General features: G+C 38.3%; 1 protein-coding gene and 1 long non-coding RNA gene across 3 annotated transcripts; one reads left to right on the top strand and one right to left on the bottom strand.

Moving 5' to 3' along the window:
- Window positions 1-4,525: 4,525 nt before the first annotated feature.
- LOC144077601 (uncharacterized) lies at window positions 4,526-40,670 on the top strand. The gene is made up of 4 exons (XR_013301054.1): window positions 4,526-4,671; window positions 4,761-4,857; window positions 25,723-25,781; window positions 40,020-40,670. It is a non-coding gene; the product is annotated as an uncharacterized LOC144077601 (long non-coding RNA).
- nlgn4xa (neuroligin 4 X-linked a) lies at window positions 15,863-54,785 on the bottom strand. 2 transcript variants are annotated; one of them, XM_077605441.1, is made up of 7 exons: window positions 54,448-54,785; window positions 48,660-49,318; window positions 45,750-45,806; window positions 39,409-39,561; window positions 22,005-22,190; window positions 20,359-21,148; window positions 15,863-18,077 (listed from the first exon to the last, which is right to left on the bottom strand). In XM_077605441.1, the coding sequence occupies exons 2-7, from the start codon at window positions 49,102-49,104 to the stop codon at window positions 17,189-17,191; spliced, it is 2,520 nt and encodes an 839-aa protein (XP_077461567.1). In that variant the 5' UTR covers window positions 49,105-49,318; window positions 54,448-54,785; the 3' UTR covers window positions 15,863-17,188. The 2 variants fall into 2 exon arrangements, with proteins under 2 accessions (XP_077461567.1, XP_077461575.1); XM_077605449.1 differs by lacking the exon at window positions 45,750-45,806.
- Between the last annotated feature and the right edge of the window lie 7,284 nt (window positions 54,786-62,069).

Here is a 62,069-nt window from a genome sequence, read left to right as displayed (position 1 = left end):
CTTTCCGCAGGGACAATGCATCTGTAACAACCATACAAGAGTTACAAGATAAGGTGAGCAAAGGCGTATTTCTTTCTCTTAGCACAGAACACTAATGAACTCCTGTCATGTGATACTGAGTTTAAACAAATGCGACAGTTTGTTCAGGTGTTGGTCGCATGCACTACATAAACCGATACTGTATGTGTACAGTACGCAGACGTGAGAACTATACTGTGAGAATGATCTAGCAGCAGCTTAGTGCAAGATCAGTTGTGTTTACAGTTTTGAAAATCTCCTTCTCAGGCTGCAGCTGGAGTCAAAAAATAGTTTTCAACAATAGTTACTAGATTCAAAAAGTTCATTTGAGGAGATATTGTCTTTTTAAATTACAGAGCTTGAGCAGAGCACACAATCGGCAGAGGAAATTTGATAGTTTTGGGCCGATACGTGCTGTTGCAAGATTAGCAGAATTATTAAAGGTGCCTACATATTAATCTCGAATCACATTCCAACTTGGCAAACTGGCTCTGTATTATGGTGTGATATGAGCCATGAATGCAAATCAATGGTACATGAGGCCAACATGCAATACTGAATGTGCACCCATCTTATGTTTATAAGTAGCAAAAACAATCATTGGAGGGTGAATCAACCATGAACTTTGCTTTAATATTATAGGCACATGAATACCAACTCCTGATGAATAAGGTGATCTTGCTAGGTTACCTTGACGACTCTACCTTTTAAATATTCTATGCCAGTGAAACCCATTTGACGTTTCTTTCAGCTTCCCTATGGCGAATGTAGGGTTTCACATCTTCTGTGTGTCTGGTGATCTTTTGTCTGTCCTCAACTCTTAAGTTAATAAAGTAATGCAGAGTGATTTTCTTTCCATTCATATTAAAAGTTGTTAAATTGGTTTTGCAATTTTTAAAGAATGTTAAAACATGATGTGATCTTATATCTGAGCTATATTTGTGACCCAATTCACATACCTTTCATATTATACCTTATATATTAAATCATTTTTATATTATTTAACCTTTCTGCCTGAACAAACTGGCACTCAGCTTTACTGCTTAGCATGTCAGCTGCACTTTCTGAACATAGGAATAGGATACACATTTTTTACACAGTCTTACAAGTGTTCAAAAGCAATAACTAATTGACTAACCCAGTTTGCGCCATCAAAACAGTCTGTGTAAACTAAAGGTTAAAAAAAGAGAGGACACTGGAGATGACAAGTGGGAAATCTAAAGGAGTACCTGCCGAAACCGTCTCCCAAAGAGTGTATGAGGCAAATACGCAAGATACTTTGGCAGCACTGATCCCCCCGCCCCACCCCCCGTTGATTCATGGGTAATTACATGCCCTCTGGAGATGTAAAAAGCTTATATGTGAGAAGGTAATGAAGGAGGATATAAAAGAAGTCATCAAAAGGAATACTTAAAATAGGACCTACAGAAATCAAAAGATTTGCTGGGTGAAAAAATAAAAACAGAAAGACTGCTGCTTCTGAAGAAGCCCTGCGGTAGTGGTGCTCTCAGTTAAACCACTCTATTTTGGACTATCTGGTGCATCGGTGTTTTTTAATCAGGTCTGTGAGCTCACTGAGAGGGTGTGAACATGGAAGGAATGGCTTTGGGGTAGCAATTATATAATATAAGCCATTTATGAAGGAAGAAATGTGTCCATTTGTTGACTTTGGAAAATTCCCATGTACAGATGTTTAAGTGAATTTCACAAATTGCAACTGAATTATTGTCCCTAACAAAATTTTCATTAACCTATATTATGCAGACAACAGCAATCCCATAGAAAAATCCAACAGATTGAGGCAGAAGGGTTTGCAGTATGCAGTAGACAATTACACTCACAATATAAACATTTGTAGCAAAGGGGAAACTACAACCATCACAGTGAAAGCATAAAGGTTGCAAGTGAAACTGCATGACCTCTATTTTAGATATGGCCAGAGAAGACTGGTGGATCAGTCGTGCTCTTGTACTGCTGGGTAAGATATGTTTTATATATTGGTCTAGTATTTGTCAAATATGAGGCCAAATATGAGATTACTGTTGATGCTTCAAGGCCAATGTGCGTCTCCCGGTGATAGAATTTACCCAGAGTTGGTCAAAAGCACGTTCTTAATTAGTTCACCGTTTGTTGGGTGGTTGGCAAGCTGCTCTCTAGACTTTTTAAACAATTGTACAGCAAGCACAGCATTGGGATACTCTGCTGTAGCATTGATTCATTCATTTTTCATACCACTTTACCTCATAGGGGTCGAATGGTCGCTGAAGCCTATCGCAAATAACTCTGGGTAGGCTAATTATGTAGGCTTATATACACATTTACTCAAGCACCCTTTGAAAACAGGAAACATGCAAAAAAATTCTTCCAAATGCATCTGTATTTGATCAACATATGCGTGTTTGCTAAGCAAATGTAGTTTCACTGGTATCGACAAATCGAGCTGTGGGTTTTAACTTGGATTCGGCTATCAAATTGACTCATCATCCTTCTAAAGTATCTCGGAGGCCAATTCCATCAAGAAATCAATGATTAATGGTTGCTGGCGCAATCATTTTGGGAGCAAGAGCATATTGATATAAATGTCCCCCGAGTCGCCGGAAACACATTGGCATCCTTAACCGCAGCAATGTCTTTAGCGGTCTGCTCAATATAATCAGACACAGTGATTTTGTGTTGTTCTGAGATACAAATGGGTATCTACACTGTTTCCAAATATTAGGCATGTTGGTTGTACATATTTTTACAGTATTTTCATCCAGTTCTTCCTGGTACTTCCCTCCACTAGCTACCACTCCAACATTTTTTTTAACATAAATACTATTAACATTGTGCTCAGCTTTTATAATAAAAGAAATATATTACATTTTAGTCTAAACATGAATAGCCCCAAAAAGGAAGATGCTAGTTTGAAAAACTCATTGACAATGCAAATCAATATCTAATTAAAAGCTGAACATTAAGGCGCTTGTGGAGGAGAATCAATACTACCTTGGAGATTATTTCTTCACCTGTCATTTGCATGCTTCCCCCGTAATGGTTCTTCACTTAGAGAATTTATTAGCATTTTTTTTGTTGCCTTAAAGTCAGCACTTTTCTAAAGACTTAGACCGGCCTCGCCAGAGTTCATTACTCAGCCTAAGCTTTGTTGCATTTACACCACAAAAACGTAATATTGCCTCTGAAGGCATCTTTTGTTTCAAATGAGTGCCTTTCTTTAAGTGCAATTCAAAGACAAGGACTAGAACTTGAATGGCATCACAAATCAGGGAAGTGATGCAGCAAACTTGTGAAAAGTCATAGATTTGAAAGGGTCATTTACCGGGCAATTTTATACAATATTTCTGCCAATTTTTATCTATTTCTTATTTTGTTCAATGTAAAGTTGAAGAAGCTTTTTGTTGGAGAAGTTCATTCCATTCAATATTCATGCAATGACTTGCTCACTGGTGTGATTACATATATTCAAAGACACTGGGATTCATTCTCACATCTTAGGGATGTTCATTTTGAGTGCCTCCTGGACTTGACTGGTGTTGCTAGAATTTCCAATAATTCAAAACTGTCAATGGCCAGCTCATACATGAGGATGGAGCTGAACTGTGCCACGTTTGGACAGCTCCATTTATCAAGTACTAAAAGCGAAGTAGAAAAGATGCAGTCGGTCATCTTTCACACTGTCACACGGTGAGAGCAGGACGGTTTACTTGAATTTGTTATTGTCTTACTCGCCCTGCCCCATGATATTGCCACTATAGGAAATAAGTGACTAACTCACCTTTAATGATGAATACACCACTGATTTTTAACATGCAAGAACATCTGCAGCATAACTTGGAGTGAAAAACATTATAAAACATGAAGAACAAATGCAAAGAGACGACTGTACTAAATGAATCATTGTCACCTGGGACCTAAATTCCTTAAAAGTAAATTTTATTTGTGGAAAAACTGATATTTCCAGCTCATTGTGGTGAAATATAACACAAATTGTTAAAACAACTTGACAAAATAGTAGAGGACATTGAGGCGCAGGTATATGCATGAATATATGAATCCACTGATCGTGACAAGAAGACAAAACAGCTTGTTTTTGTGTGCTATTTTGTATGGGAGGCTCTATAGTAGGCATTATTTTTACTCAACCAACAGCACCATGCTATACTATGTATTTAATGCTAGTTCAAATATGTAGATTCAGGAAATCTAGTCCTTCTGATAAGATCCCAAAAATGTATATTATGGAATCTGGAGCGATTATGACTTTCACCATAGATACAGTTAAAAGAAAAATCCCCCTCCCTAAACTTTCCAAGCCAAATTAAAAAAAATCCTATTATGTTTGGTCCAAATGGGTCTAATTTATGGAAGGGTTAGACCGTTAGAGTTTTCCAATTTGAAATTTAGATAACTAGAATAGTGCAAGGGTCGCACCCTTGTGAGGACAAGCGGTACAGAAAATGAATGAATAGAATAGTGCACAACAGTGTATGACTTTAAATTGGATCAAAGCAAGTCAAGCCCATACTGATGATTAATGCACAGCCTCCAAAAACCCTGGACCAAGTGAATGTTGTTTGAAGATCTCGTTCCTATAAGTTTTTAATTTTTGATAGAGAAGCAGCATGTTTGCTAAAAATCAAAACAAATATGCTGGTGAATGAACTTTTTCTCATATTGTCAAATGATCACCTGATCAGCAAGCTGTCCAAAACCCTCATAACGATTCCAATTATTTGATTCAGGTGTGTTGGAGGAGAGAGAGGTGCAAAACAGACTGGATAGGGGTGCTTGAGGACTGGATTGTGATTTTTGGTACATGGATATCATTGCTAAGTAAAGGTAAGAATGGCTTTTTTTATACACAAAGAATGAAAATATGAGATTTTAAACAGACAGTTAACTGCTGCTAACAAATTGTGACTGGAAGGGACATATGTTTGCAAATTTGATTGATGATGTCAGTGTCCCCCAAGCCATGAGCCTCACTGAACTGGGTAATACGCTAACCTGTTGTTTAAAATGGCTGCAAAAGGTGTATTTAAATTGTGTGCATTGGATGCAATTACTGTAATGATTAAGCTGAATTGACAGAAAGTGTGCTGAATTCTGGGGTTCTCTAACCAACCCTTGTTTTTTTGTTCTGCTACTCAGAAGTTTCATGAGCTCCCTTGGTCAGCACTTTTCACTTCACCAAAATTTTAATCACTGCTCTGTAATTTAAAAAAAAAACCATACACACATTTGAAAAGAACACATGCAAAGAAGGGAACACTTGAATTGTTCCAGTGTAAACAAGAATTATTCTGTGATGTTAAATCACAGTTCATTTTGTGTTTTCTTTGCTGGATTACCCATGCATAACTTCAGTTTGGAGAAAATGATTAGTTATGTTTGAATTATTCATAGTATGGTATTTAGGTACAAGATTAAGATGAAGAGGAAAGTTACTCTTTAGCAAGAAGAGGACATATGTCATTTATAGATGAAAGTGGCAGCAGCCGTGGTTGATATAGAAATGATTAATGTGCATCTGTGAAAAGAAGCATCAGTGGTAGACTTGTGCCTTTTGATAATATATTGATGAACATTGCCAAGGATAGATAGATATATAGAGAGATAGAGGGATAGCTGGCTGGCTGGCTGGCTGGCTGGCTGGCTGGATGGATGGATGGATGGATGGATGGATGGATGGATGGATGGATGGATGACTAGATAGATGGATGGATGGATAGTCGCAGTTAATGTAGACTAGACATAGCCGCGATAATCGAAAAATCACAAAGTAGGGTCACCCCTATTATAACCCCTTTTTTTTTCTTCAAGGCTGAGTCCTAGTAGCAAGAATGGCTTCCGCTTACGAGTTTCAGCATGGATTTTCTCATTTTTATGAACTTAAAAAATATATATTTAACAATAACAGAAAAAAAAGCGGGGTTATAAGAAGTGAATTTGCAATAAGTGAAGCCGCGATAAAAGACATTTTAAACTGTACAATGGATAATGTATGTTTTTGGGACAAGCATGGGGAGAAGATGCAAACTTCACAAAGAAAGATGGGAACTATCTGGCTTTTAACCTCAGGGTAGCCAAAGTGGTTAAAGTGGCTCTGTAAATACGCCTCTGTAAATAGTCAATCCAGTGATGTGGTGAAAAATATGCAATATAAAATTACAAATTATTTAAAAAAAATCTGCAGTACAGTGAGATGGCAACAAATGAAAGAGAATACGACTATTCTTTTGTCTTTTCATGATGCTTTGATTTTGCTCCATTTGTCACTCCACATTCTTTGGACTGACACACAGACACATACAAACATTTTGGAGATGACTTTAACATTCTTCTAGTTCAGCGCTTGGTTAAAATTGCCATGATCAAAACTCATACGTATCGAGCTTGATAAATATTGCTGCAGCAAAGCCCTTGAACAAATGTTGAGTAACGTAGCGGCTCACTGATGTTGCTAAAATCATCTTCATGCTATGCACAAGGGGTCATTTACATTGCAAAGGGAGTGTAAAAAAATCTCAGCTCAATCTTTCCCACTAAATTACCCTGGCAGATATCAAACAATCATTGAGCCGAGTGATAATTGTAGCTGCCAGGCGCAATACTCAGTAGGTCATCTCCAGAGAGTCTGGCTGCCATAAAGAAATGATCACCACTCCAACCTACCTCTCCATTTTCCCTTGCTTTAAAGAATATAATTAAGTATATTTAAAAAAATAATAAAATAAAATAAAAATGTTCAGCCTGAGGATTGCCGGTGTGATAGCAAAATACCCTATGGCTAAATGTACTGCCAATCACAGCTGGAGGATGACTGGATAATGGTGATAATTTCAATATGCCATATGGATTGTTGATTCTTCAAAATTAATATAATTCTTATTTTGATATTGAGTCATAATAAAGCTCTTAAAGATTTAGGTACATCTGTGAAGTGCAGTTACAAATCTTGCTCATCTTTCAATTTGTCATTTACAAAGATTGAAATCAAACCAGTTCAGGATGTATGTAAAATAATATACATATTTTTTATTATTATTATTTTTTTTTTAAATTAACGGTGACTTTGGAAACAGGCAGTTTAACACTTTTAACCTGCAGTAAATTTCTGTGGTTTGGACTAAACAAGCAATTATAGTATACACGTAAAGATAATAGTTTACCAATAGGTTATTAGTTTTCTTGTTGTTTACAATGATATTGACTTGCTATACTCACAGTGAAATGCATGAATGTAACTGGATTTCATAGCAAAGGTTGTAGTTATTGGCTACATTTACAGTCAGACAATGTAGTATATGAATTTACATGAGCGAGCGTACAGGGTTCTAAATCCGTTGGCATATTCCTTTGCAACGTCTGATGCATGCCAACTTCATCTTGGATAGAGAATGTCATGATTTAAGTCGTTGACAATTTTCACCAAATCCCGCCAACACATACTTACACTCACACTACACACTTCTTTTTGATGAATAAAAACATGGTCAATTTACACTTGTAAACACAAATTATTCGGATGCTCTTTGATACAAAATTCTATCACCGAGGACAATGTGGATAAGCAGCAGGTGGGCAAATAGGGGATTCTGTTTTTTGTAAGATGCTCGTATGCCAATCAGCAGGAGGCCAAGACACTAAAATTGAAAGATAGCTTGCATGTCACCTGATGGGATGGACTCGCCAAATTATTTATTGATAATAATTGATTTCGCCTATCACTCGTATTGTGAAAAAAACAGTGCCTGACTGTTTTTGAAGTTATTGGATTGACTCTGTTCTGAAATGATCCTGCTCTCTTTTTTCAGACACCCTATCGATGGGATCCGTTTAAAAAAAAAAAAAAACGCTTCCTTCTCCTTTACATATATAAATTGATTATATGATAGCAAAGCTCACCTACATGACACTTCGAAAGAAATCCAACCGACTGCCAGGGTAAAAAGAGAAAGTAGAATCGCTCGAAGAAGGACGTTCTTTGCATTTTCAAACCCAATATTCCAGTGAAAATACACCAAATACGATATATTAAGCTATGACTTATGATATAAGAGAGCATCTTCAAAACCGCCGTTTGCTGACAATTGAAACTAATACATTAAAATAACGTTTGAAAAATTACCAGTTTTTGTGTTATGTCTCTAATTTAATGTTTAATTATTATCATAAAGTTTTCATGTTCCAAACAAACTAGCCAGATAGAGATTGGAGAGAAAGAGTCTGGAACTCACTCAAGTATTATCTTTATTAGTCAGAATCAAGTGACAAATTTAATTCCCACACATTATTTCCACTTCTTTTTTAGTTGGGATTTGTCATTTTGTTTTGGGTTCTGCATATGTATGGACCAGTCCTCCACCTATTTAAAAACAAATGTATGGCCTGTTATGTTCAATTTTATTACTGTATTTTAAAAACGATTTCATTTTGAATCCCAGTGATCAACAAGACATACATAGCTTCTGTATCTAATACACCACTTATAATACTGCTATGTTCTTTGAGACATAATAGCGATTAACCTTGGGACCAGAAAGCAGGACCTTTCCTACAATCAGGCACTCAAAGTCATTTGCACCCTTACAATATTGGCCAGTCAAGTAGTTTGAGCCTTAAGATCACACCAACCGATTGGAACATGTGGTTAATGGCTCTCGAGGCTAGTCAATAATTGGACCGAAGGAGCAGGAGAGCCTCGGAATGGTTTGACAAAGCACTCTTAGGACCAGAAACTTTCTGTCTCTCTGATCCCATCATCAGTCTATAGCTCAACTCCAGCTTGTCATGTCTAATCTATTTTATGTGCAGAGCGCTGTCACCTTTTAGATTTGTACTTTAACCAATATATCACCGAGCTGACAGAACGGAAAGGGGACTCGATTATACAGCATAATAGGAAGAGCGCTCTAAATTCCAGGGGCACATCAGCACTTGCTAATTCAGCATTCTAACCAAGCCTGAAACCAAACATCCATACCAGTTAACTGCGCAATTTATTCACCTTGGTTGTTCTCCTCAGGCCAGTTGACTGAGGATCATGCGGCGGCATGTAAATGAAGGCCCTTTGGTGTCACAAGACTAAATGAGCCTTGTGGTTTTCGATCCCTCTACACCTAAACTTGACAGGCTGTTCTGAATGCTTGTGCCCTTTGCCCCTGAAGCCTCTTATACATCTGCATGTGATTGATGTAGCATGTAATAGATTTAATCATTTATTGCCATCATATTTTTTATATACTATACTATAATTCTTTGCTCAGCTGACTAGAAAGATAGTGCAGTTTATTTTATCGAAACAACACTGTAGTGCAACATCAGGATTTCTACGAGAGATTTTGGCCTTTTTGCACAAACGATGTTTAATTGCCATGAGCAAAAATGCTCTGCAACAGATATCAAACGGTGTCGATAAAAGCAAAGCACCTTGACTCAGAATTGCCCCAGCTGTCGAGTTCTCCCTTGAATTGTCTTCCTTTTTGTTATTCTGTAGTTTTTGTTGTTGTTGGTGGTGTTTCTGTATTCTTCTCTTGCCCTGCATGAAAGTGGCAAAGTTAGAAAACAATTCTTGGAAAAAAATTGCGTCAAGCTGTTAATTTCTATCACAAGTTGAGGTTTACTGTGCAATGACAAATGAGGAAAAAAATAAATATCTTAAGCCAAACACACAACACAAGAGTTTCTGAACCCTTGCTAATATCATCAATAGGATAAATTTCCTTTTTCTTTATTAAAAGAGCCTTCATGTGATCCCTGCTTCAGGGGTAAAGCTAGCTTTTGATTTTTGGGTCTCTACTCAGGGAAAGCCACAGGCTTGGAAAATTTCCATGTGAGTCTAAAATAAAGGAAGAACTTAGCTGGCACTGTGTAGGCTATTTAGAATTTGCACCAATAATAAACTAACCTCGGTCTTGGTTCCTAACATGGATGTACCAACTTGGCCTGTGATCACATTTTTATTTTCCACCAATAATAACATTTTCTTCAACAAATGAAACCCTCAATATTGGTCATTCATTCATCAATTTCAGATCACATCATTTTTTTATTGTTCATCAAAGAACATATATTTCACTACGTCTTAATATAAAAAAGTATATAGAAAACCTGCGGTTCCTTTGCCAAAATGGCCATGCTCGACGGTTACAGTGTCTGAAAATGCCCTGAAAAGAAACCTGGCAAATGCATCTTAAACGCAGTAATCCACAAAGCTAACAAGTCCTAAACAATAGGAGCTTTGCAATGATAAATTAAATGGTGAGTGGATTATGGCAACCAGAGTGGAAAAACCTAACAAATAATCCGGCAAATATACCATGTCTGTTCTGATTACCCCAGCACGGAAAGCACATCTGCTCTTGATCCAATCGATTTGATTTAATTAAATTTGAAGGTGAGGTCTTGCAAGACTGCAGTTGGGTAAATCTTTTCACACCTGGGCTACATCAAAACACAAAAGCTTCGACAAATCCAGGCCTTTGGGAAGAAATCCCTCCTGCTGTTCATTTGTTTGGTTTGTTATTTTGTGAAGAAGAAAAAAATCCAAATGTATACTTGAAAAGCCTTTTTCCAAAAAGGTGATTAATAGCATTTAAAATAAAAAGCTGAGCATTGAAATCATGTGTGGCTCCAGTTTCCTCCCAAGTCCCCAAAACATGGATAGTAGGCTAATTAATTGGACACTCCAAATTCTCCATAGGTCTGATAGTGAGAGTGAAAGGTTGTTTGACTCCATGTGCCCTGCGATTGCCTGGCAACCGATTCACTGCCATAATTAGTGGCAATAGGCTTCAGCACCTCCGCGACCTTCGTGAGGATAAGTGGCTTCGAACATAAATGAATGAATAGCAATGATGATGATAATACATATAATTTAAAAAAATGACGTCACATGAAGATGACTTAGCGAGAGAGCAATTATCAAGCAGAGTGGGTAAACAAACCATTATTTCAAAGCCGTATGCTTGCTATTTTTCAGTGAGGGATATGAGTGGTGGTTCTGAGAAAAAGTATTTTTTAACAGATGCAGACAATATTTGAAGATAGGACCCCATCAATACTCATTCACTGCCAGATTTTTAGCATACACACAGCATCTAAACAATGGATTGCTTGATCATTTTGAATGACTTTCAAGAATTACAACACACTTATGACTAATGTATATGTTTTTTTAATGTATTTGTCAATGTATTTTTTTTCGCATTTCAATTCATTTAAATTAGTATGGTTGCTTTGAGATATGTATTATATGCATTATAAGCAAGTTAACTTGAAAACTCAAGGCAACCCTCCAAATAAATAGTCATAGTCAGGAATTACGATCAGAGTAGTTGACACTATACTCATTGGCAATCAGAGCTTACATCCACTTGGTACTCTGCTGATCATGAAAAACTAATCAAACAACAGATGCAGCCAAATGTTCATTATGGTTGTTATATGATAACGTTCACATTTATCAAATAATGTGCCTTCAACAGCTTGTTCTCTGGGTGTAATTCTGACTGAACTTTGGCTTGCTTCCCCTTGCTGCTGTGACAGTCCGCGCCAATACATCTTTTGATGGTAGCATCCCCATGAGATTCATTCTACCTAGAATGGTACAAGCCGGACTGCTCTCAGTGTGCAGAGCTCCAAATTGCATTTGGTGCCAAGTGATATGAATAAGTAGGGTTCATGCATTAGCCAACTGTGTTTCAGGCAGGATGACTTCACCATTGGTGGCAGCTCATTTGCTAGCATATAGTTTCAACCACAGGCCACACAGCAGTGTGTTGTTTCTTTAACCTGAATTCGGTGTGTGCAGTCTGGGTTTGATTCCCACTTGGTGGGAGTGTGATTATGAGCATGACTGGTTGTTTGTTTCATTGTGCACTGTGATTGGCTGGCAACCAATCTGGAGTGTCCCCCCGCCTGCTACTTATGGTTGGTTGGGATAGGCTCCAGGACCCGCCGTGACCCTTGTGCGGAAAAGCAGTACGGAAGAGGAATGAATGAATGCAATGCTTCTATTACCTGCCGCGACCCATCCTTGCTGGATATACCGCTTATGGATCGAAGTCAATACATTTCAGTCACGTGGTTTGTGGAATTCACAACAAGATGTGTAATCCGGTCAATAGGTATTGTGACCCACTCCTTGTGAGAGAATGGCTCCAGTTGTCTTTGTTTTGAGGAGAGCATCACAAATGAAAAAAGAAACATTTCACACCACAGGCGTAAATACACAGGATTTCAGGGCAGAAATAGGAAATTGTTTCTGGATAAGGACACAGGTGAATCCCACCCTCTACAAACACATTTTTAATCTAACAGTCTAACAAAGGAACGCAGCAACATCTTGGCTAACAATACTTAAGTAGTAGTAGTGAGAGAGAGAGATTAAAAACAGGAGGAAGCCCACATTTTTTTGAATCTCAACAAAATGCAATCATAGGTGGTCAAGTTTGTTTCTAGGCTTATACATGATTTCTTCGCTGGAGGACAGAGTGATTTTTTCTTTTTCTTTTTCTCTTCTTCAGTATTATTTGATTTAATAGAGAAGACAATTGAGGACTGGGGCAATCCATGTGTGTTTTAGTTGGGAGTGAAGGTTAAAACCCATCTCTGGTTCAACCATTACTGCAAAGGGAATTAAGACCAAATAAGATGGACCAGTAGCCTCTGAATGAAAGGTCATGATTAGATTTCAAGGTATGAAACAGAGCGCTATATATTTGGCGGAAGAAACCCAATTTGTTGCCTCCCGCAGCTGGCAAATGAAATGCTGCTTGCTGCCCTGCTATGAGCCAGCCAACATTCATCACCTTGCATCATCTTTTCATTTGGCGATGCAGGAGCAAGACTGAATGACACCTGGTAGAGACCAATAAGTCCCATGAGCTTTAAAGTTACACTATCACCTCAGAGGCAACTTTACAGAATTCAATATATGGGAGCCACAACGTTCAGTTCCTTGGTACAATAAATCCCCCCAAAAAGTACAAAACACAGTTTTACTCCCATTTCGCCATAGCCCAGTCAGTGATGTAGCGGAAGATAGGCTTCTACATGCGTGGCGTGGCCACTGCCATTTAGTTTCATTATTTCATTATTTTTTTTACCCCCAAGAAAGATGAGGATCAGCTGATAAGTAGCCTATTCTATTGTTTTGTTCAAAACATTTTTACTGAAGAAATTAACAAGTGAGGGCGGTACACGGTCGATTGGTCGCCGGTCTTTTGGTCGCCGGTCTTTTGGTTGCCCGGAAGGTAAGTGATAATTACCATTTAAATTGTTGCTCAAATTCCCTAAATACAAACTGCGTATTACTATTTAGTCATACTTCATGCCCTAGTAATTATTAGGCTAAAGAAAAGCTCCAAATTTCCCGGACTTTTATTGTTTTTTGTTGGAGAACTTGTTAAGACCCTGACTGACGTAGCTTCTTAAAGGGACAACGCATGTACATACAAACTCTTATACACTCACACGTCGGCTCAGTGAAACTGCTCATGGCCATTGTTGGCTTTTATTGATGCGTAGACCATGTTGTTTTGGTCGTCGGTGTTTTGGTCGTCGGTGTTTTGGTCGTCGGTGTTTTGGTCGCCGGTCTTTTGGTCGCCCGTTGTCGTGGTCGGGTCAACCAAAAGACCGGCGACCAAAAGACCGGCGACCAAAAGACCGGCGACCAAAAGACCGGCGACCAAAAGACCGGCGACCAAAAGACCGGCGACCAAAAGACCGGCGACCAAAAGACCGGCGACCAAAAGACCGGCGACCAAAAGACCGGCGACCAAAAGACCGGTGACCAAAAGACGGTGAACAAAAGACCGGCGACCAATCGACCGCACACGAGTGACGGCAGGGCTAAACACTAGGCTTTGGCTGCCGTTGTTGGCCCTAGCGTTGCCAAAAGCATGCCAGTGAAAAAAATCCCTGTTTTCACCATTTTAGATGATAAATTATTAGTTTTTCAATTACTATGCTTGCTTGAGTTTAATTTAGGAAATGTAAGATATTTACCATTCATTGGGTGCCTGATATCTGATGTTAAAGGAGCCTAAGGTGCTTCCTGGAATCCTTACCTTTTTAAAACCGGTTTCAGCTGTGCAGCGTGGCAACGTAACATAAATTATCTTCCTTGTACAATTTCAATAGTGGCGGCAAGGTGAATGGGTGGTTAGCACGTCTGCCTCACAGTTTTGAGATCAAGGGGTTCAATCCCGATGGGTCCGGACCTACCTTTGTGGAGTTTGCATGTTCTCCCCGTGTCCGTGTTGATTTTCTCCAGGTACTCTGGTTTCATCCCACATCCTAAAAACATGGGTGGTAGGCTGTGTGTGCGTCAATGGTTGTTCGTCTCCGTATGCCCTTTGATTGGCAGGCAACCAATTCAGTGTTGGGCAGTCCAGCGCCTCCATGACTTTGACGAGGATTAGCGCAACGTAAAATGAATTATAAATTCATTTATATTTGAATACTCTTTGACTAGATTCTATCATTTAATTTGTGTGAAAAAATGAGATAGTGGGACTTTCGGGTCCGCTTATTTAGTCTGCAGATTATCTGTGAAATCTGATTTAACAGGCAAGTTAAAATCTAACATTTGTCCATGTATTAGCATATATTTTTTTAAAAGCTAGTACCATGATTGTTAAATTTATGAATTTTCTCATTGGTTAAGAGTTGTGAGCCGTATAGGAATCATTCATTGAGCTACGCTAAGAAGTATTCAAATAAGAGATTTTTTTTATTTTTTATTATTAAGGTTGAAATAAAATCGTTTAAAATCAAATCTTTCAATTTCAATTCCTCTCCCATGGAGGGAAGGATCATTTAAGCGGGTTATGTTCAGTTACGATACGGGCAGCGTTAAACTTATTGATATGTTCCAGTTACAAGCTATCAATTGGCAGATATTTTTATGTTTATGTTGCAAGGCAAAATTTGAGGTATGAGGGACTCTCAGTTTTGTTACTGCGCAATTCGGATGAAAACAAAATGGATCAGTTAATGTACAATACTGTAATATCCAGTGCTTGAGCATTACAGTATGTTCAGCTTTTATAGTGTGTTAAACCAGTTAATTTGTTTTGCACTCTTTTATTATATTTTGATACAATAAAAGCCTACTCCTCTGTCAAAACTGCGAAATAATACATCTAAAGATCAAGTGAAAAAACTTGAATGCATTCTTAGACTGTGCAATAGTTTAGAATTCACTTAGCCGGGATGTGACTTTTTATACCTTTATACTATTATTTATGTTTTTTACTGGGAAAACACACTTTGAAAACCTTGGAGTAGCACCACCAATTTCGTTATACGCAGCTGTGTATGATGACAATAAAGGCTTTTGAATTGAATTGAAGTGAATACAAAAGCTCAATATCAAGTTTGAAGGACAATCTGTTAGTGAAATATGACTTCAAGTGAAACAGGTGCAGTTGGTGAAGGCTAACTACATTAGAGCATGGCTGGGTGGCAAATGATTAGCCGAGATATAATTAATTCTCACAACTCTCTTACTCTTTCAAGCAAACGACGTGATGTGATTTTCAAGTCGTTTTTGGGCTTGTCCCAACAGGTTGATTGTTTGCCAAAGAACGGCGTTACCAGAGAAAGCTTTTGTTCGTCGGCACATATTGTGCAAACCTATGGACGGCCAGAGGGGTTTTGGTCTTTTGTCATATATTTGCTGCATTTTCTGCATACACATATCAAGTGGGTGGGATGAGCAGACCCTCTGTTGGATCAAACAGCATCCCCACTGCCGAACGAGCAGCTTTCACGAGTAAAATAAAAATAAAGGGTGAAAAACGATCCAAGGACCTGGTGTCATTTGTGGAAAAAATGGGACACATTTAAAGCTTAAAGCCAATAAAAATCATTTGTCTTTGATTTTTTTTCCCCTCTCTCCTTATAGAAAATACTTTGATCTTTTATTAAAAACTTTGCAGAAAAACTTTATACATGTGTCCAGCCAGAAATAGTATCTCTATAATCACTTAAGGCAAAATAGCAAACAAATAGTGTATATAAGAAAACTAACAAATTTGAAATTTCCTTATTTGCTTGTTTTTGTTTTCTTAAATAGATTTAGCAGATGTCCTTTCTTCCCTGTTGAGCATAATTTATGCAAAACAAAAAACATTGATGGGTTCCTCTGCATTCATTTCATTATAATAAATAGAATATTATTTACATTCATTCACTTCCTTTGTAACCCAAAATATATCACAAGCTTGACAAAATACTTTACATATTGCTAGCATATGAGTAGAATTCAAACTATATAACATATATTGTCACATTTATTCCTATACAAATAATATTGGTACTGCTTTAAAAAAATCATATTTCTGGCTACTTTGCAGGCAGAAATAAATAACATGAATACAATTGCAAATACCCCCAACTCATAAAAAAAGAAATAACTGAGAGCAGGTCAAATTAGTTGTCACTTGTCAAGTCTGGAATTGAGATAAAACTTGCTTGCAGACATTCTGCATTAACACATGTCACAAAACAATATAACTATTTACATCATAGCTCAGAGGCCCAAAATGCACAACTCTCAAAGGCTTGTTTTGGTTGAGCTGGGGAGGAAAAAAACTAAGGGGAACAGAATGATGTTTTATCTATATACAGTATTTGAGTATCTGAGCACCTCAACAGAAAGCTCAGAATGAAACTGCCAAACTAAAAACACCAGGAGGATTATGAATTATCCTCTTTTTTTTTTTATCGCCACTATTTTTGAAGTCATCTTTTGTTACCCAGTAAGGAGAATGAAACATTTATAATCAACAAGGAGATTCCAGAAGCATTCTCTGTATTCCTGTTGCGGCAATGCATTAGTTTTCTTAATTTTTTTCCATTTTTTTTTTGGTAGATGAATAGAAAGTCAGTCATAAACTTTTTTTGTTTTTCTGCTGATAAAACACCAAGATGGTTAGCTCCAAATATTTATTACTGTAGTGACATTCACAATTCATATTTTCTTTGTTAAAAAGACATCAATTGACTATATATGCTTTGTCATGAAGGCAGTGTAGCAAAATAGCTTCTATCATAAATTTTGGAGTCTGTGCTTCACATAGACCCTCACTTCCATTTGCCTTTGTCAAGTCACTTCTTGGTCTCAGTGGGAATCTGGGGCTGTCCAATCCCAGGAGAGCTATACCCGTGTGGTGGAGTGGCCATGTGGCAGGGTGCTACTGTTCTGGCTGCCCCCAAAAGTATTGAAGTTGTGCAGTGGCTGCATGCCAGCCAGCGAGTTTGGAATCATGGTGATGGTGCTGGGCGTCATCAGCGGTATGTCGTCGGGCGAACGGCGCAGCGTAAGGGTGTAGTCGGGCGGGCAATTGAGGCGGAGCGCGTCGTGGACTTGCATGGACTCCAGCTGATGTGCGTGCTCCAACTGCTGCTGCTTCATCTGCAGCGTCATTAACTCGTCGCTCTGCAGGTGAGCCACGTCGTTGGCAGAAGAGGGCGCGTCCACCGGCGTCGAGTTGTGCTGTGGGGTGGGGACGTGGCGCGTTGAATCGGCGCGACGCTTGTCTTTTTTGTAGTATAGTGCGGCGAAGGCCAGGATGTTCAAGAACAGGAGGGAGGCGCCCACGGCGATGGTGACGCTCAGTTCGGTGGAGTAGTCTCGCCTGGTCTCGATCAATACGGTCGATTCGTCGATGAAATCGTCGCTCTTGCGCTGGTCTGTGGTGCGCTTGGTGTTGCTGGAAGGCACCCCGGGATGGCGGGTGGTAGAGGGCCAGTTGTTTTTACCCGGGAAGCGCTTGGTGTAAGGGTACGGTGTGGTATCCTGTGGAGGTATTTTGGTTGTGGTTGACACGTATTGGAAAAACTCATTGATGTTGTGGAGATGTGGCACAAGCTCCAGCCAGAAGGCAACCTTGGTGGCACGGTAGTGGTCTCGGACTCGGGGTTTCAGACCAATGTGAAGGTAGAGCTGATCTTTGGGGTTATACTTGGTCCAAGCTACCTCCTCGAATCTGTTGGGCTTTGTGTGAATGAACTTTGTGTCCTGTGGTACTGGTTGATTTGGGTCACTGAAAAATATGACAAATCGCAAAGGCATTCAGCACAGTGGCAAAATAGGGACATTGCAATCAATATTGCCTAAAAGCTCTCATCCGTTGAAGCTACAGTATTTTATTTTATATTTATTATAAGTACTTTAAGCTCTGTCTTAAGAATGTTCAGCTCTGTGATGGAATTTAGGTGCACAGGAAGTGAGACCTAGCACAGCGAATAACAACTTCTATTTGGATTTAGGAATGATCGAAGTGATGTAGCCAGAGGAACGTGAAGTCCTGGTAGAGTGATGTACAGTCACCAGTTCAGAGGCGGTTGCCACACCACGTGTTCTTTCTCACTTAGAACACATCATAGCTTAGCAACTAAAGCTTCGTCAGTGTTTTTGTAGCACAAGCTTGTGTGTTGTTGCGCATCAGATTTATTTTTCTGCGGAAGGGAGGCTTGTTAATTTAATGCAATACTAGGAAATCATAAGAAACTTTAAGAGGTAATTTTGATACCTTCACACCGACAGCTCACTAACCATTAATTCAGCAATAAACATTACTCCCCCGTCTCATTGCTGACATTGCAGCCTTGCTGAGGCATAGTGGTCATCAAGCAACTGTCAAAAACCTATCTATCTGCACCATTAAAAGTAGTAGAGAAGATGTCAATATATCTTTTGAAAAAGAATTATTTGGGTATTTCTGAGCCAACTGCAAACGTTTCTGGATGCTGAAATGCAGCATTCTGAATGATTGAAGATAACAGATTATTGCACTTTTACACTATCGGAACAAAAACGTTTTCACTCAAAGTAATGCACAAACGATTTGTTAGGAGCATCATTAAAGTGCATCATTTTCTTTCCTTTTAAAAAGGACTGAATAGTTTACCTCTGTGGTAACCTTATTCCAGATTATGCATAACAGTTGTGATTTGCTAATATAAATCAATGTCCTAGAGTAGTTTCCCTCTAATTAGGTTTACCTGGGAGATCTAACCCGTTTGAGTTTAATGATTTATTGATACAGAGAGGATTAAAAAAAAAGCCGGGATTCAAATCCACATTGAAATGAATTCATATATGTAAACAATCCATATGAAAATGTTGGTATCTCTTGATATTGCTGTATTTTGGTCAGACTATCAGGTAACACTCTTTTGAGCACTGAAATTCGGCCGGCCGTAGCAGTAACCTAGAGCAGCATTAGCATTATCATTCTGACCCAGGCAGGCAAAACGTCTTGTTATGCATGATTTGCTGCAGAATTACTGTCATCTCCAGGAGTTGAGTGGAACAGCAGCGACCAGAATGTGCAGTGGGATGAGTAAAATCGTTGCACTTTGTTTAATGTAAGCACGCCTGTCGTACTCAACTTTGCCAAATGCGCCATCAATATTATAACGTATTATATCTGCAAGGCAGCATATCTACTAAATGTTTTGATTATTACAGGCTCTAACTATGAAATCTGTTTCTCTAAGCTAGAGTGTGGAGTGTTCGATAATAAAAAAAATGATTGCTCTACAACAGTGACTGCATTTGGCATCATAGGCACAGAGTTGCTAGCATTTGGTGGGATTCTACACAACGCCTGTCATAGTAAGCCTAACATATGCGCCAACAATATGCCACTCCTCGGAAGATGAAGTAGCAAACAGTAACAGCGTGCTCAAGGCCTACTCTGTTCACTCAAGTGAGGAGTATTTACATATGGTCCCATTAAGGTTCTAATGAAGTATGTAATAACATTGAAATTACTATATATATTTATTTATATATATGTATATATGTGTGTGGATATATGTGTGTGTGTATAAATGTGTGTATATATGTATGTATGTGTGTATATATGTATATATGTGTGTATATATATATGTATGTATGTGTGTGTGTATGTGTGTGTGTGTATGTGTGTGTGTATATATGTATGTATGTGTATATATGTATGTATGTGTATATATGTGTATATATGTGTATATATGTGTATATATGTGTATATATGTGTATATATGTATGTATGTGTATATATGTATGTATGTGTATATATGTGTGTATATATGTATGTGTATGTATGTGTATATGTGTGTATATATGTATGTATGTGTATATATGTATGTATGTGTATGTATGTATGTGTATATATGTATGTATGTGTATATATGTATGTATGTATGTGTATATATGTATATGTGTATATATGTATATATGTATGCATGTGTATATATGTATATATGTATGTATGTGTATATATGTGTGTATATATGTGTGTATATATATATATATAAATAAAATATTATATTTACCCTGTTTTGGCAAAGTTAGTCCAGTAAGTCATGACAACGGCACTCAGCATCACATCATTCTTGGAGAAATTGCAGTTGAAGAGGTCCGTTGGGCCAATCATTGGAATCCCAAACACATAGGGTACTTCATCACCATGAGCTGAGTCAGCCCAACTGGGTTTCATGTCACTCTGACAGTGGTGATAAAAAGCATAAAAGTAGGTGGGAGAACCATACTGGGCATGAAGGTCAGCTGTAGCAACTGCCGGTGCCACCCACTGATGGTCTGTGAACAGAGCCACCAAGGTCTTGCGACGGTTCTCTGGATTCTCCTTGTCTGCCCAGTCGGTGTACATGAACTTGATTGTTTCACGTAGTGTGTCTTTGCCCTCGGGGTAACCATACAGATGATCCACAAAGTCAGACACAGCAAAGTCAAAATCATTGGCGGAGACACCATCCTCACTGTCCACAATCCCATCAACGAACTTGAATCCCTCGCCTTGATTGACGCCCAGCATGATGTCATAGTTCAGAAACTCGCCTTGTTCCATGAGGATTTGTGGATCGTCAGGTATCACGTCACCATCTATCACGGGACCGAAAGCGATATGGTATTTTGCCGGTGTCACATACTGCTCGATCAGCTCCTTGTAGTTTTTGTTCTGCAGGCATTCGACCAAGTCTATCGTGTCCAGCATGTTGCAGCCCACCTTCTCGGCCAAGGCCCGTGTGTACTTAGCAGGCTGGTAGTTGACTGCCCAGCTAGAGAGTGCCGTGCCGCTCTGTATGATCGCTTTCTGAAACATATCTGAACATGGCATTAAAAGAATGAGTGGAATTCTTGCAGGTCACTCCATTTAAAATTTAAATAGTCACAATTGAATATTCTTTCAATAAACTACGGAGAAATTTGGATTGCTTGCGTTTTTTTTTTAGGCCTTTGCTTGCTTCACGGAAAAAGGACGAATCAACAAAGACTACTTCGTGTTTTACTACACTCGGGATTTACTGCAACTTAAATATTTGCATTTATATACTCAAGCAGCCAAGTTAAAATGACAACTCGATAAAGACTCCTTCAAAGGAGAATCTGGTCTAAAGACATCTCTCCTTCATACTCCATCATCTAGGCCTGTTAAGCAACAGCTAGCGTTTGCTGCTGCCACTATTAATTCATTGAAGAGTATCAGACCACATTTTCCTGTCAAATGTGTTTCAAAACCAGTCATTCAGAGTTTGTCATACACAAAAAAGGGAAAGTCTAACGGAAATTACGATATAGGCCGGAAAATACTTTTATTTTTATTTTTTTAAATGTCAAATCACTAACCTTTATTCTTTCAGTTTTAGTTGTATGGATGTAATTTACTGATCTCAAAGGCACAGAGCTGAGTAAAAGGAAATTTAATCCAATACTGTTTTACCAAAACATGATAGATCCAAATTGGAAAAAATGAAAGAAGTTTGAAGGAAGATCATTTTGAAATGCAATTCTTTTATAACATTACTCCAGGTGCACAGATTATGTATTGTGATGACTTTAATTGAAAGAAGACCGCAAAACATCCTAAAATAAGAACAAGAAATGGAAAAAAAATGTTAAAAATAAATAAATAGATTCATCAATATGGCATATCCCAGGATATGTGACTGGAGAGATTTACCTTCCGAGTAATGCGAGAGGGTCAACAGGCTGACACATGAGGCGCCGGCGCCAGAGCCGAAAATGGTCACTCGTTTTGGGTCTCCTTTGAAAGCCTGAATGTTTTCCTTGATCCATCTGAGAGCTTGAATTTGATCAAGCAGGCCGTAGTTGCCCTTGGCTGCCTGGTCTCCGGTGCTCAGAAACCCTGCAGTGATGAATAGAAGCCGGAGATAAGCAGACGCTGTTTTTACAACTGACAATTTTGTATGACATTGAGAGGCGGATATTGGTACTTTATAGCTGACTGCTAGGTCAGAGTAAATCACAGGGTTAGGAATCACATTTAAATTTCCATTTGCTGCTGAAAATACTCCCAGCAAATATGTTATTGTAGGTTGTTTGCTTGGCGAGGTGGTTTAGCGTGTACTTTACCCCTAATCCAAGCCAAATTGGCTCAGGCTTCAGCCAACTGCGGATACGATTATGCATTAGTATGCGTATCAGTGGCCATATTAACCAAGACTTTGGTATGGAACGAAAAACACAAGGTAATACAGTACTGAGCTATAAAACAAGCATTTCAGACGGCGACGAGAACACAATGATGGTTGGCTGGCTATGTTGTCAACCAGGAAACTGATTGACGAAATGGCAAACAGAGTTATTAGAGTTGTCTGGGAATAAATGTTGGCCCATCCAGGCCTTCAGGCTTCACCGGTAATGAATGGCAATAAAGGTTTTTCCCTGTCAGCCATCCAGAACTACAGTGTTATTTAGAAAGGAAAAACCTACCGGGTTGAGAGAGAGAAGCCAGGAAGAGGTAGCCTGTGGCTCAGCGATAGAGAGCAACGTGTTTGTCAAAGCACAGTTCAGGGATGATAGCCAATGGGAGAATGAGAATTGCATTGCTTATAACAGTGTTTTGCAGCCTGCGGTATGACCACCAATCATGACCATGCGCTTGTCTTCCGTCTCGGCAAATTAGAAACTTCACAATCTGTTTTCCTAGATTTTCTATTTACCTCTTTGTAAGTGTTCAGACATATACCCACAAGGCAAGTGGGAAAAGAATGTAGAAAAGTATCCATCAAAAATTGACTCCAAACAAAGGTGCAATTTTGTTCTGGCACAATAAGATTTCTGTGAACAGTTCTACATGTTAACTCACATGAAATGCAAACATTTTAAATACAAACCCAAATTATATAGCAAAATTGGGAAGTTGTCTTAAATGCAAATAAATTTCACATTCTTGCATTGGTGCTATTTGACCGCTAGTTATTGTATTTTGCTTTTCATAACGCACCATACATTTTCAACGTGAGATAGGTCTGCACTGCTCGCAATTTGGTAGCACGAGCACAATGCAGCCTGGCATTGTCTTGCTAAACTAAGAAGGGATGTCCCTGAAAAAGACATACGTACACAGGAGTAATGTGCGCTTTGGTCTGTTCATACTAGCAGAACCACCATGGTTCACATTAGCTCATTAAAACCACTGACTAAAATCACTTTGTTAAAGGTGGAAAAAATTAGGATGAACACAACAATCTGTAGATGGCCTGGTGGGAAAGTGGTTAGCACATCGGCATCATAGTTCTCGGGTCAAGGGTTAAATCCCAAGTTAGTGCTCACTGTGTGGAGTTTGCTTGTTTGTCCCCAGCTTGTGTGGGTTTTCTCCAAGGTACTCCAGTTTCCTCCCACATCCCAAAAACATGCATCGGTAGGCTGGTTGAGCAGTCTAAATTGGAAATGGTTATGAATGTGAGCGTGAATATTGTCCATTTCCTGGTGCCCTGCGATTGGCTGGCCACCAATTCAAGGTGTCCCCTGCCTGGTACCCATAGAAAGCTGGGTTAGGCTCCAGCACCCCCCGCAACCCTTGTGAGGATAAGTGATTCGGAAAATGAATGAATAACAACAATCTTTCTTGTCCATCTTTTGGAAATGGAAAGCATTTCAACCCATTGGTTGTTGCTTTGCACATTAAGCATTCTATAAAATAGGTCTCATTGTATTATGTGTAGAGAAATCTAATGTTGATACACAGCTCTAGTAAATGAGATTCAATGAAAGAGACTTGGCTCCATCCACAATGCACATTTCCAGCCCATTCTGCTGCTAGGGTTATTTATTCTCCTGAACTACCAGAGCTTCGCTGTGACACTAATGAGATGTAAATAACATTGGCGATATGAGAGCTTTGCTTATGATGTGGCACCAATGATGGAAAAATCATTATTAAACATTTCTGTAGCCCACACAGAAAAAAAGCTAAAAAGCAAATGCCACTTTTACTTTCAATTTAATTGGTTATGAAGGGGGGAAAAACATCAATTGTCTGCCAAAACTTGAATATAGGATATTACCTCTTCACTGGACAAAATGTGACACAGATAAGTCTTAAATCCATTTATCTGTCAGTCCCGCCATCCATGACAGTTCCTAACAAATGCTCTAAGTCCGCTCAAGCCAGAGGCCATAATTTATTTTTAATTAGTGAAAATAAAAAGTTCTGAAAATAGCGCATTCATCTTTGCATCATTTTAATGTGGCAAGGAGAGAAAAGTGAATCCCTCATCGGCAATGCAGAGGGCTTCATTCCTCACACTATTCTAGTGAGAGACGCTCTGACAACATGACAGTTATACCAGTTAATTGTGCTCTGTGTCCAGAAGATAATTCCCCCCTAGCTGAAAGTTGAAATGTTAATTAACAAAGCGAATGACACAGACGGAATGTGTGAGATATGCTGAGCAAAGCCAGCTCAGCTTCAACAGTCATGTAGCATCTCGGCCAGTAAGGAGCTGAGCTGAGCTTTGTAATGTGAAAGTGTTGATACCCCCAAGCTACCTCCGGACACGCTTTTCCCCCCTTTTTATATAACATAATCTCCTGCATGACACACTGGGTGGGTCCCCCAGCCTCACACCTGCTGTTTATGGTCATCAGCAGAATAGTAGTTTAAAGAATAATATTTCTGCTGTGGCTGTGAGCAGCTCATTTAGAATTTTATATCCTTCCTGTTATATGTTTGATGTTGGCATATTTCATTTGGTATTTAAAACTTGAATGTTTCTTATTTTGCTAACTTTTGTCAACTCGGCTTCGGGGTCCACATTTAAGCAATTTCATCAGTCATTAAATGGTGACCAACGGGATGTTGTTGTTGTTTTTCCCCAATCAGATAAATAACACCCATTATACACAGCTAAAAAAGAATGTATCAGAAGCAATTTATATGGTCTCCAAACATATAAGTATTTTATACAGTTTGCAATTCAAATCTACATTTATCGTGATCATTTTTTTACATTATAGTGTTGATCCTCATTTTGTGCTCCACTTGCTTAATGTTGTCAATATTCTGTGATAATTTTAGAACTCCTGAGGAATTAGTGCTAGGCAGCAGCCTGGGGCCCCCTAATAGGTGTTTACATATACCTGAGAGGCAATTGCATTTACTTGGTGGCATCCTTGATAGAACCTGAAAAGACGATTATAGACTTTTGCGATTTAAAAAAAGATACATGCCAAAGTTTTTACAGATAAATATAAAAACCTTTAAGAAAAAGCTGCGCGCATCACAACCCACAGTTACATGTACGTAGTATTCCCGAGTTTAATAGTTGAATAAATACACCAAGTTTTTCTACCCGTCTGTTTTAATATGAACATCTTTGATGTATCACTTCTGTTTCAATAACAAGAGAAACTTCTCTGTTTACTTTCCACAGTGCTGGATGTTCTTCACCAGATCAGAGGAAACAACAACAAGTTCAACTGACGATCTAGGGCAAGTCTGTTTTCCCCCCACACACACACACACACTCGCATCTACAGTATGTATGAACTATGCATTCAAACTAAACTATGACCAAAACCAGGACATGATCTTACACTTGTGTAATTTAAAAAGAGCTCTGTGTCTCCAACTTTAAAACCCTGCAGGGTGACACAAGATACGATCAACCAAAACGTCTCGAAAAAATTTGACAGAACCATCACAAACATTCTAGCTTGTATAATATCTAAAAATGTGTGTTTTGCTCTGCTTTGATGACTGTCACAATGTCATATTGTAGTGGAAGAGGCTGAGGAAGACGATTTTTGCAAGACATATTGTTCCCAAAATATGACAGTGCACAAAAAAGCTTACTAGATAAAAAATAACAGGGGAAAGTGGGGATGAACTGATTCATTTACAGTTGTTAAAATATACTTGGAGAAATACCGTATAAATACTTTTTGGAAATAAGAACTGCTACTCCAACTTGGTTTGCTTGCATTTGAGTAAACGTACACTTACAATCACCAACTTCTTCACAGAATAAGCCATCAAAGACTGACCGAGGGCAGGGAAATAAAGACAAAATAAATTGACTTGAGAACAAATTACCCCTGTACAAGACAAAAGTGGCTAGAGGGAGTCATTAATTGATAGATGACACTGCGCTGAAAAGAACAGGAAACCAAACAAAACTAAATGAGCAGACAAGACACATTGGAACATAACAAAACTAAATACTCAAAGAAAGTCAACAAAAACACGGATTATACAATTTGTTTTAACAATACTTTTTTTAATTCTTCCTGTAGTTTTAAGACAACCTGTTTCTTAACAATTTTAATGGTGCCACATTTGTGAATACAGTAGATACGGCAGAAATGAATCAATTACTATGTGGTTTGTGTGGATGTATTCGCTATGTCTGAGGGAGATTGTGTGAAGTATGGCCTCATGTTTTCAATGTCATTTTTTGAGCTGTGGAAAAAATTGAATGATTCAATTTCCTTTAGTGGTTGAGCCATCTTCTTACAAAACATTTTTGTGTGCATTTCTTAAAACATGACCACAAAGAAATAAATAGAGGAAGGAAGGTCATCCACCAAAAAGGGAGAACCTTGATGTGCCAGGGACATATTTCAATGGTATGAGAAGCTTCAACTGTGGAAAAGCATGATTGGTTACACATCCATTCAGCCGGGACGCTACCCTCGTGATCCACCAGCGTATGGTAATTAAATTCTGCAGACCTAATTAGAATCTATTTGACATCCATGGGGAGACATTTGCACAGCTTGCAGTGCTGCACAAACAACTCACAGGCACAAGCAGCCATGTCCATTGCAGCCATTTTAGATAGGCAAAGATGCTGTTATAGCACACAAGGTAAACTGTATTATGGGCTTGAAGTAAATAAAGCATGTGATCATTTCACATTAATATACCATACTCATGTCGATTATTTCCCCCATTCCTAACATGGTAGCTAGGGGGCTAATGATGATTTTTTTCCCAATAGTAATTCAATACAGGTAGAAAAAATCCATTCAATTTTTCAAACAATTTCCATCTTGAAGCATCATGTGCAGCTTTAGGGGAAAGCTGGCTAGACCACCAAGAGGTGATGTATAGATACTCAGATCAACTGCTGTATGTTATTTTGAAAGTCCATCAAATGGAAATACAGAATAAGGATCCAAGAGAAAAACATAAATATAATCTACATAGCCCCTAATAGAGAAATACAATCGTCCACCCCTACAGTATTAAGAGTGGAGAGAGGTTGAAGATTGTCGCGTTTCGAAGGGGCTGTCATTTCAAATCACGAAGGATGTGGCGGGGCCGGGGTCGTATATGCACGACCTTCACAACAAGTTGAAGAAATGTGGAAGGAAATGGATTCAAAGTCGAACCAGTAGCATGTCGAGCTGACTGGTCAAATGGTGGAAAATTTGGTGTGAAAAAAAATCTAAATCAGGTGGAGTAAATGGGGGCATTGTGAGGAAGAACAAAATGAAGCACAATAATCAATCAGAGATGTCAAGGCTCTGAACAAGGATGGTAGTGGAATGAGGCGCGAGGGAGGGAAAAGGCGATTAATATTGCGAAGATGAAAATATGCGCATTCTGCTGTGTTATTTATGAGAGCTTGAAATGATAAGCAGGTTCCATCAAGGATGCCACCAAGTAAATGCAATTGCCTGCTATAAAGGAGAAACTGCATCCAAAAAGATGAATATGAGTTTAGTCACTGTTAAGTATGAAAAAATTGGTACTGGAACAGGATTTACAAGTTCAGTGAGGCAGCCCCTCAAGTAAGAGAGGGAGAGTGGCGGGGTGTTTGCTGGAAGGTCAAACTACATGTCCTCCACAAAGCAATGAATGTGAATATTCTAATTACAAACGATAGAGCTGATCACAATGAAATACATTGGATGTAATGAGGAGTAAAGAATAGAGGGCACTGTTTTGGGGCAGAAAGAGTCCTTGGGTAGAAAGGTATTGTGGACTAAACCAATATCAGGGGCCATTGTAGCTGTTTTACATGGTAGGGAGAATTCAGGTAGTGAGAGAAGACTCAACGATGACAGCGAAAATTGGGAGCAGAGAGTGAAGAAAGTCATGAACCAAGGCTGTCAAGAGCATGTCGAACTGGCAGGTGGAAGTTTTCACTTTAAAGTTCACACTTTCCAAGGTTGTGGAAAGACAGTGACAGACAGTGACAGAAGAGAGTGTTGAGAATCAGAGGGAGAGCGAGGAGCATGGTTAGAAAAGAGTTGCTGATGGATCGTATAGAGTTTTGCATCTGAGTGATGCTAAGTCCGGAGGTCTGGTGTTATTGTCAAGCTGGGAGAATTTGGATCTTAGGTTGGCATGACAGACTTTGTTTGATTCATTATTTTTTTATCTAAAACTGAGTGGTGTGTGACAAAAAGGGATGATTAGAACTTTCATTTAAGGGACTAGAAGGAGCATAATCAACTATGGAAATAAATAAAATTATGGCCTCGAGGTTTGTGCTAATAGTGACTGCTTTGTTTGAACAATTTCATATCTAATATAATTTTAGTAATAATTTTAATATACCTATATTCATAAAATTCTACTCACCTAGTATATAGCCTCTCATCCACCTGAAGAGAAAATGCATTAACCTATTGTCCAGACAGCACCAGGCTTTGCTGTCGGTTTGATGTTACTTCCGTTTCTTTTTAGCGGTATTGTATTCTGCCAAGGATATTTACGCTACCCATTGAAGGTGTAATAAGAAAAAGTATGAAATGGTATTTCAGTCTACACTGTCACATGAGTACCCACACAAATGGAACACCTATTATTGATAGTAAAAAAATTAGGCTGAGCTCCTATGGCGTGGAATTCAGCGAGTGTCCGGGAACGTCAGAGTAGTTGTCAGCTCTGGCCATGTGTCAAACCCAAATAGCGTCTCCCGCCTCTGCTCTTTCATTTGCAACCATGATGGGCCGGCCTAGGGCAGGCCTGCTGCTGCTCCAACACCCACATCATTAAAGTGTTATTATCATGGACATGTGATGGCACGCATTCAAACACAGCTTGTTAGGAACTGACAAGGCTGGCATAGAATATCTGACAAAGCGGCTGCTCAATATTCAGAATCAAGGAATCCCAAGCAGTCCAGCACGTCTGTCTGACCTTGCAATCGTTCGCTTTCGCTATCTCACTCCCTCCACATAGCCTTTCTCCATCACTGAGTGGAGCTGGAATGGCAGCCTCCTACTTGCATTTTCAAATTGCGCCCGAAATCTAGCCAGCCATGGCAGATCTGCACTTGGCAGGGGATGGAATGAGGGCAAATGCCAAGGTGTGGGTCTCCAAGTGAAACGTTTCATTGAATTATGTCTTCTGGAAGAGTTTTCTACAGTCGTCTTGGCAATCGATGCACTTCAATTCTGAGGTCATCCTTAGGAAGGCAAGATGATAAATCTACAGCAATTTATTTTCTTCTTTCTCCGTAACCTTTTCACAAAGTGACTTATTTTTTATCAATTCAAACCTTATATTACGCGTCTACTTAAGTAGCTTTTGGAAGTTGAAATGTATTTATAAACACATTTGAGCAAAGAGTAAATACATGTTCTTTTCTTCACTTAGCAGGAAATTAAGAGGGCAAGGTTCCCTCTCACCTGGAAGCATAATTTAAGCAATCTACCATTTACAGTTTTGATTGAACGGGGAGATAAAGTATGAAATAGCCTTTGTGAAAAAAAATCCCATGGTGCATGGAAAGTATTGTAGAAGAAATTTAGATTATTGCTCACATGCTATTGTGTGGCAGACTGGGCTAACAGAAAAACATTGTCTATTCCAAACCAGCGCAGAATCAAAATGATTTAGAAGCTGTTACTTTAAGGTGACATTACTACAGGGGTTGAGAGGTTGGAGGGCTCTGGGGAGCGACAGTTGGTCTTGGTAGGGAACAGCTAGGGACAGTGATGGAGTGCGAGCAGCTTCGACACACATTACCATCACGTCTTGACGGTCATTTGTATTCTAGGCAGATTTCTTGCTGCAAACCCTGGAGTGTTTGCAGATTTGTGCTGCAACAAGCGATAACACAGTGATGTAGTTTGAATGAAATGCTATACATGTTCTCTCTTGGAGGTGAAATTGTATGAACATTTGATATCACGGCCGTACTGAACTTAATTCTCCGTGTTTTATCACAATACTGCACATACTAATGAGCGTCAACCTAAAAGCGAGTTTTAATCTGGGTAGAAAATAAAATAAAATCAGAAATCCAAAACTCTTGCATGTTACAAATATATTACATGTTATTGGCCCCCTTTCAGCAACCAATCGCGCTCATGCACATACCTAAGGACAATTTACAGTGCTGAATCAGCCTACCATATATGGTTTTGCAATGTAGAATAACACCAGAGCACCCAAATAAAACTCACTCAGGTAAGGGGAAAACATGCAGACTCCAAAGGTCAGAACCCACCAGGGATTAAACCCTCCATATCAAGGGAATAATTTTCTTCAATGATAGAATGGTCAGTAGTAAATACTATTATTATTTGTAGGGGGGAAGAAAACAAACCGTGGTTAATTAACAGGGTAATGTAGCAGCACTGCAGTCTCTTGATTTAATGTGTAACCTTCAGTTAAATTAAACCTTGATCAGAGTCACATTAATTACACAGACACTTATCTTCTTTGTTGAGTCAAGATTCTGTTGACCCACTTGGCTGCTACCAATTTTCTTAAAGGCTTTGATTAATTAGCTTATTAAAAATTTACATGTAGAAGCATTGCAATTCAGAAAAAAACATCTACTTTGCTTGCCTGTCCTCTGTCATTTGTGTATCCTTTAAGTTTAATGACATCAGCTCACACAGTAAATAGGTAAAATAAATGAAAATGATCATTGACGATCACTTCCAAACACGATGAGAACTCACCAACCAAATTGGAGAGAGGTCCAAAAACTCGATCAACCAAGATTTTGCCGAAGTTGTTGCACGCTCACACTGCTGTTGTTCTGTTCACTTATCTTCCGTTTTCTCATTAATGACTGACGATTAACTTGGGTCGAAATTTTTGTGTCATGTTTCAGAATGTCACTTAATGTCGGCACTTTTAACAAGTGGAGCGAACTGCATGCATATAAGATACACTGGCCTTGTAGAACTCGCTGCGGGCAAAATGAAAGCATAAGCTTCACACCACTCATCTTAGAGAACGTGTTTTTTTAGAGTCCATTTTTCATTATTCAGTCAGGTTTCTCACTGCATGTACCAAGGAAAACAACAGCACGACAGTTATGACGGCCTCGAAGGTCTGCCCATCTGTACTGCCACTCAAAGGAACCCCATACATATTTATGTACCTACCCTAGCGCGCCTATGCAAAATCTCTTTTAGGAAGAAAATGTTTCCCTTTAACAAAAACGGTCAGAGCTCCAGACAAAATGGTGTCTAGGTTAGGATGCAGACCCCCAATTGGCGACCCCTGATCTAAACTATATTAGATCAAGTTGGCAGGAAATCATTATCGAAGAAATGCATAGCAACATGCATGATAATAAAAGAGAATGCAATTAAGGTCTCCATAAGAGTTAATTGATTTTGCAGCATTAGTATTGCTGTGGTAAGCAATACTCTTCCCAGGTCTGGCTCTTGTTTTGTCTGAACCAGGGGTGGGCAAGCTGTTCCACAAAGAGCCGCAGTGGGTGCGGGTTTTCATTCCAACCCATAAAGAGTACACCTTTTCACCAATCTGGTGTCCTACAAGTGCAACCAGTGGATTGCAGTCAGGTGCTTCATGTTTTTTGTTCTGCAGAAATCTCATTGGTCAAAGTGTCTGTGCTAGATCGGTTGGAACAAAAACCTGCACTCACCCCCTTGAGGACCAGTTTGCTCACCCCTGGTCTAAATACCGCTTGTCCACTATTGTGTTAGACTTCAACTATGACAAATTTCTTGAATATAAATGGATGTATATGACTTTTTGCCAATGTCTCATCTATATTCACTGTACTAAAAAAGCACAGAGTAGAACCACTCAGGCTATATCTAGGTCACAAGGCATTATTAAATCCTCTTGTTCAACAGCTGCCCTTACACACACATGCACGCATAACACACACTCACACACAGAACAAGCCACTACTGTCACCCTAACTGCATACCATCTGTCCTCCAAACACTCTGTTATCAAATCTACTAGAGGTCCAACCGGTCAAACAGGACCTATATGAAGTAGCCAGCTAAAACGACTGAGGTTTTCAACACAATTGCAATGTTCAATACGCTCGTTCATCAGTAAGGTTCTTGTTTGAACAAAGTGCAGCCATTCTCAAAGTTTAATGTACTAGTAGTCATTTGTTTCTTTCATCCTCTGTACTTACTGCTTTACCTCATGACGGTCAAACTGGCAGGTCTCAGGAATTGCTGGGCAGAGGCTCCAACAGGAGGAACTCAAACCTAACAATTTTATCATGTTCTAAAGCAATAGAAGCAGGCATGTCTGTGTTAGCAAAGAAAATTGGCAAACTATTACTTTCCTTCACCCCAATAATCAACAGCAAGTCCATGTGAAAGTACTATACATCGACATTTATTGGCAATATTCTGTCCGATTTTTATTATTTTAAAAAGGGCTGATGCATACTGGGCTGTCACAGGGCAATGTCCTCCAACCTCTGGGACAAACAGCAGTAGAACAATGTGATGTGTCCAACAGTCTGACAAAAGAGAACATTTTTATTGCAGTTTATCTTGCATTCACCTTTATCTTGTATTTTTGTTTAATCACATATAAACACTGCTTCTTTTCGCTAGCAGCAAAGTGATGAGAAGGTTCATGAATCTTGAATTCATCAGTTACATATTCTTTTTCTTGAAAATGTGTTAATTGCGTGCTACCTTTTGAGCGGCTGCATGCCTAGACCACCATCCCTGAGACAACCCACCTAATCCACTCTACCATCTATAACATAAGAGATTTCCCGATCTGGACTGGTAGAGCAAATAATGGAAAACATGTCTAGATGAACTAATTTGCACTTTAAGAGAATGTGTCTGCTACCTGCCGCTAAGACACTATCTGTTTTTGTTTAACAAACAATACTGGTATGAGAGAGGAAAAAAAAGGTCCTTGCAATGGCACATTCTGTAACTGTTTCTGTTTATTTATATTTTCATTATTATGTATGTAATAATATAGTTAAGTATTAACAAGAGTTGCACCTTTTGCATATATGATTAGTTGCTCAATAGATCTATTCAGTTTTATTTATTGTTTTAATACATTTTTCGGACATGCGTACTGTGCTATTAAAAGCGATTAATTAATATATGCAGATTTTATATCAAGAGTGAGGAAATGAAACTTGTAAGCCTAATTCAATTTAAAAATAAATGATGACAAGGTAATGACAGAATAATCATTTCATCTTCATAGGAGAAAAGTTAACATATATATTTGTTTTAATAATAAGTGTGTGCCATAGGTGTATGTAAAACTCACAATTGTAGTTTTGAGTCCTATTTTTGTGAAGATACAGTATGTTTCCAGATGAATTGAATTTGGATTGAATCCAAGTATTTGGTGATGGGCCAACTGGGATAACTGCTGATCGGACTGCACGAAAATTTGATGTAGGAAAAGAGGATGTGACAGCTTGCACACGAAAGATTTTGTAACTGTCTCATGACAGCCCTCCTATTCAAGTAAAGCGGCATGGCTTTGTTGATGTACTAGCTTGTCGACAGGAATTCAGTCCAATGCGCACACGAGATTGTACACACGAGCGCTTATGTTCTCCAGCCACAACTAAGTACAATTTTCAGCCTCAAGCCTCACACCGTCATATGTATATTCAGAGACACGCTTCAGTCACAGCGTCTCAAGTCACTAAGCCAGTCATCTTGCCCCGCTACTGTTTACTGTTTTATATTACTACTTCTACCTCAGCTGTCATTCAAAACTGCCCAGCTGGCTGTTTATCTGAAAGGCCAAAGACAAGATGTTTAAAAATAATAATAATAAAATGCTAATGTGATAGTATTTACAGTGATCATGGGTAATGTCTCGATGATAACACAAAAAATAAAACAAATATAAAAATAAAATGATAACAAAAACATGATGACTGGCATTTACTTGAAGTCAGATTTTTCTACAGTTGCACATAAAAGTATTAATTGTGCAAAGAGAGTACACTGATGATATGGGTCTTTAAAAATTTTGTTCAGATTTACGACTGCAGACTACAGTTGAAATACTGTTAAAATGAGCTGACATGGTTAACATAACAAAACCCAAATACAATCCAAATATCCCACTAATGGACAACATAACCATTCATGCACAGGCTTCTAGAAGTTATGGTACAAATATGAGCCATAGTAGAAATATTGAGCAGAGCCAAAACAATGTATTTTAATGATTACAACGATGGACATTGCTGAAGGAAGACATTACTTTCTTTCTGACGCACAGCATGTTTTTGCATACTGGCAAGGAGGACTTACTCAAAGTCTAGTTTTGGTTGTTTTAAATATCGGTAGCTGAAATCGTCATCTTTCAAGTGTACTTACTGCCTTAAAATAATTCTGGAATTTCGTACTCCTCCATTCCATGGAATTGCATGTCCAAGTAAACTCATTGTAAGACGTGCATTTGTTGAAATCAAAATGATACAAGATTCACTTTTTAAAAACTGAGTTGCAGTGGAAAAAAACGAAAGCAGTTGTCAAAAACTGACAATAATTCTATTCATTTGGATCTGTCTGCTGACATGTTTTGGAAATGTAATACATGCCCAAATTATGTAAAACATTTTTGTTTGCTTGTTTTCTTTTGTGGCTTTTGTTCAAGGCTACATTTTTGAGAGGCATTTATTGTTCCCTTTCATCATCTTCGACACATGATAAGCCATTTTCACCGCTTGTAAAAGACGAGCTTGTCACAGTTTAATGTTACACCTCCTGGAAATTTATTTGGCACTGCAATTATCTTAACTATCCTTTGCACATAATGGTGTTTTGTGCTAAAAGAAACACCATCAAAAAAGGCATAGAAATGAGAAAGGTCCCTGTTAAATGTGTAAAGTTTGCCCAGCATTCATTTGTCTCGCTGTTGACTGTTTCACCAACGCCATTGAAGCTCCAAATCCTCCCCCAATCATGTGTCCTGGCTATGTTTCTACCTCCTCGCCACAGCGAGAGTCTGAAGTGCAGCTGTAGCCTTTCTGTGTCATGTCAGAAGGCATCTCCTCATCATCTGAATCATGACCACAGTGATAGTCGCCTGTGACAATTGTCATGAGACAGTGGCTGCGCATTTCCTGCTGTTGTCACTCCATCACTAGGAGGCAGAGACAATGTTGGAGTGGTCATGACCCCCTTCCAGCCATTTTTGTCCTTACAGAGAGTCAGAGGAGCTATGAAGAAGCAAGGAGATGTAGGATTGGGTAGGCCGTGTGCCTGCCCTCTGGGGATTGATATGCTTTGAGAAAGAAAACAGTATCACAAGAAGGCACAATGCCTCCTTAGCTGTGTGGTATTATGGCGCCATAAATCACAACACGTTCAAAATATTGATGAAGAAAAACTTGTTGGGACCATCACTGTCCATGCAATACCGTGTAGTATGTAGATGATATAATGTATGTCACCCAGGAGCTGAGTTATAGTGAGGTCACACCGGAGATTTTGAAGTAAATTCTCGGAAGTGATTTATTTCTTTTCATTATGTGACCAGTGGAGGTTCCTTCTTCATCTTTACCAAACCCGTCAAAATGTACTGTCAATCATGAGTTAAGCTTGAATTTTGAGGTCACTGTCTTATTCCTATTTGGTTGAGGATGTTTTTATGATTAGAATAATCACCATATGTATAACAATGCAATTTCCCCACAAATTAGAAACTTTCAAACACTTTGGGCATCTGACACCTGCGTTGCATGTTGCGTGGAAAAACTGATGCTACTTCGTCAGCAATGCATACGCATTCCTGTTTGTTTCAACCACAAAAGTATATGGACTATGCCTAAAGCCTCTCTGATGGCTGCAATATATTGATGCAGAGTTTTCCATCCCGCAATGAGATGCTCGCCACCAGCAATGTTGCAAGTTTTTTTTTACCAAAATGCTAAGTCTCGTTGGAAATGCGACTTCAGTCCGGTGCAACGCACATGGAATTTGGAAAATGGAATTTTGAGGAACGTTTTGGTCATATACAGTTTATAGAAAATCTCCTCAAAAAATGCTTTCCGATTACACGGTAGCAGTATACCTTCAATATTTCTCAACATACATTCTCTCTGTAAGCCTTTAGTATTGTCAGTGAAAAAGAAAATGGCATGGACGGGCTGAAATTCAAGATAACATCATTATCATGTCATTTAAAAAAACACTGATGCACTCATTTTCATATACAAAAGAAGGGTTATATCACTAAGCCCTGCTTATTAAAAAAAAAGTGGAAAAGTGAAATGATTTGATAGGGTCTAATGCTGTTTCTCCGAATCTGATGAGGACAAGCAGTGTTGAAAATGAATGATTAGTAATGCTATTTCTAGAAAAATTATAACAAATCCCATTTTTAGAGGTAATCTTTAAATATCTATACTGTCTCAGAAATATATCTATGATTTTACTCTGTAGTTTTAATACTGCACATTGTGCGCTCCTACACCTGCTCCCTATGGAAAGCCACTTGATATCAATTGATTTGGTTTGTAGATTTGCCTGAATAGTAAAACACATATTAAACAGAATTTTATCTAATTGAAAAGGCAATTTAAAACAATGCAATTTTCCACTGGGCTTGGAGAAGGACTCACTTAACACATAGTCATCCTATTTTATGCCAGGAAACATGAATAAATTCAAGATTTCCTCTTCTACTTTTACCGTATTCATGAATTTGATTGAGCAAAAAGAACGCAAACATTGCACATTTATAATATTTTACAGCATTAAAAGTGTTGAAAACGTGTGCCCTTGGCATTGCCATCTGAAGACACCAATTTTAACATCTACTTAAGCACTTCAAATGAACTGTCAAAAGCTCTTGTGAATGTAAGTCGCTGGATGACATCCATCTCATCTGTACCCTCATCCAACGCTAAGTAGATGTGCGGCTCGTGAATGTCTAATTTATCTATGTGTGCGATAGGACAGGTATGCCATTTTAAGTTTCTACCCTTGCTGTAATCTTTAAACGCATTAGCGGGCACTATGAAACAACCCTTCTGTGAAGGGATTCTTTTCTGGAGCAAGCTTAAGTTGAACTGCATACGTAGGAGACCAAAGCACTGTAAAAAGACTGGCAAAAAGGCACCGCTAGTGGGATATTTTGGCTTTGAAATGGCAGCACTTGTGTAGTCATTGCACTTCCCTTTGTACTTGGAGATGGAGTGTAGGCTCTTTTTGGAAATAGCAGTGTGTGGCTATTTTTTTTTTACACACAAATTAGAAAATCACCTTTCTAGTGCTGTCAGGGTAGAACATATTTTCTGCTCCTGCTCTGTCTGTGAATTGAGTCACTAAAAATCAGAGTGGTCTTAAAAGAGCTTGATTGGCAGCAACCACTGACTGACCACAGGAAACAAATTACTAGCGATTGAAGTCATTCCTTTTCCTCTCTTTAACGTCACAAAGCTCTACTTCGTATTGAAACCCTTTTTCTGTGAAAAGCACTAAGACTATTTTCCATATTTTCCATATTTTCACCTCCTATAGAACTCCATTCTGTTGTAAAATTGTCCCCTGTAAAGAAAGTCATTTATTCATTCAAGAAAGCCCCATTCAACATTTATAACTCTATTTTGTAGAAAGAAGTGTCCCCAACTTTGCTGTGCTCTCCTGTTCTTGTTGATGCTCAGCTGCAAAACAAACACTTATTGATTCACCTAACTTTCAAATAAGGAGCAATCAAGCCCTCTTATCTTCTTATTGCTTTCATTTCCTCGAGGAGTAGGTTATCCAAAGCCTCAAATTAACCATCAAAATTTCAGTTTCTGCTCCATTTTTATTTCATATCTGTCAACCTCTGCCGATAACTGCCCTTATAAATGATTATGATTCCCCTTACAAACCCCCAAAAAACCTTACAAACACCGTACGACTCGTACGGTGTTTGTAAGGTTTTTGGGGGGTTTGTAAGGGGAATCATAATCATTTATAAGGGCAGTTATTGGCAGAGGTTGACAGGAATGTTATTTCCCTCCTTCTTTTTCTCCAGTGGTTACTTTCAGTACGGTTTTTCATTATCACTTTGTGTAATTTTCAATATGACACAGGGCGTTTAAATGATCTTTTCGTATTATTTTCAATGTGGCACAGCGCCTTTTAAAGAATACCTTCTCCTCTTGGTTCCTTGGTAACAAAATATAGTGAGTGATGCAGACAGGCTCGGCCTTGTAATGAATGGCAAGTAATGCGGAGCGGCGCATTACCAGCATGCACACAGAGATGCACACAGGCGTCACTGCGACAGAAAACCTTTTGCATTAAAATTAAAGGATAAATGCCATACAACGACAGTACAAAGATAGACGGTTCTTTTTGTGCATTCTGCATTCTATATACAAGTAAAGTAAAGAAACCTTAAGGGAATTGCGATGACTGATTTAGTCTTTACATAGCGCATCTGAAAAGCAATTTCAAGCGCATGCAAAATGGGTATTGAAGGAAACTAAGACCTGTGTAAACATTTTTCAACTGCCTCCAAGTATCAGTACATATCGTCTCATCAATTATAATACTTGGTCAGAGTAGAGATGCTATTCATCCGATTGCAGGTAATCATCCCATAGGTATTCAATCTTTTATTTTTTTTATTTTCAACAAATCAAGCTGTGAAATGTTTACTCTAATTTAAAGTTATAGTGTAAACAGATGTAGTGTAATAAAATTTTGTGAATAACTGGAAAGTCAGTAGCTTTACAGTAAAACACACACACACACACACACACACACATTTGACTTCTTGCACTTATTTTGCAAATGTCCTCCACCACACTGATTGGTGAAATAATGAGATGAAATAGTAGTTAAATTGATCTTTCAATGTCACTTTAAAAGACTCAATCAGCCATAAGCAAAAATAATTAAAAGGTCCCAATCGGGGCACTCACCCAGAATACCAAGACGATAGTTGATTGTGATGACAATGACGTTTCCGTAACTTGCCAGGATGCTGCCGTCAATCATGTTGCCGGATCCCTCCATGAAGGAGCCCCCGTGAATATAAACCATGACCGGCTTCAAGCCGTTCTCATCGTGAATATCTGCAAAAAAGATATGTTACCATAACACTGTTACATATTTTACCAAACAAGCAGCTCTCTAAAAATACTGTTCAGAAGTAAAAATACCAAAATATTTTCAGAATTGCTGTGTTTATTCCATCTAATGAGTTTGTAGGCAATCAAAACAAGGCACCTGTTGATTTGCAAAACTGAGATTAATAAATATCTATTATATTATTATTAATAAATTCGATCAAATAAATAAATATATTATACTTCCTACTAACAGGCATGTCTATTTCAAATACTGTAACAAAAAGCTTTCAAATTCATTCCCCTACAAAGTAAAACAGATTATGCTTTTCAAACAGCAAAAAAAAATCTATTTAGTGTTTATATTCTTTCTTCTTTTAATTCAACCCCCCACCACCCACCCAACTATACACGCAGTATCCATTAAAGAAAAAAATGCTGTTTTCATTCTTTATGTATTTCAGACACTTAAGGTCCATTAAGAAAAACAGAACAAGAAATTATGAAGACATTCAGACTGCGCATTAAACAAGAGGCTCTCCATTCTGTGCATCCTCACAGCAGATGTGTATCAACATCTGCACAATGATGGGTTCGTCAGTCTGTGTCGTTATAGAATTCGTCAAGTCATCGAGTTGTAGCATAAATTCACAAATGTCTTTCCAGAGCCTCATAGGTAGCAATGTGAGCTTTTACAAATAACTGGCTTGCAATGTAGTATCTAGTGCTAGAACACAATAAATTTAGGCAGCAGCATGTTTGGCTCGGCAAGCACTTTGCAATAATGTCTTTGAATGTCACCATGCCAGTCCTCAATCACAAAATGACCCAGATACTTGACCTCCCTAACATAGATAAAATGCTGAAAATTCATTTTTGTCCACCGTGCTTCTAACAATCATGATGTTGCGCTTAGTGGGTCTTACAAAATGTCATGACCTTTGCCAAACATGTTTTTAACAATTGTTGCATCTTCACACCGCAAGGCTTACCAGATCATCCACATACATAAGATAATTAATCGCTGCTAATCCAAAAACACACTCGGTTTTGCATACTGTTCAGCTGTGACGACATCCATGGAAACATTCAATAAAGCCAGAGAAAGAATTCTCCCTTGTCGACCACCATTACTGATATGAAAAGGCACCATATATTAACCTGTCAAATGCCTTTCAAAGTATTGCAAAATATTTTATTTTTAAAAGGGATTCCCCGAATTTTCGTGACTTTGTTTTTTTGGTTTATAAATCATCATCATCATCATGGTAAAGTATTACTGTATTTCTTATTTTAATTTGTATGCTATGAATCTAATATACCTTTAATCATATCAAGTACAATTTCCGTTTAAAACTCCATCCAGTATAAGTATTGCCATTGAGTAGATGCCTTAAAAAATGACATTAAAATTGACTAAATGCACTGTACCACTGCAGTATAATGATAATTCCCCAGCAAAACAATAGTGGAAATAAAGTATCAAGGATATTTAGGAAGGACACCTAACATCTAGTAGAAATATAGACAGGGGAGATGCAAAGAGGTCTTTTTGGTGGAGAGTCTCAAAGCAACCATGGTTCTGAGCTCCCCTACAGTTGCTTTCCGACACCTTTTATTAATGGCCAAGGATGCGACTAGCAAAATGGGACAAATTAACAAATTAACATAGAATCGCTGATTAGACAGAAGCTTCCTAATCTCATGACTAACGATGTGTAGGTTGAAGCAACTACGGGCTGACTAGACAGAAGCTAACCTATCTGGTAACTAAGGTCAAGCAATCATTGAGATAAAAGGTTTGCCCCAGGCATCAGATTTAAATCAAGCAAAGTGGCTGCTCATTGCTCAACAACATGTAACTCAACATTAAAGCATGACATAAGCATAAATAAGATTATTTTTAAACACAATTACTTCAACAAAAAGTCAATAATTTATAATTCTATGACAAATAAAATCTAACATTTTTCTTGTGGAATTCGTAATCGTACACTATTGTATTAAGTGGTAGTCGTTTTACATAATTTAAAAGCCTGTTTCTGTCAGTAGTTGGAACAAGCTTCTGTCATATGTAATAGTTTATTGTTGTTGTTTTTTTACCAGCAGAATGGGATTTGGCTGTACTGGCTCACAGTTGTAAAGAAAACGAAAAAACAACAATGATTCAATCTGAACCCAAGTCATTTAAAAAAATACATTCCTCCATTTTTTTTCCAACAATCATTTGAACATGAAGACAATGAGATGGCTCGGAGACTTTAAATTGTTCTGTGGAATGATAAGAATTCCAAACCTCTTTAAGCTGACAATCTCAACATCTGTCTCCTCTGTGCATCGGCCCATTTGTTTCTGTAGTTTAATTTGCAATTAGGCCAGTTGTGATTAAACCTGGTGATTAGTTGATGGGTCGGTGGTAATTCTGAATTAAACAGCGTGTCTTTTGCACTAAACAACAAGAAATGTGTCGACCTCCTTGCTAACCGATCCAATTCATGTCACGGGCCATGATTGCATCCCATTCTGCTGGTAAAAAATGATAAAAGGCTAATACATGTTATGCGTAAGTAACATCTTCGAGCATCATGTCTTAATCTTATCATCATGACTTTAGCTGTAATTAGATTGCATAATACACAATCCAAATTACAATTTATTAAAGAAACTCTAAACGATTTCTATATGTTCTATATACCATCTGCTGCTGGAGCCTATATATAAACGAATATACATAATATATTATAGTGTCCATTAATGTACCATGCATTTCGACATGTCGCTAAACAAGAAAAGGCAATTTTCGCACATCGAGATCACTTCCTGAGATCATCTATTCTTTCCTTGAGTCAAATACTAAAAAAATAAAATAAAAGTCAGCAAGCTATGATACAGCAGAAATCCAGCAGAGTATCCTCACTGGCTCAAGGAACAGATGTTAGGAAGGAACAGCACTTTTTTCGTTTTTAAACCAGACTTGTTTTACAACGATCATTTAGCAGCCCATAACACAAGATTTTTATTGTGATTTTTTTTTTCCAGTCTATTGCATTCAATTGTTTTGATACTATTTTTAAATTGTCTCGGAATTGTCTCCCTGAATGTCTAATTGTAAAAGTGCTTATTGTATATAATTTCTTTCAAGCTTTTCCCTTCAGAGGGCCCACTTTGGTTGTTTGAGGATGGGCTTACTGCTGGTTTAACTGTTCCAGTTTTATGTAACCCGCTCTTGGTGGGAAAGGGAAATGATGAGGAGAATTCTTAGAGGTTCACTTTGACTTCACTTTTAGGTCAGTCGAAAAATGCAATTGTCCTGTAAATTAGACTAACACTGCAGCCTCTGTTTATGGCAATAGATCAAATAGAATGAAAGATCACAAGGCTGTCTGCTTTCTCAACAAAGTTGATTGGGTCCATATGGCTCATGTTTTTGAATTAATTACTTTACTGGAAATCACCTAATGAACAGGTGTCAAACTCGGATGCCTCGGGCCAGATTTGGCCACCCAAATCATTTTATGCAACTGGTAATTTTTGAAGGACTTATTTTTCCCCTTAACTTCTGTTTTACTTCATAAAAAGAGGGTATTTTCCAGCCAGGCTTCTTATTTTTGTGAATGGAGTTTTGCATTAGTGTTTTCATGCAGTGTCCTTTTGGACGGACCGTTCCATTGGTTATTGCGCTGTTTTATTGTTTTTTTGTGTTTATTGTTTTCTAAAACATATTTAGCTGGGATTCCCTTTTTGGATCTTTTTTTCTGATTTGGGGGTTTAAATACATTTCACTTGCTTGTGAATCTGTTGAAAACATTCATCAGTACACTTTAAATTTTGTTGATTTTTTTTTTTCCTTTTTTTCACCCAGATTTCTTTTTTTTTCCTTCAACAATAATCTACTGTTGCAAAGCCTTTTGATTTATGAAGGATCACAAGGATTTTCCAATATAATCACAATATAAAGTATTTGTTGTCGTTCTGTGTGACATGATTGTATAATCACTGACACGCACCACTCATTTTTTCCCCCCTCTCTTTAGACGTAGACTAAATTTATTGCCCTAAATCCCTCATCTGATGACAGGCTGCAGGCTATAACATCAACATTATGCCCAGACTGTGTCAGGTGCATGAGTATTTCAATAAGTAAGACATTTCTATTTATGCTGATTTTGTTCTTCTCCCACTGACAAGCTATAAAATACGCACCGCTAAATGGGCCTTGGGTGTAACCCACCATTCATAAATGGATCTTGGCTATTAAAGAGGTTGTCTATTTAATGCATGTAAGCTAAAAATCTGACCAAAGATAGACCCTTTGTGGATTAATGTGTTTATGATTTTGCTTTGGCGACCCCTGAGGGGGTTAAGCCAAAAAGTCAGTATAATGAGAGCTGCATTTTGCCTAGTTCTGTAAATACCCCAAATACCACAGGCAAAAAGGTATAAAATTAAATGATTTGTGCCTACTCTATTGGTCCATATTGATCTATATATAAATGAAGTATTTTTGTACTAGAAGTGCCAACTGAATACAAGTTGTATGATTTGGAAGGCAATTTGTGATGTCATTAGAAACCAAGATCAAACCTACAATTTGGTAACAATTGTAATAGAGAATACAATCGTAATGAAAAACAACAGGCTGAATGGGCACCTGATGACATAAATGTTTTTCATATAACTATAACATAAATAAACAACAAGACAGGGTGTTGGTGGTCAGAGATAGAAGCCAAACTATGAAAAAGAGTGTGACTTATTTATATAGTCGGTAACTGTCCACATATGTTTGTTGCCAGGCCTTTTAGAGAAGATTGGCTCCCTGGACGTAAACAATATTGTTTCTTCTCCTCATACTTCCTATTTTCTTACCATTCCTGATACCTTGTCATAAAAAATTAAAATTTAAAAAATAAAAATTCTCAGTTGGCATGTGTTTCAGTGCTACCTGTGCTTAACGTAAAAAATTCTATACCTTGACAACCAATAAATGATTTTCAAAAGACAAGGTTTTCTTATCTACCAAGAAAGAAAGAAACAAGCCCAAGATAAATTCAAGATAGACCTCTCATCCACCCACCATTTAATTTATTAATATAACCTATAACCCATGCAAGTATTTCATATGCAAAGAGAAAAAAGAAGTGTACAAAAATTACAATATAAGATATCATTACTCAAGTAGAAAGGCCGTGGAGACACCAGAGAGGAAGGAGATGACACAATCACTCCTCTTATTCTTATTCTGAAGAACCATTCATGTCATCATATATTATTAAGTAATGTTATTATTTCATATTACTTAGTCTGGATAACTTTTTGTTTTAAAGGTTTCAAACCTTTTCATCATAGAATACGCCCCCTGATAAATTCTGTTTCAAACCCCTGCTTAAAATATATTCCATAGCCTATTTGTTCGTTTATGAAAAAATGAGAATTAATTGCTTCAATTTTTCCAGGAAAAGTAGTGATAATTGATTTAATCCAATTATTTAAATTAGAGTTAATGAGGAGAACCCATATTTCGTGATGGTTCGATGAAATGCTTTTGTTTAATTTGTGTTGCCTGAAATGTGGGCTCCAGGGAATAGGATTTGAAGATGGGTTACTATGGATAAATGGTTTGAAATAAAATAATAAACCAAGGTCAAGTGGGTGTCTAGTATACTACAGCGCTTTAAAGATATAGGCTTTCATTTGACACAAAGCTTACAAAACCATTTTGCTAGTGCCACCCCGTGCAGAAGAATGTGCAGTCAAGACTGTCTTTTCAGGTCTACATAAAAAAAGATTAATTATTATGATCTAGAAAAAAAAATGAACAACTGCCCGTAATAAAATGATTTTCTAAAATGTCAGCGCTTTTTCAGGGAACTTGCACATCTCCTAGCAGAAGAAAATGACCTTTTAATGAAAACGCTTCCTATTGTTCCCCCAACAAATCAGGAAAAACAACTCTGTAATTTTGGTTATTATCATGCAGGTGAAAATTAGGATTTTTTTTCATCTGAGGATGCAAGATAACATGCAGAAGAGTTTTTAGTCCATATTATATTCAGCAAAAGGACATCAGGTGTGTTGAATTGAAACTCGTTTTTCTTAAAGTTGATATTATAAAGATTCAGTAGTAAGGGTTTTTCTGCCATGCAATGAAGTTAGGCTTTTATTTTGGGGGGCAAAAATAATTGGAAAAATACCTTGATCACCACCATCATTACTGTTGAAATCTGCACCTTTTCTGTGATAGTTCACTCCTAGTGTTGAGGAAAAACATATAAGAAATAAAAAAATAAAAATAAAAATGCAAGAAGTCTATGATTCACAGAACTGTGATGTTATTTGAATAAAATTAGTGGGGTGACACATCAAACACAGTGTGTTCCAGTTTACCGTGACTAGTCAACTGCAAATAAAACTTGTTTTTCCTTATATTTGTTAAATTCAGTCATTCATTTTGCGAGCGGCTTACCCTCACATGGGTCATGGGGGTTCTGGAGCCTATCCCAGGCAACTATGGGCAGTAGGTGGAGCATTCCCTGAATTGGCTATCAGCTCATCGCAAGGTATACTGAGACAAACAACCATTCACCCTACACCCATACTTAGGGGCAATTTAAAGTCTTTAACCAGCATGTTTTTGGGATGTGGGAGGAAACCGAGTACCCGGACACTACCCACGCAGGCACGGGGAGAACATGCAAACTCCACGCAGGAAGTTTGGAACCCACTGGGGATTGAACTGATCTCAGAACTGTGAGGTGGACTTGCTAACCATTTGTTTCCATGTGCGGCTCATTTTTTTAAAAGTTAAACTAAAATATTTTTTTTTTAAATCGCCATTCTTTTGTGAGTTCTCCAATATTTAAAGGTTACAACTGTCGTAACTGCGCACTGCGCCACAGAGTTGATTGTTCTTATGTAACGAGCAAATAAGGCAGCATTCTACCAATGTTACTAGGAGTAAAATATTAAAATGAGGTCCTTTATAAATCTGGAAAAAAACAAATTCCATTTCTTCTGCTTCCTTTAGTTGCATCAGTCTTTTCAACTTATAGTATATTTGTGCTTATCTTATGGTTCAGCACAAACAATGTAATTATAATTAAACCTGTGACGCGCATCATATTCACATGTACTCATTTTGAAACCCTTTTCACTCACTTCACATTTGCAACTGGAACATTTTTGGTAGGATTCTTTCAGCTCCCAATGACATTCAAGTCATGATTTCAGGAGCCTTGCTTTGTAGACTATAGAATATGATGGCTATTAAAAAAACTGTGGAATGTAATTCATTAAAAGTAAGTACAATTTAATCACTGGTAGTGTAGTTGCCATGAGTCGAGAATTTACACGCAAAATTGAGCCCAGCAATGTTACACCCTATAAAATTACCTAATTTCTTAAATGATAATTTTCTTAAAAGTAAAATGCATAACAGCAATATCACACACAAAGTGGCCATTTACTCACGAGCAGATTTATTTTTTGTGGTTCAGGGGCATTTCTTGATTAAATAAAGACCACTGCTGTAACCTGATCCTGTGCGTGAAGTGGTAGACTTGCGCAAAATTGCGCAAAAACTTCTTTATTTCCTCAACATCGACCTCTCCATTTTCTGTAGCACTTATCACCCCTGATTGTAGAGGTGATAGAGCCTTGCAGACTTTAAGTAGAGGAAGCCTGGCAGAATATTTTCTAGTATACTCAATCATAGGAGCACATACTGTATCATTTTTACCAAGTCTTTTAATAATTTCATAACTGATTTCGCCCATGAGGGTACACGGTGTGACATTAGAGGTTCTCTAAATAATGAAAATAGCTGCGGGTGGTAATGCGAAGGTTGTCCCCATTTAAATTGAAAGGGGCAAAAAGGAAGTCTAGGTCGACTAAGCAGGAGTCAACAGTTATTAATTCTATAACTATGAATTATATCTTACTTACAAGAGTAAAGAATTCTCAAGGGTGTTTTCTATCATCACAAATTTGCATCATACGTAAAATTGTATTTAATTGTATGAATTCTGGTGTTACTTTTGCATTATTTTATATTATTTATTTATTGTTTCATTTAGTATGTTAATTAACCTCACAACTTTATTTAGCAGGTACTTCAATTTGAAAGCTTTGTTGTTGTTTTTATGGGGATGTGGAGGGGGCTTCAAATATTTTAAATAATCAACAGGTGTAGTCACACTGGCATTTCTTATTTTTTTATTATTATTTTTTACTTTGACTCGCAGCATGGTCACTGGCACTGTCTGTAAAATGGACTTCAGTGTCAAATCTCCACTTCAATGAACAATGCATGTCACTTAATCTGTCAATCCACTCGATGTGTCAAATATGAATTCCCGTCCGGGTCCTTGACTGACAGGCTACTATAAGAGGCCAAATCGCAGGTTGTGGGGGGGAGGAAATAAAATATGATGGGCGATGAAGGAAGCACTTACTGTACATTGGTATGAACCCAGTCTGTCAATCACAGCTGATCTTAAAAATATTCCTTGACTAGCTCCCTGACACTTTCTTGACACAATAATACAAAACCATCCTACAAAATTATAGCTCACCATTAAGCTGTTCAATATCTCAAAGAAAAAAGGCTTCCTTCTTTATGAAAACTGCCAGCTTCTCAACTTCTGTTCCCACAAGGTTAAAAGATGACCCCTGCAGCTACAAAGGTGGCTCAGTTATTCATATAAGAGTGATGAGTATTAGTTAACAGGCAAAGTGCCTAGCAACGCAGCAATTGTGTAGCTGCTTGTGGGTAGGTTGGGAAATTAGTCTAGTATAAACCTTTGAACCTCATCTCAAAGCAGTACAGAATTCATTAAAATGGGTAGACAGATGGGCAACTTTGCCTTTCTTATGTCCTTATAAGCACTCAGTTTTTCCAGCAATTTGCTTCCTGGGACATTGCTTCAACAATTGAGTCTTCTACTGATTTCCAAGAAAATATTAAGTTAAATCCATTAAGATATTCAAAACTTCAGGGCTCTATCGTTGATCAATCTTGTGTAATGCAGACCAAAGACACACCAATTTCCCACAGTTAAGTAAATTCAAGTGTTAAAAGACCAGCCAAAAGATGTTTGACCTACCATCCTCAGTGGGAACATAGACGTTTAGATAAAGGCAATCTTCACTCTGTTCTTGCACATAGGTTACCAATGTATCCAAGTTGGCCGTGAACCACACAGGGAGCATATCATTGTGTAGGAAGCGATCTTCCAAAAATTGAGGGCAAACGGGAGCAAAGTGGGTGGCATTCCGGATGCCAGGCCAGGACATTGGGGGCTCTGGCGCCTGAAACCTCCGCTCCCCTGTTGGGGCCAAAGCATATGGGATCCCCAAATACTGTTCCACCGGTCCCAGGATCTCGTTAGGTAACGTGACTTTCACGCCCCGCAACTTTCCATAGTTTGTGGTGACCACAGGGTACTGTTGACTTTGGATCGTGACTGCAAAGTTGGACATGAATCCAGTCCAGATCAGCAGGAAAGCCATGATGGAACAAATCCATGAAGGGCCTCTACAAGCAAACATGCTCCTTCTATGTAAAGCCAAAGTCTTTAGTGGTTTAACCCCAGCCTTGGGTTCCCTGCCGTCCCTTTGTCTTCTTCCCTCCTTCAGGCTAAAAGCACAGAAACAGTTTCCTGACAAAATTAAGTAGTTTGCTCAGAAATTCCCATCCCGCGTCGGTCAGGTCCTAAGATCCCAGAAAGCGAAGAAGATGTCACTGCTCCAGCTTGATGGGAGGCTGAAATAGGAGGAGGAAATGTCAGTTTTAGTTTTAACCATGGACAATTCTTGCAAAAAAAGCATGTGTTAAATTGAAAAATGACTTTTGCCCATGCCAAATCCCATATTTCTGAGGTTTTTTTCCCACTTAAATTAATTTGAACATCAAACAAATCTAAATATCGCACAAAGATAACCCAAGTTTACGTAAATCCCATTTGTAACTGTGTTCTGCTATTGTTTTGTAACCTCAAGCTGACATGCACTTGGCGGATTCTCGGTGGTTTAAAAATAAATGAATTCATTTTCTGTACCACTTAACCTCACAAGGGTCATAGGGGTGCTGGAGCCTATCCCAGCCAACTATGGGTAGTAAGTGGGAGACAGCCTGAAATGGTTGTCAGCCGACTGCAGGGAACATTGAGACTAAAAACAATGAAAGGTTGTTCATGGTTGGAAACCATGTTTTACTGGACTAAAATAATTCTACGAGGAATATCGCCAAAGAGATGTGAAAGACTCCTTAGTAAAGAATGTCATGCGTACTTAAGGGAACCAAAGACATTTAACCAACTAACACGTATATTTATGAGAGGTAAATAAATTATTCTTATTGAAATAAAGGAAGTAACAATCCCTGAACACGAGCATAAACGTATACGACAGATGTATTTTGATAAAGCCACCTGGGTGTTCAAGGTTAGTTCAGGACATTGGCGAGACATCCTTCTTAAAATCCAACTTCATTTAAAGACAAGCTGGCAACTTCCAACGTGATCTGAATCAGATTTCAGCCTGAGACAGAACTCAGGGTAAATAGAGCCATTAAGCTGGATCAGTCATTCTGCATCTGACATCAGATCGTTCACCAGAGCTGACCATGTCCAATCTAAATAATTATTTTGATTCCCCAAGAAGTGGCACGATGCCTTAGCACAGAATCCCAGAAGCCCTCTCCCTCTGCTCTAAAAATATGCAGCTGGTCTATTTTTGACAGATGCTTGGTCAGTCTGTGCAGGACACACTGAGCATGCGGGTGTGGGTTAAATCATCCGGGGTACTTGGTTTTTCTTTTCTTTCTTTTTTTTTGTCAACTAAAAGCCTGCAGACCATTAATGGGCAGACAAAGCGCTTCACTACTGAAAGCCTCCCAGTGCAATTTAAAGATGTCTGCAGGCAAGAACAAAGCCACGGCGTCATCGGGGGCTGTGCTTTAACTCATCGTGATGAAATGGAATGTCTTGAGATTGTCCTGAATCTTACATGGAATTTGTCGGTCTCCCGATTTGTTGTAGGCAATGTATTCACTCAGTATTAAATTTATACTTTTCTTGTAAAGTAGTAGTCAGTCTGTTGACTATTCTGTTGCAGCCTCAAAATGATTTATGGTCATGTCATGTAAAAGCCGCATTGAACTAACTTTTCTAATGAGGGACTTTTGTTGCTGTCGATTGTCACAACCTGAGTAGTGCATTACCACAATGCTGAATCAAGTCAAAATGTTAACGTGAATGACCAGGGAAACAAACAATGCCATGTTGCTCATTAGTACTGAGTTCATGAATGTGTCGCTGTTTAAAGTTGTGTATCCAAACATAGTGTGCTTATGGTTAAAAACATTTGAAGAACAAGACCCAACAACGTGAGCTCCTTGGTTAGATTAGTGGTAATTAGAGTGCAGTTTCTTCCCTTTCGTGTATTTAAAACAGAAAATTTTTCTCCTCGAGACATTTCAGTAAGGCGACAAGTTTTCCATCACTTGCAGCTGATGCGCGCGATTACATAAGGACATTAACTGTTATGCAGAGGAAGAATATAGCAAGATGTGCAGGCGCCTCACACAGTAAGAAAAACATTAAAAGGGAAAAATGATCAACGGCAAGATATTTTTTCACGTGTATTTGTTGCTAAATCTTCAAACACGGTAAAAGCGTGTCATGTTGTTTCATGGAACCAACAAATTGAACAGTATTTGTGCTAATATGGTAGATAATGATAAATTGTCATTTTATGGCAAGTGAGGAGGCTGAATGTGCCCCTCTTCTTGGATGAGAATGGTGTACATTGTTCTCACTTACTGATTATAACAGTTAAGTCTTATGAATACCAATGAACGAGTGCCTTGTCATTTGCATTTCAATCATAACATGATCCAGCTTGAGGCTCACCAGGTCTTATCAGGAATATGTTACTGACACTTCAAACTACAGCCCCGAACAATTATTCATATATACTGAATTTTTTTTCTGATATACATGCATAGTCTCTTGAAGTTTAATGTCAAGCTAAATGTTAAAACAAAGAGAAATGATGAAAGCCACAGGCAGGCTTTTGGTGAGCATGTGATTGCCATATAACATTTAAAGGATTGGATATTTGGACAGTAATGGTGAAGCAATGCATGATGACAAACAATCCAGCAATATTTAAGGGATTTTTTAATCCTCTGCAAATTGTAGTTGGAGTATTCATTTCCTGTTAAATAACATACAATCAAACCCCTGACACAAGTATCAAATTTGAACAGATGGTGTTGCAGGTGCATAGAATTGAAAGGGTTACCCCAAAACTCCTTGGTTGCCTTGATATCTTTATCATGACAATTGGTGACTCTGAAAATGCACTCAACTGAATTCTCTTTCTTTTCTCTTAAAATATTAAGAGCAGCTGGTGTTTGCAACACTTCTTGTTCCTGACTAAGCAATACGAAGCCAAGAAAGTGTTGTTTTCTGCTGGACAAATAAGTGTTGCCATGGATTATTTTCCCGCGAGTATTTCTTTGTCAAAGCTTCAGAGAAATTGGCTTTGGTTTGTGCTAGCTATTTGCTTACGAGTTAGTATTATCACAAGTTGCTGCAACCAATGCATGCTCTCAAATGTTTGTCTGAATCCATGCCATGTGCGCTTTATTCATCCGATGAAAAGATTCAAACAAATCGCTTCTTAAATGACACCTAATTGATTTGGCTAAGGTTGTCCTATTTGCATGTATGCATCTTTAATTTGTGCTGTTTTCATTACAGATAGACTGACAGACAAACAAATAAGACTGACCGTGACAGTGGTTACTCTTGCTTAGCAAGACCAGGAAAATCCATAAGATAATTACATTATACTCATTAAATTTTTAAACATTTTTTTTCAATAATCTCTGGTTCAGGTCTTTGTAATGAGGTTGTATTTGTTGTGACTAAAAACATTCAACCAGCATGCACCACAAAGAGCAGTTTTCTTGTTGGAGAGGAAAAAAAACACAAAACCTAGTACGACCATCACAAATGGATGGATAGATGCACCAAGAATGGATAAAGTGTTTTTGTTTTTGTTTTTGTGTTCTCTTTTCAAATACATTGAGTCTAAGTAGAGCATAGACCAAAAAAAACCATTAACAGCCATGTAACCTTGAAAGCCTATGACAGGCCATTAAAGCATAAAAAAACATTTCAGAACAAAGTCCATTTTCGTTTAAAATCAATCAAGTCATGTGTAACAACAAACTTTAAAATACTGTTTTACGCCATGACATGCAGAGAACAACATAGCACAATTTTCAATTATGGGCAAAAACTAAGTACAATACCACATAAAAAACGCACACAGAATAATATTTAGTGGTTACCCCATTTTTACATTAAAAATCACATTTGCATTTGTGACGATGAAGCAGCCATTGCGACCCTCTAGACAGCTCCATAAAAAAAATAGAATGCAAGAAGAAATTTAGGGATTAGGCTGAGACTAATACTACAAAAAGATATCACACACAGCCAGCTTTGAGGTTGATGAATTGTTCTGTACTCCCATTTGCATGTTTGCATAAAAGAATCCCTTGATATGAAATGCAAACATAGTGGAAGAAAGAAATTCATCAAGGCCCAAAACAGTCTTATAGGTTGGGAATGAGCGATGAAGACATTCTGAAAAGTCCGTCCTAGGTGCGCTCCATTTGCTGACCCCGGTAGATATTGGGAATTATACCTTCTATTATGTGGTTGGAAATGAGTATTTCATGTGCCAAACAACACATTTTCTGTGTCCAATTCGACATATCCTGCCATACTGTGCATATGTTCTGGGGCTTTTGGAAATCTCCCCCATGTGACCAGAACAGCCGCAGGAGTCCGTTCATGAGATGATGTCACTTGCAGCAGTCCAGCTCATCTGGAAGGACGAGCTGTGAAATTGGAAGCTAACACTTTCAGCCCCGCTGCAGCCGAAATGAAAATTGGAAAAATTCTCCGAGTGGTTGGAGCGATGCTACCCTGCGACTGTCGAGGTGCCCTTGAGCAAGGCCCCGCCCCTAGCTCCAGAGATGCAGCAATCGTTGACAGTCATTTCACTTGGACATCTGTCTATTCCTGCCTGTGTTGATGTAGGATTTGCTTTTTAGTGTGACAGGTCCAACACAAAATACATATATACAGCAGAATGGAAGTTCATTTAGTAAATAAATACATGTTTTTATTTTTGAAGTAGTGCAAGGCAACAGTTTATAATTTTTTTTTTAAACTCAAAACGTCAGCCCATTTTGTAGGGGTGCGGCATCAAACCTACAGAGGAGAGGGACCATACGTCCCCTACTCCCAAAAAAAAAAAAAATCACCCCCTCCTCTCACACACCACCATCTTGTGGTTGCTCGGCAAAGAGGGTGCGTGCAATGGGATGCCAGCCTGCATTCAGATCACACACTCGAGGGAGGGGGTGCTCATAAAACCTGTTTCTCCATCCCACCCCCACCCCTCCCCCCCCAAAAGTGAACTGGCTGTTGCGCTGGGGCTGTTTAAAATGAAATTGACGCACATTGAGACGTCCAAACAATAAATGTACTCGCCCACGTGATGTGTCTCCTCCGCTGCGCTGTCATTCAATCATTGGGCAGATGCGCCGTTCGCATCTCGACCAAAATAGAACTCAAACGCAACTGAGTTGGCACCAAAGTCCCCTCGAGAAAACTCTTGCGATCGCCGATTGCGAAGCCTCTCAAATGATCATGAGATGAAAATAAATAATGTTGACACGTGTAAAAAATAAAATAAAAAAAGGAAGGGGGTTGGGGGGTGGTTGGGGGATGGCATGGAAAATGAAGGGACCCGCACCAAAATGACACCCCGCATTTTCATTTTCAGCCATAGCAAAAATATCCTTACCTCAGCTTTTAACTGGCTTGTGCAGGTCCAGACAGACATGCATTTGAATCCAGGTCCACTACATCGGTGCTGTCGGAATCCAAAGTGAGAAAGCGCGCATTCGATGGAGCGCAACTCTTGGAAAATCCGGTGGTCTGCTGCTTGATTTTAGAAGATACGTGCGTAATTATGTTTGGAGATGATGTTTCATGAGTCACTGCAGTGGCACTGGAAAGTGATGGAGCCAACAGTGGCACCAGGCAGTGCATTGGTGGGACAAGATTAGCGATAAAGAAAGCAAGAGACTGATTCGTCTCGCTCTCTCCTCTCTATCGCTCTCTGTCTCTCTCTCTCCTCTCTTTTGCTCTCTCTCTTTCTCTCTCTCTCTCTCTCTCTCTCTCTCTCTCTCTCTCTCTCTCTCTCTCTCTCTCTCTCTCTCTCTCTCTCTCTCTCTCTCTCTCGCGCCTCTCTCTCTCTCTCGCCTCTCTTTCGCTCTCTCTCTTTCTCTGTCTCTCTCTCCTCTCTTTTGCTCTCTGTCTCTCTCTCCTCTCTTTCTCTCTCTCTCTGTCTCTCTCTCCTCTCTTTTGCTCTCTGTCTCTCTCTCCTCTCTTTCGCTCTCTCTCTTTCTTTCTCTCTGTCTCTCTCTCTCTTTCTGTCTCTCTCTGTCTCTCTCTCTCCTCTCTTTCGCTCTCTGTCTCTCTCTCTCCTCTCTTTCGCTCTCTCTCTCTCTCTCTCTGTTTCTCTCTCTCTTTCTCTCTCTCTTTCTCTCTCTCTCTTTCTGTCTCTCTCTCTCCTCTCTTTCGCTCTCTGTCTCTGTCTCCTCTCTTTCGCTCTCTCTCTCTGTCTCTCTCTTTTTCTGTCTCTCTCTCTTTCTGTCTCTCTCTTTCTCTCTCTCTCTCGCTCTCTCTATTCTCTCTCTCTCTATTCTCTCTCTATTTTCTCTCTCTCTCTCTCCGCTCTCTAGCTCCTCTTTCCTATTTCTCTTTCTCTTTCTCTCCCTATCAGAGAAAACAAAGTTTATTAACCCTTACACACTTTTTTCGAAAGGTCTATTACGTAGATCGCGATCTACTGGTAGATCGCCAACCCAAAGAACTATCGGTAGATTGCCAAGGAACTATCGGTAGATTGACAAGGAACTATCAGTAGATCACCAAGGTACTGTTGGTAGGTCGCACGACAAAAACATTTTATCCCTCCCCTTTGTCGGTTTCCTTAGCTAGGTTCTTATGAAGTTGGCATGTCCGCAGTAGACTTTAGCATGAATTGAAAGTGGATTTTCACCCCATTCCCTACCAATCCTATACATGTTGTCTAATGCGAGGTATACCAACATAAAAAAATTGCTGAGCTTTGTCAGTGGCCTGTAAAAAAAAGATTGTGGAAGATTAAATCCTTGAAAAGTAGATCTTGAAGGAAAAAAGTTTGAACACCCCTGGTCTACTGGGAATAACCTACCTACTGGGAAACAGAAAAGTCGCACGTTGAAACCCACTATAATATAAGTGTATATTATATAAGTGTATATTATAGTGGGCTTCAACGTGCGCATTTGACCAAGGTGGCCTCATACATAAACTATAACACCTGTATAACGGAATGATATTATTAAATATTTACATTTTTGTATATTTCCAGTCATTTTAGGTAAAAATGCAACATTTTGTGAAGGATGACATTAACATTGCTGTCATATGTCAAACGGAAAAGTAGGCTGATATATATAGATAGATATATAGAGATAGATATCGATATAGATATAGCTATCGATATAGATATAGAGAGATATAGATATAGAGAGAGATATAGATATAGAGATAGAGAGATAGAGAGATGTGTCTGAACAGTGAACGCAAACCCCATCATTAAGTTACAGTCACTAAACAAAGGATTCATCTTGTAAAGCCAAGCTACCTCAAACAGACCCTGACAAGGAAGAATAACAGGAATGTACTAAATTGTTGACTGAAAATGTTTTGAATGTAATGTTTTTTCTGTGACTACATATATATATATATATATATATATATATATATATATATATATATATATATATATACATATACATAAACACACACATGAACAATGAGACCACTTTTAAGATATTGTATGAATGCTAAAAATGAATCTCGTCAATGGCAAGTGGTAGTACATATAGATGAGGAATCAGTAAACATTGTTCCTCTAAACCTTATATTTCAATTTAGAAATGCCTTTGTCATCCAAGGATACTATGTGTCTAAAGGTAGAGTTATAGAGGAAAAGTGTGGGGCTTGGTATGTCAAAGAATATCCCCGGCAGTCTTGGCCTATGGCTGCATAACTAAGGGATGACTCGAGAAACGCTCGAGTCACCCCTGACTTATAAGCTTTATCAAAGAGCAAGGTTTTATTACTGCTCTTAAATGGTAAGAATGTCTGCCCCCTGGACCAAATGTTGAATTAAGTCCAACAGGAGAGCTGTCTTGTAATTGAATCCTACCCTGAGAGATTCTGAGGAATACAAGTAAATATGGACTTTGGGAGAATTACGCTTTGGTAGTTTGATAAGGCACTACAAGCCCTTTCAGGTATAATGCCTTGTGTTCACTGAGCACCACAAGCCGATGTGACTAAAGAAGAGGACTAGAGTAGCAGGGAAAAATACTTTCTGAAGTTGCATTAGATTTAGGGACATCTGTATGTTAGGTCCAGACTCTGTTCAACACAAATTTGCCAGATGTCTATCATCCACTCCATAATGGAATGCAAAGTTGTTCAGTGAAGAACAATGTATGAAATCCTTATATACTTCCTCTCTCAGTATGTTCCATAAGCTCTGTCTATATTTTTGCCATCAGGCATGGAGTGTTTGTTAGGAAAGTTATTACCATTAGTCATTTTATCTGTCATGCAGATAGACTTTTTAGCTGTGACTTTTTTACCTCTTTGTAAGCCACTTATCTTCTGCCATCACCCTTGTCATATATACTTTTTTTGCTTTTAGATGTATTTAACACTTTAATTTTGATGCATTAAGATAAAGTTGAAGGATGGCGTTACGGTTCCTCTCTTTAATGCTGGGCCTTACGTAAATAAATCTGGCGTGTGCTGGGCACCATGGACTGTTTTTTACACTTGGATTCAGTTTTACATAATTGCCTGTCATCTAAGTCATTCTTTTTTCAAGGCATATCTGAAGTTTGAATAACTGATTGGTTTTAACAGGATTTGTGGGCCAATGTTGTGTGGAATTTGTATAGTAGTGGAAGTTAATGAAGTGTTTTCTATTAAACCTGCCTAAGGATCGCATATAAAAACAGAAAAGTGCAAGTCCCATGCACCTAAGCATGAGAGAAAAGACATCTAAACACCACAAGTTTAAAATTAATTGTTCCTAAGATTTTAAGGAGGATTTCATTACAATAATTGAAATTATAATGTCTTACATTACCGTTTAACAGCAACAGGTGATCACCCCTGCAGTTATGTTCACAAACTGTACTCCCTTTTCACCAGACAGTAGTGATCAGAATATGTACTACACAAAAAGGTGAAAACAAAAATCTGATAGAATTTTTCCTTGTCAAACATAATGATGAGACTGAAAAATAATTATTTTGAATAGCTATTTTCCATGTCAAACTTAATGATAAGACTGAAAAATAATCATTTTGAATAGCTATTGTCCTCTGACACAATTCTAAGAAGCAATTAAAAATCCACCCAAGTCATTCTTTCTATCCTGCTGTGTGCTTGTTTTGCGTCACATTCCCTTTATTATCCTTTTCAGCAACCTGTGTCGCCGAACAAGAAAAATAGTGTAGGAAGGGACTATTCTTCGATATGTACAAATATAGCACGTATCTGATGTATATTTAAAAAAACTGAAAGAGACACTCAGTAAAAAACAGCATTTATGAAGTGCATTTTTATGGGTCATGTTTGTTCCGCTTTCCCAGAACTCAGGGGATGATGAGAGCATTCACCTTTTTAAAAGAAAAAAAAGAAAATTGCTATGATGAGGACAGCTTTGCCAGTTAGCTTACAGCTTTGCGGCATGAAGACAAAGTAAAGGCCCCAGGTGAACCCAGCAGCTGTGAAGAGTGGTTGGAGTAAGGACTGGAGTTGCAGTCATGCGCTTTCTGGCTGAGTGAATAGGCTGTCACACCTGTGGACTTACAGCAGCGCCGGGGGATGAGGGCAGCGTTGCTTTAAATACTTCACCAGCGACAAGCTTGCCTCTGACGATAAAGACTAACAGTGGCAGTAAGAGAAGAAGGGAGCGGTCTTTTCGCTTCCTCGATATTTGCGCACAGAAGATTCCCATTGCCTCCGGTCCGTTAAGAGACACAAAAAGGCTGGAGAAAATCACTGAGGTATGAGAACAGGATTATTCAAGAGGGTAATGCTGACACATGAATGAGAAGGCTTCAGAGAACTTATCAATAAGCGCATGTTTGCTTCCGTCAACTAGATGTATTTTTGATAAATTGCATTTTTGGGTGAAGAACAGTTGCAACAGTTGGCTTCTTGTGTAGAAATAAATTAGAGTGATTTCGTAAAATTGCTCAGAGGCAAGTCAGAAACTGGAAAAAGTCATTGTTTTGTCTTTGAATTTGAAGTCTGTATTGATGTGGAACTGCTGAGGGGGCTTGAAAGAAAATTATGACTTGTTACATGATTCAAAAACTAAAGGGTGGCTAAAGCATCTGTCAAAGTTTGTTGTCCTGTTTCTTAAATAAGTGATTGTGTAAACACTGTGAAGCAAGCTGTTATCAAATTGAGCAGACTTCAATGCAAGTGGATGGCCTCCTGGTGTCCTGCATTGTTTACTGGCTGTCAAGCAGACAAAATATGTACATGTATCTGCAGAACAACATGTCTGTCACTTCAGGTGGCAGTTCTGTTCTTCCATTTCACCCTGTGCATCATGAGTAAAGTTTTTTTGAAGTTCCCAGTCCTAGTGGGATGTATCACAAAGTTTAATACAAATCTGGTTTGATCTGTGACAATGCATCTTTAAATATACATTCAAGTCCTGTTGCTACTTGTTAAAATTACTTGCCGTACTTCACTGCAATAGCAAACTCTTATTAGATGAATGTGTTAGATGTAGATGGGTTTGACTTCATAAAAATATATTGTGTTATTAAATTTTTTTCACATGCTTTGAACACCTTCATGGCATGGCCTTCATAATCTTCGCCAAACAGTTGAGACAATATATAGAGAAAGAAAACACCAGGGTCTAGTACCTTGACTTGTGTGTGTGTGTGGGGGGGGGTGTCATGCACATTAGTGTTCAGCTCACTGGCGATGGTCACATAAAGTACATTAGCGGTTGGCAGGTTGCAACAAGCCCCACACTTCTCCTTGACTGGTTTCAGGAATTCTGTTTAATCACATAAAATCATAAAATGAATTAGTCTATGTAATCACGCATATCTCCAGGCCATGTGAGTCAGCAGAGTGAGGAAACAAATGAACTAATGTTCATTAATAGCAGCATTCGAGCTCAATCTTTTGGATGGCAATTGGCAAGGTGGGAGACCGTAGTCACACAGCTGCCATGCCGGATTAGGATGGATTAGTTGTCATTTGTCTAAGGGGTAATCTTGTGCTTGTTGATTGTGATAGCCTCACTTAAAGTCTCACTATCATGAGTTTTTAAGCAACAATTAAATGATAGAATCTTGTCAAAGAGTATTCAAAAATAAATGATCAAGACCAAAGGAGATCCAAAAATATTGAAATTTTAAAACACAAATTATTCATTTGGCAATGAATATTTGAAACCGATGATGTCAATGAAGGTAAGGATTTTGGAAGACTGCGTCGGACTCGATGGAAAACAGTAGCCGAGATTAGTTTTCTTTATCATGTGAATGTATATAATAGTTTTTCATTTGCGTGGCTCTTAGTGAAGTCTTCCTTATCTTCTCTTGTTTTGGGTAGGTTAAATAACGTCACCGTGTTATGTAAGATCCAAGAAATGTGTAGTGTGGTATTGGTCCTTGCTAAAATGGAAAAAAACAACCGATTTATATAGTGGTAGGGCAAGAAAGCAGTTCCACCACCCAGCTAAGGCATCGTGACGACAACAATGCACATTTTAAACACATCTAAAACAAAAATTGGCAAAATCTGACCAAAAGTGTTTGCATTTATATAACTAAGAGATTCAGCCCTCTCTTGTTCTCATGTTGTGCCTATGGTTTCATATTTTCAAACATGTATTCATGTTTTAAGATAAAATAAGCAAAATGGCTTGACATTTCCTTTGACTGTCTGAATGTGTAGAAGGAAAAAATGTAAGGTTTTGAAAAATAATTTTGCTTGCCGATATGTCAATAGAGAAATAAAAATCAAAAACCATTGGAAAAAAATGTCGTGAGAGGCCTGTGAAAGACTACATCACAATGGTCCAACAGTTCAAATTGCACATTGCTACAGTGTATATCACCTGAACACTTAAATTGTGTTTACACTTCCTCATCCTCGCGACTATGTTTCACCACTTCACCAGTCTATTTGGCACAAAAAGACAGAAATTTCAACTACACATAAGCACACATCGAATATAGTGTTGCACAGTGGTAAAGCTCAAAAGAATGTCTGACGGAATCCAGGAGTAACCCTCTTCTATGCTCCGCTAAAGATAAGAGGCCAGTCTATTTTTGGCAGATGGCCGATCACATATGGGCAAAGCGAGATGAGTTAAAGAGACACCACAAAGAGAAAACCAAAAGTAGTCAGTAAATTTTCAAAATAATGCACTAATAATCCTCTGTTATTTAAGCTAATTAGTTCATGACAAAAAAAAATTGAGACTGAATTAATAGTAAGTTTAGGCAGTGAACTCAAAGCAGGAGAATTGAAAAGAAATGGATTAAAATATATTGAAATGTGTAAACATACATTATATTCACCATTTGGGAATTTAAAAGAAGTTAAATTGTGCCTACGGTTAAAAACGTTAAAGATAAGGCCAATACTCTCTATGCACAAGTCAATTTATAATCCACAGGGGCCAGAAATGATTCTGGGTTTTCTGCACTCCACAGAGGGGTACTTACGAGTCAACTAGGCATCCTGCTTGTTTACAGACAGAGAGTCAATAAAACTCTAAATAGCGCTGCAGCTGAACTCTGCCAAAATACCCCACAATATGCACAGTTTTAAAAAATGTCCAAACCACAACTTTGTGTAAGATTTATGCTGCAGCTGCCCTACTGAGTGTTTTCTTTATTGCAGGTGGTCTATTGAATGATGCGAATAAAGCTAGGTAATGAATATAAAAACTAAATGCACATTCATCTAACCAGACTTGCATCACAATTACTTGAGTCTTTGTAGCTTTAGTGTACGTTTAAGCATCCCAAAATGGCTTATGTAAAAATTACTTGAACATTTGGGATGAAGATCAAAGATGACCTGGCCGCTTCATGTTCTGGATGAATGCTAAAAGTAAACCCCTATTTTTTTCCAACAAATGAGACGCTATTCTCTTTCTTAGGAGTTAGTGTACCATTCATTGTCTTTGACCTTTACTAAAACAGGAAAAACTATTTCATGATTTTTATAATTACTTCCTGTAGGAAAAAAAGAAAAAGTAACAAAAACAAAGGAAAGCGATGATTTTTATACACCTAAGTGGGCTGT

Source organism: Stigmatopora argus, chromosome 1, assembly GCF_051989625.1.
Source record: "Stigmatopora argus isolate UIUO_Sarg chromosome 1, RoL_Sarg_1.0, whole genome shotgun sequence".
Classification (NCBI taxonomy): Eukaryota; Metazoa; Chordata; class Actinopteri; order Syngnathiformes; family Syngnathidae; genus Stigmatopora; species Stigmatopora argus.
Note: the sequence above shows the minus strand (reverse complement) of the source record. Positions and strands in the feature narration are given on the sequence as shown.

Coding starts and splice junctions, on each gene's coding strand:
- nlgn4xa (XM_077605441.1), bottom strand. CDS start 49,104: ATGTTTGCTTGTAGAGGCCCTTCATGGATTTGTTCCATCATGGCTTTC. Junction 21,149..22,004: donor CCTCTCGCATTACTCGGAAG/GTAAATCTCTCC, acceptor TGCCATGTTCAG/ATATGTTTCAGAAAGCGATC. Junction 18,078..20,358: donor ACTAACTTTGCCAAAACAGG/GTAAATATAATA, acceptor CATATTTTTCAG/TGACCCAAATCAACCAGTAC.